This window comes from Rhododendron vialii, chromosome 5a (assembly GCF_030253575.1).
Source record: "Rhododendron vialii isolate Sample 1 chromosome 5a, ASM3025357v1".
Taxonomy (NCBI): Eukaryota; Viridiplantae; Streptophyta; class Magnoliopsida; order Ericales; family Ericaceae; genus Rhododendron; species Rhododendron vialii.
Genome location: NC_080561.1, coordinates 35,352,681 through 35,422,120, shown reverse-complemented (window position 1 = coordinate 35,422,120; position 69,440 = coordinate 35,352,681). Strand labels below are relative to the sequence as shown.

The 69,440-nt window shown below is 38.7% G+C and overlaps 8 protein-coding genes and 3 long non-coding RNA genes across 14 annotated transcripts in view; 6 read left to right on the top strand and 5 right to left on the bottom strand.

Moving 5' to 3' along the window:
* Positions 1–3,204, bottom strand: part of LOC131325731 (F-box protein CPR1-like) — a 3,951-nt gene extending 747 nt beyond the window's left edge. Inside the window, exons 1-2 of one of the 2 annotated variants that reach the window (XM_058358145.1) lie at positions 2,079–3,204; positions 2,012–2,034 (exon numbers count right to left, since the gene is read on the bottom strand). In XM_058358145.1, coding sequence (XP_058214128.1) covers positions 2,012–2,034; positions 2,079–3,131 — 1,076 coding nt within the window. In that variant the 5' untranslated portion in view covers positions 3,132–3,204. Of the gene's footprint in view, positions 1–2,011 lie in introns of both variants that reach the window. The other variant, XM_058358144.1, reaches the window with a different exon arrangement.
* A 6,728-nt stretch (positions 3,205–9,932) lies between these two features.
* Positions 9,933–11,232, bottom strand: LOC131325730 (B3 domain-containing protein At3g25182-like). The gene is made up of 2 exons (XM_058358143.1): positions 10,575–11,232; positions 9,933–10,431 (listed from the first exon to the last, which is right to left on the bottom strand). Exons 1-2 carry the CDS (start codon positions 11,219–11,221, stop codon positions 10,185–10,187), a joined length of 894 nt encoding a protein of 297 aa, XP_058214126.1. The 5' UTR covers positions 11,222–11,232; the 3' UTR covers positions 9,933–10,184.
* A 2,022-nt stretch (positions 11,233–13,254) lies between these two features.
* Positions 13,255–18,180, bottom strand: LOC131327862 (uncharacterized). The gene is made up of 5 exons (XM_058360989.1): positions 18,062–18,180; positions 17,488–17,752; positions 17,153–17,233; positions 15,527–15,592; positions 13,255–13,801 (listed from the first exon to the last, which is right to left on the bottom strand). The coding sequence occupies exons 1-5, from the start codon at positions 18,178–18,180 to the stop codon at positions 13,751–13,753; spliced, it is 582 nt and encodes a 193-aa protein (XP_058216972.1). The 3' UTR covers positions 13,255–13,750.
* A 3,534-nt stretch (positions 18,181–21,714) lies between these two features.
* On the top strand, positions 21,715–23,895 carry LOC131325728 (uncharacterized). The gene is made up of 2 exons (XM_058358142.1): positions 21,715–22,405; positions 23,689–23,895. The coding sequence occupies exons 1-2, from the start codon at positions 22,130–22,132 to the stop codon at positions 23,752–23,754; spliced, it is 342 nt and encodes a 113-aa protein (XP_058214125.1). The 5' UTR covers positions 21,715–22,129; the 3' UTR covers positions 23,755–23,895.
* LOC131325729 (uncharacterized) lies at positions 22,306–25,450 on the bottom strand. The gene is made up of 2 exons (XR_009199803.1): positions 25,329–25,450; positions 22,306–24,487 (listed from the first exon to the last, which is right to left on the bottom strand). It is a non-coding gene; the product is annotated as an uncharacterized LOC131325729 (long non-coding RNA).
* A 7,196-nt stretch (positions 25,451–32,646) lies between these two features.
* On the top strand, positions 32,647–36,475 carry LOC131325727 (uncharacterized). 3 transcript variants are annotated; one of them, XM_058358141.1, is made up of 4 exons: positions 32,647–32,904; positions 34,403–34,514; positions 35,555–35,617; positions 36,078–36,475. In XM_058358141.1, exons 1-4 carry the CDS (start codon positions 32,777–32,779, stop codon positions 36,156–36,158), a joined length of 384 nt encoding a protein of 127 aa, XP_058214124.1. In that variant the 5' UTR covers positions 32,647–32,776; the 3' UTR covers positions 36,159–36,475. The 3 variants fall into 3 exon arrangements, with proteins under 3 accessions (XP_058214124.1, XP_058214123.1, XP_058214121.1); XM_058358140.1 differs by having other exon boundaries at positions 32,648–32,904; positions 35,558–35,617; XM_058358138.1 differs by having other exon boundaries at positions 32,648–32,904; positions 35,549–35,617.
* A 3,385-nt stretch (positions 36,476–39,860) lies between these two features.
* LOC131327008 (BTB/POZ domain-containing protein At5g03250-like) lies at positions 39,861–44,803 on the top strand. Its single transcript, XM_058359951.1, has 5 exons — positions 39,861–40,017; positions 40,211–40,317; positions 42,351–42,420; positions 42,571–43,779; positions 44,192–44,803. The coding sequence occupies exons 1-5, from the start codon at positions 40,015–40,017 to the stop codon at positions 44,624–44,626; spliced, it is 1,824 nt and encodes a 607-aa protein (XP_058215934.1). The 5' UTR covers positions 39,861–40,014; the 3' UTR covers positions 44,627–44,803.
* Positions 44,804–50,106: 5,303 nt separating this feature from the next.
* On the top strand, positions 50,107–52,376 carry LOC131326689 (uncharacterized). Its single transcript, XR_009200078.1, has 3 exons — positions 50,107–50,310; positions 51,142–51,568; positions 51,652–52,376. It is a non-coding gene; the product is annotated as an uncharacterized LOC131326689 (long non-coding RNA).
* Positions 52,377–54,190: 1,814 nt separating this feature from the next.
* On the top strand, positions 54,191–55,436 carry LOC131326507 (probable 3-hydroxyisobutyrate dehydrogenase-like 2, mitochondrial). The gene has a single exon (XM_058359307.1). The coding sequence runs from the start codon at positions 54,255–54,257 to the stop codon at positions 55,173–55,175; it is 921 nt and encodes a 306-aa protein (XP_058215290.1). The 5' UTR covers positions 54,191–54,254; the 3' UTR covers positions 55,176–55,436.
* Positions 55,437–55,726: 290 nt separating this feature from the next.
* Positions 55,727–57,059, top strand: LOC131326508 (uncharacterized). Its single transcript, XR_009200012.1, has 2 exons — positions 55,727–56,367; positions 56,813–57,059. It is a non-coding gene; the product is annotated as an uncharacterized LOC131326508 (long non-coding RNA).
* A 1,050-nt stretch (positions 57,060–58,109) lies between these two features.
* LOC131326506 (laccase-11) lies at positions 58,110–61,246 on the bottom strand. The gene is made up of 6 exons (XM_058359306.1): positions 60,925–61,246; positions 60,637–60,788; positions 60,294–60,538; positions 59,900–60,028; positions 58,597–59,520; positions 58,110–58,494 (listed from the first exon to the last, which is right to left on the bottom strand). The coding sequence occupies exons 1-6, from the start codon at positions 61,030–61,032 to the stop codon at positions 58,364–58,366; spliced, it is 1,689 nt and encodes a 562-aa protein (XP_058215289.1). The 5' UTR covers positions 61,033–61,246; the 3' UTR covers positions 58,110–58,363.
* Between the last annotated feature and the right edge of the window lie 8,194 nt (positions 61,247–69,440).

Sequence of the window (69,440 nt, the reverse complement as noted above, 5' to 3'; positions counted from 1 at the left end):
AAAGAAGATCAAGAAGTTCAGAGTGCAGACAACAAAATGGCTCCAGACGTTTTTTTGGCTGCGAAAATGGCACATTATCGGGGCACCATTTTTCTCATTTTTGGCCATTTCTTGGCAACGGCTTAAGCCATTTTGCCACCACTGGACTGCTCTGATCATCAAGGAAGTTCAAAGTGCAGACAATGAAATCTTATTTATTTATCTTACTTTAGTTGGTCATACAATGAACTGCAGTTGATCAGAATAAATCAGTTACTTTTTTGTCTTGATTATTCAGCTAATTTGCACAATAATATCAACTGTTTGTCTGTGGGTAGGCCAAACAACCCTCAATGCGACTCCAATATCCACTCATGAATAAAAGAACACATAAATTGCAGTGAGAGATTTCATTATATCTCAGGCAAATGAATAGCCCTAAACTGAGAAATAATCATGCTTTGGCATGGACTCCCTTTCAGAGACTTCCTTATATTGTACATTGTCTTTGGCAGTCTCCGTAGCCTCAAGGCCCTCAACTTAAGCATTACAAATTCTATCCAAAATTGGTATCCCAAAAAGGGATTCAAAGGCCTGCTCCTCAACTCAATGAGCCTTCTTTAAATAATACATATATTTTCGAAACCCTATTCTTGCTCAAGTTCTATTTCTTATAGGTATGGTTGATGTGTTCTCCAACAGTATAACACGATTAAAAATCAACACAATGTTTGCTTGGGGGCGGGTATGATCATCTACAACTCAAATGTTTATCAAACGAACGCGGACTCTAATTTGATATCTCTAGGACTAACTGTTCATGCATATCCTAAATCCCTGTGCATTAGGAATTTCACTACCAACTGCTAAAGTCTGATGCTTAACGCATCATTTTGGTATGGATCAATGACATTCAGCCAACTAATATTAGGTGGGCCTAATCACTAAGGGTTTTCCTCAGCCTATGCGCGGCTCAAGCGAGCCTTACTAGGTGCTTTGGGTTGGGAGCTCGCCCAGGGTACCACCACCAAGGAGCACAATGTTTACCTCTCCAAAAAGTATCACGAATAAAATATAAGAGCTATCAAAACAATCCATCCTGAAGAATTGAATGCAGGTCAGCACTATTGGCAACTATGACTTAGAATGTGCATAGCTAGAAACAATAGAAATATAGGAAAAGGTTCGTATATCAATTGAATCGAATGATTTTGTTGAGCAATCATGTTATGTGCTTTGAAGGAAGATAAAAGATCCACCTAAATCAAGCTGTGAAACCAGAGGGTGATTCAGACAATGGCAATGGAACATAATAAGACTCACATGCATATCTCACATGCTACTATGCAAGCAAATATGGGAACATGTGCAATCACTAAAAGAAGCCAAAGTATTTGTTAAAAAGGTAGCCATAGACACGTAATAAACCCACAAGTCACCAGTTATACAGTTGACAGATAATTCTAGATACAATGTCTCACGTAATGCCACATATCAACCACATACAACACACCCAGACATTGTACCAACAAGAATCATTGATCAGCAAAGGGCATATTACATGTAAGTTCACGTGGCAGTAGCTAAGAACTACGAGAAAATTGCAATGCCTAATAGTTAGCTTCACAATCACTTCACCATTATGGAAAACACACCTTGACAAGATCTTACCATAGTTTTCGCGTGCCCCTCAAATGAAGAAAACTAGAAAAGTTCACAAAACTACAAGCGCAGGCATGAATGCTGTTTTATCCACCCAAATTTCTTATCTTTTTAGTTTGCTAACTGGGTTCAGAAGAAATCTTAGAACAAAATGCAGGACAGATGAAAAGAGGTAGGGTGGGGTGCATTGCTACTAGATTGTCATCCTAAATTCCTAATTAACTTGCAAAACATACTACTCGACTACATGGTCAAAATTGAAAAAATGTACCGGTTGATAGAATACTTTTGTAGCTTACATTCTTACTAATGTTCTAACTTCACAGAGGAATTCCTATTTCAACAGGTAAAGGCCACCTTATTAACCCACCTCTTCAATGGATTATTCTTTTCGCTGCTGCTGCTTCTTCCTCCTCCTGTCCGTCCTGCTTCTTTTCATCACTTTCACCTCCTTCCACAGGAACAAGGCTTTCCACACACATCATTGCCTCAAAATACTCCCATAAAAGACCAAGGGTACCGATATCCTCCCTGACTTGATGTTCAATATCATACCACACAAACTTTTCGCAGTCTTGCAGCAATAGAACTTTGCCACCGTCCTTCGAATAAGTCAAGGGAACCGCCATTTCAAAAGACAAAGGACAATCATGGGGAATGGAGAACATTCGAGTCCATGATTCTTTCATGCCATAATCCTTCATCACCCATGCCTCAATACGGAGTCCAACATAATTGTCAAATATACACAGACACCCTCCCAATTCCCCCGGAATCCAGGTATTTTTACACTCGGGCCCCGGCAGCAATCGATGCTCCTCAGCCGCCATATCAAAAGCAACAATCGAATGCTCTGGACCAAGCATCCAGTGTAAAGAACCACATACAAACACGTTCAGCCTTCCATAACCCCACTGAATATAATGTTGGCGAGGAATATCCCCAACCCTTCGCCAGGAATCCAACTTCATACTGTAAACCCTTACTTCCGAATCATATTTACTAAAATCACAACTAGTAATCTTCACTACCTTATAATCATCAGCGACCGAATCATACCCGATGGCGAACAATATCTCCGGTTCACCAACATAACCCTGAGGGTATTCAATCGGTGCAACGGGCAATTTTCGATATTTTCGGGTCGCAGGGTTCCAAATAACCGCATTTTCATTGCCAATACCCAAGCACACCAGACCATCACAGCAACCTAAAAAATAAGTTTTGTCGACCGAATACTTGAAAGGCCAATCAAGTTCAGTGACAGCATCGTTGAGCGAGTCAAACGGGAGGGAGTAGATATCATCGTACCAAAGCATGACACTGAGATTGTTCTTGGATTCGAATGACCGATTGATGTGCGATCTGATGAAATGGCGGTCGTCGATGAGGTCACGCCAAGGCTTAGAAACGCACCTGAAGCGGAGAAGTGGTTTCACCGGCAACCTCGAGAGAATGTTGGATATCAAGCCCGTGGGAATGTACGCCATTTCTCTCTCTCTCTCTCTCTCTCTCTGATCAAGAACTTGGGGTTTCTTTTGTTGATCTGATCTTGATCAGACAGCAAGATCAAACGCTTTTGTACATGTCAGGCTCAGCTATTCGATGCTCGTGCTAAACTTCATGGAGACTCCACTCCCTAAACTTTCACCCAAATCACAAGTAGACCCCTGACCTTTGAGAAATGTCGAATAAACACCTGTAATCTTGAGAAAATCATCAATTAAACCTCTCCCATTACACTCCGTCTGAAAACAAACGGGATGGGTGACGTGGCCTCCACGTGGACGCATATGTACGGTACACTAGGGTTTATCCTTCTCTCTTTTCAAAGGTCAGGGGTTAGTTTGAAAATGTCATTTCCATCTTTCATTACAACAACAAACTACTCTATTCCCAAATCATCGTCTAGTTCAGACTTGTTGAATTCTTTCACTCTTGTGAGACCCATCGGTAAAAATTCCAAGTTAGCCTTCTTCTCATTTCCGATCAAAAACTCAGAATCAAATTCACCAAATTCGAATTCAGAATTAAACTCGCCCAACTCAAAACTAAATTGAACTCGTTAATTTTAAAAAAAATGTTCTGCAAGCAAAAAGAAAAATCATAATTGAAAATATCATGTCCTTTAAGGGATCCTAAGGGTGACAATCCCAAAACCAATGACCACCAATGGGAGGAATAGACCCTTACCACGAGACTCTCGTCTATCCTAATCACGGATGACAGATTCGGAGATACCATGAAGCTTTTCTAGGTGAAAGTTCAAAGAGTTATCACTTACCCGGTATATTGCCAACATAGAAATGACTGTCCCTTTCTTTTGTTGATTAATAGTTGATTAGTTGTGTATACCATATATTACATTAGCTTTTGTATTTAAAGGTTTTTGGGGGTTTCAAATCCACATATCCTTATTGATACTTGCATAGATTTGGTAGTCAGAGTTATATAGGAAATTGGTTAATGACAGTATATTAGAATTTAGATTATCCTTGATCATACTCAAGTGGCTAGGGCCTACTTTGAAAGGTTGGAGTCTACACATATGAAGTATGACTGCATGAGTACATAGAGATGGGTGTCACATCCGTGTCGTGTCCATTTAGGATATAGGATATGAATACTCCTTTGATACCCACTGGCACATATTTGATTCTCATTGAACGAATCAATTATTTTAACATTAATTTTCTTTGTCCTTGAAATATCGGATACCTTTTGGAAACTCTTCTGTCACTTATCTGCACTTCCATGAAATAGAGAATATGGCATTATAACGAGCATCAAAGTAGAACAAGTAGTAGTTTTCCAATACTTTACGTAGTCTTAGTTGTTGAGCTAACGACAACATAAAATAAGAGAGGATTAAAGGGATTACCTTGTCTCAATCCTCTATGCATTGGGAACTCTTTAGTTGTTGAGCCATTGACAAGAATGGATAGAGTTGCAGTTGACATGCATTCCTTGATCCACGAAATCCATGAAGAGAGTGAAGATGGAGTTCTTAGAATTAGTAAAGCGTGTTGCAAGGACTTTCTATGCTTATGGATTATTGATACTTGCATAGATTTTGTAGTTGCAAATAGATCCTAAGAAGGAGGAATCCATGGTCCCACCGTCATCGGAGATAGTAATGCTCTTCTTCTTTATCATCTTTACGGCTTTGGAATTTCAGATTTATAGGTTGCTTTTTATTTTTAGGGTTTTTATGAGAATCCCTCCATTTCGTAGAGAGAGAGAGAGAGAGAGAGAGAGAGAGACGTATCCATATAAATCGAGTGAGACCATCTTTAATGAATCAAATATTTCTCCAATCAACCATATATCAAGTATTCATCCCATCTACTTTTTGTGGATATGTTTTCATCTTTTCAAATGTGTGAATTATCTTGATTACCCTTTTATGATGATATCCACATTTAATGTTTCCTAATTTAAGGGGACTGTTTGAAATATATGTAGGTGTAGTTATACATTTGTTTCCTATCTTGGTGGGATTTGATTTTTATGATATTTTAGACGTGATTTCAAAATGGGAGAAATGCACAATTCTAGGGAATTAAAAAAAAAATGATGATTGGAGAGGAAAAAGAGAAATATACTTTCGAAAAACAAATAGACTTCCAAAAAGCGAATGTAACTTTCCAGCAATTGTGGTATTTTCACATATTTCATGGTAAATTTGAAGATGATTACCTATTTCAAAATGAATCAAACCAAAACAATCATGATTCATGATTGATTTGTTTGATTTGGTAACCCTACATTTGACAACACAGATCTAAGTTGAAAAATGCAGCATGATCTTTCTGCCCTTTTGAAACTGTTTTAGTTTGGACGTCGAGAAAACTAAAATAAATAGCATTAAAAGGTTAGTTTGGACGTCAGGAAAACTAAAATGAATAGCATTAAAAGGGCGTTTTCTGATAATGTAAAAGTGTGAATAGTTTGCTGTTGTTGCTTGGATTAAGTACTGATAAGCATTTACCCCCCACCCCACACACACACACACACCCCAATTTTGGTTATGTGGCTGCTTGGGCTGATTTCTGCTGTACTGCAGGGTACATTTGGTCCTGCAATACGGCAAGACACTTTTGGTTCTTGATTTTTGATTAATGGAAAGGCTGAAGGATTGCAGAAAATTATTGCACATGGGCATAGTAGCTTTTGGATCATGTGATGTGGAGAATCTAACACCCCACATGCCTAATTTCTAATCTAGGCTTCTTTCTGTTAAAAGAAAAAACCCACGATTGGAATGAATGAAGATGTTGGCCAAGTATTTATGTGGAATGAAATTTGTCTATTTGTATGAATGTGGTGGATTCTGTATGTTGCTTGGTTGAAATAAAAGGATGGTGAAACCATGTTCAGATGAATCTGTAGAATATAAACATGGATTTTTTTTGTTGTTGCTATTTTGGGATTGCCCGAGAAGGTAATGCACCTCTGAACTCATCGCTGAAAGCCAAAGCCAGGAAAAATTAAGCAGATGAACTGCAATGGCACTTGTATATTGCTGTATGACAGGATTAGTTCTGCTTCAAGAGGAACATACTCCAAAACTGTAATTCTATTCAGACTGCTTATTTCAAATTGTATAGGAAGGTAACAATTTAGCCGACTCTGAGTTGATTCAACATACTAGTTATAGTACGTTAGGGAATGCATTGGTATGGATGTATAGGGTATGTAATGGTTGGAAAAGTTTTGGAAACTTCAATTGACAGCAAGTTTTGGAAAGTTTTAAAAAGGTTTTCAGGACTTTTTTTGGCGGTAAATCTAGAAGGTCGTTTGCCAGTGCTTATGGCTATTGCCTAATACATGCTTTTATGCACACTAAACTTTTTTATCGGCACTTATAGTCTATACTCTACACATTCGCTGCATAGAGGCATGCATTCAACATTTCAAAATAACCACTGAATTTCTCTTTCTGAATGTTCGCTGTCAGTTTATTTGGGAAGGTGTGGTTCAAGAAAGCTATTCCTGAACATAATTTCAGGTTGAGCATCTTTGACTTAAGTTGAGATGATGCAAAGCGATAGGAAGGAGTCACTTTGTAATTTAATTTTTCATGGTAGTTTACGCCAACAAGATGTGGTTACGTATAAAATGAATTTTGGCAACAATGTATGCGTAGATGCTGGTCCGTATTAACTGGAAGAAAGACTGCAGCTTGAAGCCAAATATTTAACTGATAGGGGCTTCAAATTTTTTCCTAAATGCTCCTCAAAACCAAGTAACAAGCAAGGCAAAAACAAACCCATGACGACAAAAACCGATATCAAACCTACAGCATTTGCAGCCAGGATTCTCTGTTCGTCGATGAGTGAAGGAGTTTTATAAGCTTGCAATGTCGGAATAGGAGCTAATATTTTGATCTCATTGCTACTCGTAGAGGCAGCCAGGATTCGAGAAATTAAAAATCAACTATTGCAGTTTCTTACGTTTGTAGAACAGATGCCCATTTGTGGAGATCAAAGTTTAGCAAAACTTTTGAAGTGACTTACGGGTAAATGGAGCCCTACATCAGAAATCGCCAGGAGATTATCACCACCCATGTCCCAGAATTTGATAACATGGTTATCACCAGCAGCCAAGAAATGGTTTTTTGTTGTATCAAACTGCACTATATAGTTGGAAGGTGTTTGCAATCCATTGTAGCTTCTCACCAAACCTCGTCCTCTATGAGTCCATTGGATTTGTTCTGAACAAGTTATATGATCCAGCCTTGCAACAGTGGTTTATACATTATTGATGCAGGGCAGAATTATAAATCGAAGAACAAACGTGCAACAAGGACAATCACAAACGAGATAGATATAGAGAAACTCTCTCTAGACACTTTGTCAATCAATAATAATCAAAAACTATCTAGCCCTAAGGCTCACAACTCCTTAAATAGGATGTAAACCCTAACCCTACTAGGAAAAGGAAAAAAAACACCAATTTCGGAAAGTTCCAAAATTATTACATATTCTGAAAATATAAGAAAAAATAAAACGTCTCCAACAAAAATGAATGTTATTGGACTTTCTTATCAAAAGTTATAAGCAAAAAGATTATTTCCTAAAACGGCAAATTTGGTCCTTCGGAACCCTAAACGGCCGAAAAAGGCTAAAAAACACGCGGCACATGGCCAAAGGCGATGTGTCCTGACTGGGGCTTAAGCTTTTGGGCCATGTGGTGTGGCCTGTGGATCAAAATTAGGGTACTGGGCCAGTGGTCTGCTTGGGGCCATTCCGGATCGAATCCAAGTGGGCCCAAAACCAAAGGCCTCGGTCAGTTATCTACGAAATTACCAACTAGTAAGCCTTGGAATGCTTGGACTGCTTTAGGTGGTACTCCTCCTTTATGCGCACCGCATCAATTATAGAGTGGACAAGAACGTGAAACAGAATTGGTTTTCTGCCATTTCCAAAGGGTATGCCAATTCTCCTTTCTTGGCATTGTCATTGTCATTCGGATTTTAATATTATCTGCAAGAAAGGTGAGATCCTAAGTGAAGTAAAAGTGTGCTATGCACATTTATTTTTCTGTTAAAAGAGTCTACATACTTGGCATGTGTATACGAGTTTCCATGACATTCAAGATCGACTTGATGTCTGCGGATAATAACAGATCAACAGGATGTTGGGCAGATTTTTAGATTTCATTATGGATTGAGTCCCTCCATGGAAAGAACAAGAACAACAAGAACGGCTTTATAAGTTAAAACGAACTTCTAGATTTACCCGCCAAAACAAGTTCTAACAACCTTTTTAGAACTTTTCCGAACTTGCTGTCAACTAAAGTTTCCTAAACTTCCCCAAACTATACATATCTCTTCAGCTGCTACTTTCTGTTTCTCATGTTCCTCTTTTGTCTTCTACTTACTTCGATTAAGAGCACATTGTTGTAAGAGGGTTGGTCATCTTTGAAGGAAAAAGAGAGAGACAATATAAGATTCGTGTGTGATCTCATCTATACATTTTTTTCATTCTAATTCGTCAAGTTCCACAAAAATTTCTTGTTTTGGGAGATGGCAGAATGGATCCCATTCTTCCGAATTTATGTGACACAGTGTGAGGTCCTAAATGATAAGTATGTGCTTTCCACGTATAATCTTTGATATTTCAATTAGAAACAGTATTGACTATCATTTGCTCCAAAAGAAAGCAAAAGAGCTATACCGAATCTTTTGATTTATATGTATAGTCGGATGTTTTGTAATAGGTAAATGAGTACTGTAAACATGATCAACAGCATGATCAGGAAAACAGCCATATATATACAAGCGATATTGCTGTTCATCTGCTTAATTTTTCCGGGCTTTTGCTGTTGCTGGTGAGTTTAGAGGTGCATACTAGCAATGTTTTGAGTAAAGAAGTGATAGTCAAAGTCAAGTAGAAGCATGATCCTTCCCTCGGGCAACCCCAAAATAGCAAAAAACAAATCCAATTTTATATTGTACCGATTCTTTTGAACACGGTTTCACCATCCATTTCATTTCAACCGAGCAACATAAAGAATCAACCATATTCATACAGATAGATAAAATTCATTCAACAAAAATACGTAGCCAACATCTTTGTTTGTTCCAATTGTGGGTTTTTTTTTTCTTTAACAGAAAGAAGCCTAGATTAGAAACTGGGAATGTGATATGAGGGTGTTAGATTTTCCATTTCACATGATCCAAAAGCTATTATGCCCATAAGCAATAATTTTCTGCAATCTTTCAAGTTTCAGCCTTTCCCTTAATCAAAAATCAAGAACCAAACGTGTCCAGCCTATTGCAGGACCAAAAATCAGCCCAAGCAGCTACATAACCGAAATGGGAAAAAAGAAAAGAAAAGCAGCAGATCCTCTCATCAGTTTCAAAACTGGGACTCAATTCTTTAAAGGCCTAACTTTCCAGTCGCAATCAATCAACACTATGGTCAAGCTTTAGATTTGGGTTACACTAATCATAAATAACTAATCTGGTGAAGGGTATATTTGGTGTTGTGGCATCCAAACTCTGGAGCTAAAAGCGTAAAAGTTGCTATATTTGGTGTTGTGGCATCCAAATTCTTAGTCAATGCCTATCAGTGCTTAATCCAAGTAACAGCAGCCCCAAACTTTGACACTTTTATACTATCCGAACGCCCTTTTAATGCTAATCTTTTTAGTTTTCCTGACGTCCAAATGAAAACATTCTTTCAAAAGGGAAGAAAAGATAGAGATACTTGAAAGTAAAAGTAGCACAAACAAGCGCATTGAAATGTAGGCATGCTTTACGAGGAAAAGCTACAATACCAATTACAAGAAAAGTATTGATTCGACTGAAATAATCCTTGTGTCTCAGAAAGAATGATGCCTCAAAAACTATCATAATTTCCTTAAAGAATCTGCAGTATTTACCAGAACACTAAAAGGGGGCATACCCCCTTGTGCTAAATAAGAACTGGACAAAAATCTCAAGGCTGAAGATTTTACCTTTGATAATTCTACCAATAATATATAACGGAAGGACTCGTCAATCTCAAAGGATTACTGGTTAGTTACTTGCTAATTCAGAGTTTAACAAGTGCAAACCAGAGGTTTCCCTCTACTCTAAATGACCAAAGTTGCACTATCCATTTCGCGCACAGTCCATGGTCGTGCACAACATCATTCCAACCTTTCACCACATTATATATTCCTTTCGCCATGTTCCACTGCCTTATATCTATCTCGTGTTCCCTTCCATTCTCTGCAATAAGACGCACTGCCATCTTGGGAACACCTTTACCATTTTGCCTAAAGGCCTTCTTTTCCCCACTCAAAAACTCCTTCACTTTGCTTGGATGGACTTTTTGAGAGTAACTCTCAACTCTCGGCACAGTTTTCAATAAATCTTTCTCTCTATCTCTCTCCACTCATTACCACTCCAACTCTCAAAAATAACTTTCTAAAATCTAAACCAAACAAAGTGCTTGTCTTTGAGTTTACCCCACGGGAGAGAGAGGCGTTTGTGGTCAATGCTGACGTCTGTGGCTTCCAGTTCCTTTTGAATTACCAAAGTAGCCTTGGTTCCCCCAAGATTTCGGATTCTTTCCTTGAATTCATCAGGCAGGTCTGGTACGATTTCTGGTAGTAAAACAACATTATCCACGTTCATCTTCTTTTCAACCGACTTATTCACCTTCTTGTTCGCTCTCTTCTTGATCGCCCTCTTCTTTTCTTCTTCCTCATCAAATTCCCAATCACTGCTGCCCCGTGGCCTTTTTCGACCAGTTTTTTCAGTTTTCTCGCCTGCCTTTTCTTCCTCCCGAACGGGGTTGGTGGGTTGCCTTCCCCTCACCACGAATCGAATTTTGGGGGGTGGTTTCTTAGGCACCACAGGTGGTGGCTTGTAGGCTGGGTGCTGTATCTCGATCATAGTGAGGTAATACACATCCGTGTCATCGAAATTTGGGTTCTTGAGCACTTCTTTGATAATCTCCAATCTTTTCACGGTATCAAGTTTAAGTAGATACTCTCTTGATTGCTTCATTACCTCTTCGAATTTAAAGTAATCGTACCCGGATTCCATAACCTCAGAATCGTAAGCACTCAACTCTTCCTCCATTCTTCTTCTTCTCCTTCAACAAAAACAAACACTCTATAGAACAGATTAAAAAAAAACCAGAACAGATCGAGTAACAGAGGATGGTAAAGGGAAGAACCTTTTTTGTTTTATGACAATGAGGAATCTTGGTAAGAGAAATCGGTCAGAGGGTACTTGTGAGTGAGGTTATCGGAAATTAGAAAGTACTTGCAGCCCAAGTTTCCTTAGTTAAAAGAATTTGTGTTTGTTTGAAATACGTCAGCATGTTCATATATATAGGCGAAATGATTGGCTGAAACAGAAAGGGTTCCCTAAACATGAAAGAAGTGGGATTTCAATGGAAAACTTTATTACGGAGTTTTCCATGAATAAACGTTTACGGATCCAAATCACGTGCGTCCAATTCCGGATTTAAAAAAAAACTATTCGCACAAAGAGTTAAACTCTTCCCGAGAATAATTTTTTTAAAATCCGGACCGTCCAATGCTGAAACGGATGGCTGAGATTGTGTAGCTCCGCAAACGACTTATTCACGGCTCTGTAAATAAGCCAATCTCTTCAATGTAATTTTGTTCTAATCAGATTGGGATTTGGAGAATCTCTACTAGTGCTCTGTTTTAAGTAGGGGTGGAGTGATTGAGAAGTGGAGGGGAAGTAGATACAGCCCAACAGTCAGACAACTGAAATTGAGGGGCCTCTTTAGACAAACTTTTTAAGGGGCTTTTTGGCACAATTTTTTAGAGGCGCCGCTATTCGCAGCCCTTTATTTTTTCCCATACCTCGTTAAAATTTTCAATTATACTCGACAGCTAGTTACCGAAATTGAGATATATTTTCAGCATCCAATTACCGAAATATACTATTTTTTTCAACAGCTAATTACCGAAAATATATGTTCAGCAGTTGTTTACCAAAAGTTGAACATATTTTCGACATGTAGTTACCGAAATATAATCTTGTTTTCAACAGCTATTTACCGAAATGTTATGTATGATTTTCAACAATCATTTACCGAAATGTAGTGGGTTATGGAAGAAAATAAAAGGCTGCAAATAGCAGCGCCTTTTTTTAAGTTGTTTCCTTTTAATAAAATTCGGGTTCAATTTTTACAGCATATCTTTTGTCTTAACGAGAGTATAAAAACATTCTTAAAGTGGAATGGATGGAGTAAGATTAGATACCTTTGTATGATCCGAAATAGGTCCGAAAGAAATGCGGGTTACAGATTATCTTAGCAGCGCTGTTAAGATAAATCAGAGGATTAATGGGAATATTGAACAGAGAGTTTTATTAAATGAATACATACACATGTTACTACAAGGGGTTTGCTTTCTAACGGGAGTAGTGGAGAGAACATAGGAGAAAATATAGGAAACGATAGGATGGCAACGGGTATGTATCGGGGGACCCTATTCCATACCCAATCCTCAATTAGAGGGTCTTTCGCCATCCCTGCCCTGATCGTAGATATAAGATAAAAAATCAAACCGCCTCTCGATGCGGATCGGAGTTTCCCCGAATAAACCCATATCCAAACCATAAATATATAAGCAGTCAAGAATGAAATTAAAATCGATACTTCTATTTAAAAACATATAATCTCAATTGATATTCCTAGGATATTAAATAGTCTATAAGTAATTAATAAGATTTGCTAATTAAGGAGGTAATTTTTACTTATATTAATATACACAGGATTTATACTCAATTTATATTCCTATGTGTATTTTATATATATATATATATATATATATATATATATATATATATATATATATATATATATATATATAGAAGACTAGCGCATGCCCGTGCCTGAAGGCACAACTTGAGCACATGCAAATAAATATTGAAGTCGCATCCGATATATGGCTCAAACAATCAGCACAAAAAAAATACTGAACTCATGTGCAATACATAAACTCACAATCCACTGTCCAACAAATTCAAATATGCGAAAAACAATAACTTATCATATCGATTGATATGGTTAACTTGAATCAACAAATAAAGACAAACAATTTGTCAATCTCTAACTTTTGCATACACAAACTCAAACGCATATAAGAGAGACTGTTAAATGGAGATGAAGCACAAAGGGAGTAATAGTTGCACACTTCTAAACAATTCATTCCAACTAATATCTCACAAATATATAAATCCAACTATAATTACTGTTCACATAGCAACCTCAACAATGTTCAAATTTGTATGCATGGCAGCATTGGTACCACAATCGATCCCGAGTTTCCAAATAAAACCAAACTATGGAAAAAGAAAGTCAACTAAAATAAGAATGCAAAAGAAAGCAGAAAAAAAAAAGATTATATAGCAATATGCAAACTATTGCGGGTTTCGGCAAGCCATGTCGTACCAAAAACTCTCTAAAAAAACTACAAATATGTATGCCACAAAGCCCTAGTTTCCGAGGTATAAGGTTCAAGAATAATGATTATGTATTCAGAGGCCTATTCATAGTTTCACCAAAAAAGAAAGGTATTTGTTACATTTCTTTCTTCCATATGCACTTGCATATTTACCGTGACCAAGTTAGTCTCCTTCATTGAGACTCATTGATGTGGATGTCAAAGCTGAGTTCTCCTGTATGAATTCACATGTAAAAGAAATCTTAAGACAGCATAAAAAAAGCATTGGTCAAAGATTACAAAGTAGGAGGAATGTTTTTGAACTACGAAAATAATATCAACACTAATAGAAATTCAGGGACCTATAAACAGCAACTAACAACAATTTTTTGTAGTAATAATTTTTATCATAGACTAAATGATGAAATAATTTTGTCCACAGTCCTAAATGTAGCATGCCAAAGACCAAGATAGATAAACAATATTCCTATTTCTTTCATTTCAAACATGAAATAGGGTGATCGGAAAGAGAATACACCAAGGAAATACACATTGGTACTTATTCTTTATTTTCATGCATCCAAGTTGTGAGTGGGGTATTTAAGTCACTCTTATAGAATTGCACACATCATTCCTTTGCATTTGTACATATATAAGTTGAAGTATCCATGTTTAGATTATGGTCAAGTCCAAATGCATACAAGAAAAAGAAAAAGGCATGCAGTGCTTCCTTATGCTTCAAACAATAGCACTATTGAATGTAAACCGAGACTATCGAGCCAATGAATCAAAAGAAAGATACAAAGAGGTGAGTCCAAATATCTCAAAAGAATTGATGATTAGAACCGCAGGAAACTATGTTGTGAAGCACAATAGAAGCAGGTACTCAAGGTAAGTTTCTTCAAACCCCAACTCATGAAAACGAAAATTCAAAAAGATTAACACCACATGCCATTCCGAAATCAACTTACCCAGAAAGATAAACTTTTTTCAATGAGGGTACCTAATCATACCAGTTAAGTAGATACTACAAACTTCAACTAAAAAAACAAAGAAGTTTCTAACTCAATGTTAATGATGCTGTGATACTTCAGAGGTAGAAAACACAAGTGTGCCTTAAATATTTATCCAATTCCTCCAGCCCATTGAGCAAAGTATGACATGACCTACTGCCCTTCATACTTACTACTTTTGATAATTAGACATTAGCATACTAAAAGTAGACTGCTATGCACTGGTTTATGTAAACTAAAATAAAAGTAGACTGCTACTTTTTTGATAGCTAGTAAATTAATCCGTCTCATCATCTTTTTAGAAATCCCAAATTTGTATTCATGTCTCTGTGCGTGCTACGTAGCAACAAATGATTACAATCAAAACTGAGCTACTTTCAAAGCCAGCTGCGTCGAAACTTCAGAGGTCCTAAAAGGAAAATGAAGTCAAAAAATGGATCACAGTAATGGCCTGTGCCAAATATACTATTTATTTCTCACTTTCCCCTCTTCTTTTTTCGTTTGAAACTTTCAGTTCATTGTATATAACCACGGTCAAATGAAGAGGAAAAGATCTCTGTTTTTTTTTTTTTGTTCTTTTTCTGTGAGGCATATTGCATGTTCATAACTAATGAGTAATGACATACTATTTGTTGAGCCGACAACCATCTAACCTCTTTGTCACAATAAATGAATATATCTCATATAGAACTCTTCAATATTGTAAACCTCATTAAGTAGAGAACTCAAAAAGTATGATTCGATACAAAGTCGGGTCAATAAATACGTAGCTGGAGTTGAGGTAAACATTAAACCAAGACTTAAACAGTCGCCCATACAAATAAAACGTGTGTAGAGGTCCATCCAATGTAACACACAAATGCAGTTAACACAAAAAGGAGAAAACGAATTTACTAATATTGATTACAATAAGAATTGAATTTAAGTTGAAACATAATTTACTGTACCTGGGTTTGCAGCCCCTCAGGTAGAATTTTGGTCCTCACCTCGTTTGAAAGTTTGAGCCTGCAAATCTTTTGAAAAGAGAAAAGTAAAGAGTAGCTCTATTCGATAACTAAAATGCACTGGTCTATTGTATTCAAAATAGCATTAACCTCTAAGCCCCATAAATTATGCACATAGATTTTCCTTTACCTCTACGGCATCGATGCAGCCATTGAATTTATCTGAACATATAACTCAGAAATCACAAACAAAAGAAGTTGATCATATTGCTCTAATTATATAGTAATAGTGGAAATCAGATCTTGCCACTAAAACAGATTTCGGTTCAAACATGAAACAAAATAGCGAAACATACATATGGAAATAAATCAGTTGCGATGTTATTTTACAACTTTTAAGGTAAAAATCAACTTTTAACAAAGAGCCCCCAAAACAAAATCCATAGAATTGATTGCGGGAGAATCATGTGCAATGGGAGACTTAATGAAGGAGCCATTAGTAAAAAGATGGACTTCAGAAAATAATCAAAAAAAGAGGCAAAATCTTTTCCCATAAACCACATTGACAACTTGAAATAGAGTTTACATGGGCAAAGATGAGTTAATGAGCAGCATATTTCATCTGACAACCAATTCCAATATTGAATCATGCAAACAATCACTGGGTTTGTGTGTGTGTGCGCGCGCTCTCCTTGCTGATAATTGCCATGGGCCTTCTGAACATTTCTACTTTGGTAAGGCCATAAGGTCCTAAGAAATTTTTCTTTCTTTCTTTTTTCTTTCCCACGAACAGACATGGAAAAGGGAATCACTTAAAGAGTAAATTCCATTAGAGGTAAGCTTTATATATTAGAATCACGTGGAATTAGAATAGATTTCAGTTAGGGGTAAACTTTTGTAATTGTGCAATAGAGCAAGCATCAGTGTAATTCTCAGTACGTGTGTGTATATATATTTAGATTAGAGATAAGGTTACGATACAAAGATATGCCTCTTCTCTACCCATCTAAGCACTGCTAATCCAAAACCTAACAAAAAGACCTAAATTGCGACGTGAACAATATATGAAATAAACCAAGAACCAATATGGATAGACTAAATCTCAATGTCAGCCAACTTGGAATGATAACTATGAGGGAAAAAGGAATGGTTCTTGCGTACCTCAAATTCATAAGATTTTGGTAAAATTGGTTTAAAGTGAGGGGCCGATTCTGCCGAAGATTCTGGAAAATAACTATACAAAAAAAATGAACGAAAGCAAAATGCTATTGTAGTTGGTACATTTCATCAAACACTTAGAAAGCAATTGAAGTACATGTTCAGAAACGCCAAAAAACATATCCTAAGAACACAGTCGTGGCCATTTTTCACATAGATAGAAGAGAAGTCCAGGAAATCAAATTCGCATTAATGGGTCCATATACCTTTTGAACAATAGCATTAACATTTCTATTGCTAATAAGTTGTGAGAGATGGGAACAATAACGTAAATGATGGGCAGAACAATATTGATACAAAAAATTCAACAAATTGCAAGTAAAACTTTAAAACAACTGCAGAACTTCAAAAATATATGCATATTGGCTAATTTTTTTTGCCTTAAAAGAAATAATAATCAAAACTACTTACCATCCCTAGATAGGTCAACTTCGCCTGTAAACAACTCCATACATCAATCCCCAATCTAACTCTGGGGAGACCAAATTTTGGCTGAAATCAAAGTCCAAATCAAGAAACCATAAGTAATCTGATCGTTGTAGCTAATTTTTTTCTCTTCAAATAAAAAATCTGGATACTTTATATATACAAACAGTGGGTTTACGGTTATGAATTTCAGAGTTCGAGGATTGGGGTTTGGGATTTTCCAAAAAATCCATCACCATCTTTGACGCACGTAGAGAGAGAGAGAGAGAGAGAGAGAGAGAGAGAGAGAGAGAGAGAGAGAGAGAGAGAGAGAGAGAGACCTGGAGAGGTGGTGCGGTGATGGAGAGGACTGGTGCCGCTGATGAAGAGGCGATACGGTGCCTGCTGGTGTTGGGTTGGTGGTGGTGGATTGAAGGGAGATTTTGGCTTACATGAATACATGGTGGTAGATGAGGCAAGGGAAGCGACGGAAGATACAGATAGAGAGAGAGAGCCCTGAGAGCCTCGAACGGTGGTAGTTCCGATGGTGACTCGTCGCGCCGGTCGGTGGTGCTAGAAGAGCGATCGAAGAGAGGGAGATGGAGTCTGAGGGAGAACGGGGAGCATGAGGTATGGGGCTAGGGTTTCCACAATCTACGTTTCAAATTTGGAAAATCGAATCAAAATTTTACCAAAATTTCATTTAGGATAGCCCTCGGATAGATTAGGTATTTATGGCATGCCATTTTGTAGAATGGAGGGTGGAGATTTATGCAGAAAAAGGGGACAAATCTCGAGCGTTGGTTATCTATTGGATTCAAACACAGCTCTATTTTATTATATAGATGTAGTATGTATAACCGGGTTCGGAGCGTGTATGGTATTTGAGGTTGGGAATTACAAAATCATACATACCCGAGCGGCTTTTCTTTAAATCTTAGCATACCCGCTACTATTGGTAAAAAGTTTGGATAAACCCCGCTTCCATATGGGCGGGCGGGGTGGATATCCATTGCATGTGGGGAAATTGCCATCCCCGAAAGGAGTAACTGTCATTAATTTAAAGAAGAAACAATATTTGTACGTGTGTCTTTACTCTTGGGGTGACTTCATGCTAGTATTTTTGGTATTTTTCATTTCGGTATTTTTGTCATCTTTTCCAAATTTTTGATGAATTCATGTATTATTTTTTGAATTAATCATCCGTCTTGACAAAAGGAGTCTAAAATGTAAAAATTTATGGCAAAAAAAATTCACTAAAGACGAAAAAATATCAAACAACTCGTGTTTTTTTTTTTGTCCACACATTACGTTTTTCAACTTCGATCCACATTTTTTCTGATTCTGAATTCATTTGGTTGTGCTTCTCTAACTGTCAAATCTTGTTTTCTTTTCTTCTCTTTTGGAAAGCAAAGATTTCATTTGGACTGGAGCATAAAAAGTAATTTGGTGATAAAATAAAAGAGTTGTAGTTTGCTGCTCCTCCTCCTCCTCCTCCTCCTCTGATTCAGTACTAATTGTAGACCTTGACCATGAACATTGTCAGGGTACTTAGTTCATAAAGCGACCTGAGCTTATCCATAACACCAACAACATATAAACCTACCTTTCAGCAGAGATCGAATGCTAGCTGGGGAGCTGCCCAATTACATTTGAGGCGTACTAGCTCGCTAACATTGCAAAGCCTCTATTTCTGGAGAGTTTGGTTGTTAGGATTATGTTTTCAATTTCTTGATTAGGGTTCTTTTCTCCAACTGTGGTCTGGGTTGATAAGAGGAAGGACGTCGTGGTGGTGGTACAGGAACAGAGGAAAGGAAGGAGATGGGGAATTAAGCAGGGAGGTGGAGAATTTGGGGGAGAGAAAACAGGAATCCATTCGGCAGAGAAAGAGAGGACAAATTCAGTGTAGCTTAGTCTATGCATTTTTTGTGTTGTGGACAGGTGTCATCTTTCTAGCACTAGGACAGGGAACTAGGACAGAGGATCCGCGTCCGCCACGCACGGAGCCAAACTAATGAAAATGCTACTGATAGCTTTTTGGAATTCCGCTAACTCAGAGCCCTCAAGGAATTGCTCAGAACAATTTTTCCCTTTCGCAAATTGAATGCCCTCAAGGCCACCATACTTTTTGCCTCCAAATTAGTTTCAACTGCTACAGTTCTTCTCGCCATGGCCCCAGTAAACTGACCAAAGTCATCTCTAACACCACCACCCAGGGCCCAGACCAAAGCTGCTGTCAACCTCTTCACAAAGAGAGGCTTCGAAATTAACTTCTACCGTTCTACACATACCCACATCTGGTGGAATAATCCAAGACTACAAATTTTTTTTCAAATTTTGTTTTGTGTGTAACATTGATCCCTTGGTTTACACAAACGAATAAAGCATCTGCTCGGCCTTCTAGTTACCTTCGTCTGGCTCTTGCTACTATTATTTTGCGGAATATCGTTTCTGTTGCCCCATAAACTCCAGCCCGACACCATCACACATACATGGCTATCAGGATGCATGCATGAGCGCTGCATATGTTTTTCCTTAGGGCCGCATCTGATACTGATACCCGGGTCACAAGCCATTTTAACCCTTTGAATTCTGTTCAAGCATACTGTTTAATAACTTGCTTGAATTAGAACCTGGCTAGGTCAATGCCCAATGGTATTTTCCATTGGCTTTCTAAAGCTCTCTAACTTTGCCTCGGCAAACTTCACGATAATCTGTTCTTTATTTAATGACTTTGGCTGTGTATCCATCGCATAGTGAATCAATCGGTTATATGATTCGTTGTTTTCAAGTGGTTAATATGTGCAATTCTAAGTCTCCTTCAGCCAGCCATAATTCCTCAACACAACAGTGGCCATTTGCAAATTAGCTTTCATCTCTCTCTCTCTCTCTCTCTCATGATTACAAAAATTAAGACAATGAGACCATAATTGCGCAATGATATGATAACCATAATTGCGCAAAGATATGATAATGCACGACGTGCATAATTTTGAGAAATACGATAAAAGAAAACCAAAGAAAGGAACAACCATCACATCAACACTTCCTAAGCAGAAATATTTGGAACTACACTTCAAAAGAAACATGAAAATAGTACGTATTTATTATCTACTGTTCCACCGTAACAAGGGAGCATATGTGGAATTTGGAAATACAAAATAAATGCAAGGCCCATAACACAATTCCTTATTTACAGTTCCACGAAGTGTAGTAGTCTAGAAAGGAGCAATCATCTCTCTTTTTCGACAAACACACGAACATCACCGATACAAGAGTAAATCTAGCGGTTCAAGTACATTCCGAAGAAGAAAACTACCAGCAGCAACTAGCAAAACATTCACGGAATAACAGACAACAATACCACAATAAAGCAGCTCCTAACCCAAAAATGAAACCGAAGCTACGAAAGTACAAAAAAAGAGAGAGGCTTTAGATGGAATCAAGCCCCAGAAGTGCCTTCAAAAGGGCTAGGAGATGACGTTCTAAAGAGCATATCTAGCTAGATCATGGTTCCCCTGCAAAATGTTGAGAGTATTGCTCCACATGGTTAATTTGTTGGACGGGGAAAGAGGGGAGATGGCAAGAAACTCGAAACATAGAGAGGAGTTGAACTCGAACATTAATTCAAGACTTCGAGAAGTTTCAGTACTTATTCGACTATGTTAGTTATTTGGAAATACACTGAGTTGAGTGTCTTGTAAGTAGGGCTGCAAATGAACCAAGCTATTCGTGAGCTTGGCTCGGTTTGGCTAGAAAAGAGCCCGTTCGAACTCAATTCGTTAAGTTTTTATTGAAGCTCGGCTTGAGCTCGAGTTCGTTTAAAACCTTAACAAACAAGCCTGAACACGACAAGGCTCGGCTCGGCTCATTTTCTTTTTAGAGGAATACTAAAATAATAATATAACTTCTTATTTCAATTTGATATCTTAATGCGCAATCTTTTCAAAAACTTATTAAATTTCACTACTATTTTGAAATTGAGGCTATTTTCTTGTAAAGTATCTATATAATAAAATAAAATATAGATATAAAACATACTCCTTCCGTCCCAAATTCTTTGCTCAATCACGTTAAAAACTTTATACTACTTCTACAAAACAAGTTTGAATACGGTAAATTCAAACTTGGTTTTGAACCGACACAGTGATGTTCAGATCCCGACGTGTATGGGTTACCCTCCAATCCCGTTTAGTTCGGTCTTTGGAAAGGGCCCACAACAATGATCGGAACCGTTCACATTTTAGAGCTAATCGAGACCAACGACCATATCAAAAATCATTTTGATCGGATACCGTTTGATATCATTTCAAAATGCATTAATGTTGTCTAAAAAAGGTGTGAAACACAGGATTACAACCCTTCAACACATTTTTTCAAAACTTAATACATTTTGAAATGATATCAAAAGGTATCCGATTAACGTGATTTTTGGTATGGTCGTTGGTCTCAACGAACTCTAAAATGTGAACGATTCCGATCATTATTATGGGTCGGGAAAGGGCCCACAAAATGCCAAACTGAACGGGACTGGAGGGTAACCCATACTGGACGGGACGTGTTGAATGAGCACACCGGTAGCAAATTCAAAAAATCCCAACGGGAAGATTTAGATTCGAATTGTGCCAAGTCCGTGTGAAACGCAACCAATCAATCAATCAAAAAGCGCCTCTCCGCATATTTAAGCCCCAAGCCCGCCCATACATTATCCACACCAACATCTCAACTAGGGCACAATTACGCCCGCCGTTCACTCTCAAACTCAGAAGATCGATGGAGAAACACGAGGATTTGGACGACGTCGGCGGGGCTAATAAGAGGGGCCGGGAGGAGGAGGAGTCAGGCGACAAGGAGGGGGGGGTATGACCGTATGAGGAGGAGGAGTCAGTAGGCGATGATGATTCTGAGAACGCGGACGACGACGAGGATTCTGAGAACAGCGAGGAGGAGGATTCCGACTTCGACAGTACTGACACTGGTGAGATGGACGTCGACGACCACGGAGACTGGTTGGATCTCTCTGAGTTCCTAAAAAAGCCCGAGAAAACCCCCTCGTCCATGGCCTTTCCGGCTTCATTTCTCAGGTATTGTCAGGAGAAGCACAAGCCTCGCCGCCGCAACGAAACCGTCCTCGTCAACATTGTGGAGGACGACGAGGGGCTGGTCAGGGAGAAGACTTACAGTGTGTGGGAGAGGAAGAGCCAAAACAGGAAGATTACGATGGTGAGAATACCCCTCTCGCTTCGCATCTTGATGAAGGTGGAGTGTTGTCTAGCTATATCTGCTCGCATAGACAAAAAAGAGCAGGGAAAGGAGGAGAAGTAGTAGTAGTTCGTTTTCTAGTCCGCATGTCTGTCTGGAACTCTGGAGGTTCTTACAAGTATTAGATTTATTAATGGTCAGTATGTCTTGTTAATCTATTAACTGGAGATACCAACAAAGAATAACCTTAAAGGAGGAGTTCATCGTCTGGAATCATTTCTTCTCACAATGGCGAGAAATTCCCCGATTCACAAGTACTTGTTCATCAATTAGAGCCTTTGTCTGTCGACTGGAGCTTTTAACTTACTGCTTTCTTCAGATATCCCCTTTGAAATCTCAAATACAAAAATCACCCCGTGTTATTATAATGTTAATGCATACTTATCAAAAAAAAAAAAATGTTAATGCATAAATCACCCCTTGGTATTATAATGTTAATGCACAAGTGTACTCTTGTAGACAAGACATACACACACATAACTACTTGTGTCTGTGTACGTGTGCATGTTACCTTCTGGAAATCTTTTCTGCCAAAACCAGGGTTTTTACTTCCTTTTTACTTGCAATACTTGCATGCCAATGACTAACTTTTTGCATTCCAAGTATGCATGGGTGAGGGTGGGTTTGTTTTGTGCCATAATTTACGACATACTAATACATAACGGGGAACTTGAGTAGTAGTTGAAGTTTCTAGTAGCACAAATAATGGCAACTACTTGAAACAATTGCTGGTGTGACTGTGTGAGTCAAGTACATATGGTGATTTTGCTTCTGTAATATTATCGCGACTTATCAGAGAGGGTGTAGGAGTCAATTCAATTCATATATACAATGAGCCTTGACATGGGTTATCCGTCACACGTCTTCATATTTGGCTCTCTTAATGAAGCCTGTGAAATTTCTGGGTACTTCAAGCCTTTTTGCTTATTATATGTTCATCACTAGATGTTAATAGATCAACTTTTGTAGTTTTGTTATTGACTAATTTATAGTCTCTACAATACATAAACCAAACCAAGCCGGGTCTTATGTCCCAATCAATTGGGGTTGGCTATATGAATCCATTTTCTCCATTGAGCTCTATCAAGGACTACTTGTTCACTCAAACCCATTAAACTCATATCTTTGCTCTTAGGGGATAGCCATAAGCTCCCGCAGCCATGAGTTTTGGTTTTCTTGGGGTCAGGTCTGATATTGAAAGTTAACGGGATATACATAAGCTTTATTTGTCCGTCCGTTGCTACATTAAACTCAGGCTCCTTTGGTTGGGTTATCTTCAGTCATGGTGCTTTTATCAACATCACACAAAATGCACAACCAAGAACTTCTTCCACCACATCAACTGATATAACTGGTTCATTGCTGGTAGCCTGGTACACTTATGACTTTCTCATCTTTCTGCTCGTGTTTATTTTACGTGTACTACTCTAAGTTTCCCTTCAGCAATTGGAGTTATTGCCCCCATTATCCTTGTTTCCCTGTTTTTTTTTATTTTCACGCCAATTAGTTGATATCTTTCTGGAACTGATGCGTTTTATCTCTTTTCTACTTATTTTTATTTCATGAATACTTGGTTGCTTCACTTAAACTGCTTATTGCTCGTTGTATAGTGAAATTTGATGTGTCTAGTCTGAAAATATCACTTGAACCTGTTAGATATAAACACCCGTTGGCAGGTCTACTTACTACTTACGAGAAGAGCAGGTCAGGTGCTTAACCGAGAAATTACCATGATTGCATTTTCAATTTGAAACATTTCTTATTGTATTTCGTTCTCAATTACGTCTATGCTTTCTTGTTAACAGATGTCCTTTGACTTATTGTGCTGTAGATTTCCTGATGGTTCTCCCACTGTTTTCAGCAACTGGTTTAGTGTCCAGACTGACTTTTATATTTCTTCTTGGTTTTGCACCCACATTATCACTAAAATCAATTGGGTAAACCTCACTGGTAATCACCTTCATGTGAGTGTCGCACATTGAACAGTTTCATGGAGGGTAGAGCTGAAGATGCAGTAACATAGCAATTCATTTTTCTGAAGATTGCGCAGAAACGAAGCCGTTTTCTATGCTGCTCTTGCTCTTGCATTTATGGTATGGATTCTGTATGAAAACAGTCTTCTCTACAGAAGAGGATAATATCTCCAACTTCGGTTAATGCTAAGGAAGATAACATGGTAATGAATAGCGAAGAAAGAGACTCGCAGTTATCCGACATGGGGTTGATGACGTTTGTAGGTTATATGATCTTTTTGTTTTCTTTAGTTTCTTTCAACAGTTGCTGGTAATTCTTTTCTTACTGTGGGCTGGATTGGAATCATTTCAGTTTTCTTGAATTGACCTATTGTGTAAACTATACATCACATTTGCGTCATAGCTAGGGCTGCAAACGAACCGAGCTGCTTTCGAGTAGCTCGTGGCTCGGCTCGTTTAGTAATCAAGCCGAGCTCGAGTTTGAGGCTCGTATAGTAAACGAGCCGAACTGAGCACCCTAAAGCTTAGCTCAGCTCGGAAAAGTTAGCCTTGCTTGTATAGGCTGGCCTTGTTTACAGAGGCTCGTTTAGTAATTGATCCCGGCTCGGCTCGTTAAGGGCTCAGCTTTTTTACAACCGTGCCGAGCTCGAGTTTTTGGCTTGTTTAGTTAACGAGCTGAGTTTGAGCACTGCAAAACTCGGCTGGCTCGTTTGCAACCCTAGTCATGGCTACTGGCCAGTATTGTTTGATTGGCAAAGGCAAGGGACTACTTTTCTGGAAAGTCATATGCAATATTAATGGTGTTCAATTTCAAGGGAAATCTCGAATCTCTTTTGGTATTAGAACCTTTTCAAAAATTAATTGGGATGATGTTTATATTGCTCTAGTGCATGTTTTTTGGTGTTTAGATGGTTCTATTTAATGTTGCATTTTTTGGAATGGATAACTTTGCCAATATTGCAAGCTTCGAGATTTCCTCTGTATATAGGTTCATAACCATCTTCAGTGTAAGTAAAAGGTTCAAATCTCACATAGTTTCCTGATTCCTCTTCGATATTTCTCTATGCATGCATTTGATCTGCTTTTGAATTGCAGCCATTTCTGATGGCAGCGCTACTTGTATTGAAATTATTTCTACCATTCATGCTTGTCATGTAAGTATATCCTCCTCATTCTCTATATTATTGTGGGTAAGGTCCTTGCATACTTAGATCAGTTTACTTGTACGTTAAAGATACGTCGCAGTTTTCATAGGAACACTTGCAAGTGAGACGAGGCTTAATAATTTTCTGTTTGTTTTATAAATTCAAGTAACCTACCCAGTTTCCTGTTGGAAGTCCTGTATTTAAACTGTAAACATGTATCCATACCATTCTCATGTTATCAATCAATAATCAGCAATAGAAGGAAAAATCTTCCTAGTTAGTTTCCTGCATTTGTTGGGTGTACTAAAGTCAATCCGTTGCTGCAAGTATTGTACATTCATACTCCTGCTGTAAAATTTGATTTTTACTCTCCAAAACAGAGAGATTTCTGAGCAACTCATGTTCTTGGTTCCAAACCCATTTGAAGACATCCGAGTAAAGACCCTTTTTAAGTTCAGCACGAGGGGATTAAAACTCCTGGAAGTCATAAAGATCGCCAACATTTAACGTTGAAGAAAATAATACTCTCAACGTAAGGATATACTCCCTTTGTCCCAAATTGTTCACACCCTACGGATCTGCATGCATTTTCAATTACCTATAGCTCTCAATGCACATTATTAAAAGATGCAATATTGATCTTGTTGATGAGTAGATCTCAATTGTTTATATTAGACAACGTTTTCAAAAATAAAGAGAACGATATCATTAAAAGATATAGGCAGTTGAAAATGACACACAGAATAGTAGGGTGCACGCATTTTGGGACAGAGGGAGTATATTATCGCAGGCAAAAGCCGCAAAACAGTACATCATTTACATAATCCAATTCTTAGAAGAATCAATCACAAGCTTGTTTTAAGTTCTTGAGTCCTCACAGCAAACTTAATGAGCACAAATGCAATGTCCTTCAAGGCTTATTAGCGATGCAAGTAAAATTCAGCAGAACAGGTCACAGATATGGAACTGTTGCGCTGTGGCTTGTCCATGTTTAGTAGAAATGATGACGAACTTGCTACAATTTGTTACATGTTCTCCAGACGTTGGCATTTAGTAGAGTTAATTATACGTTTTGATGATATCTTTTCTTCCAGTTGAAGTCTCTAAACCTGTATAATGTAATACATTTTTCTCTTTTCTAGATCTTGAATTATGTCCCACAGGATTTTTCAGTTCCTCTTTTAAAGTTGACATACCATGTTTTTCTTAACTAATTTTTGAGTTGGTTAATTCTCATTTTCTTTTTTAGCATGCTGCTGCCATGGCTCTTGGCCTCTCACATCTTGAGGAATGCGAAATCCTGTTTAGCGAGCTTGCCACTTTCATTGATGGGGTTTCCCTGAAAATGAAGGAAAACCAAAGTGGTAGGTATAGTGGATGATTTATAGCTCTTTGTTCTTTCTTAATAACAGTTCTGAGGAAAACATTTTATATGCGAACAAACAGAACACTGGTGTTTATTTGTCATTTTTCTTTTTTTGTTGGAGTTTGTCGGTTTCAATGGAATGTATCCCTGGTGCTTTTCTTTGCCATTTTTCTTTATTTGTTGGAGTTTGTCGGTTTCAATGGAATGTATTATGCCAACAACCACCAATGAATGTTAGTAGTGACAAAATTTTGCATTGTGTTTTTAATATTTCTGCAGCAGCTCCTGCATAAATAGAAGATGTAGGCAAGCAGTTCGTGGACAACAAATAAAACATGTAAATAGTGCTGAACATTTCACTTGCTAGGATGTTGGGTCTTCTGCCAAAGGGCTAACTTATGAAATATGGCACTCTTGTGGATGCAGAGCCATGGATCGTTTTGAAGAAATCCGTATCCACAGTGCTAATATATACGGCACTGTTGATGAGAATATCTGGCCAGACATGCTAGGGCGCAAGCCAGATTATTCTGCCTTCATTATTCATAGTTCCTTCTAGACAAATCATGACTGTACCTGAAGGGAGCTTTCAAGAAATGCAATATCTACGTTATGCACTTGCTTCTGTCCTAAGATCATTAGCCCCCAAGTTTGTGGAGTTGAAATCTGAATTTTTTTTACCTTAGAACTAGAAAACGGCTGTTCAATCTTCTTCTCTCCCGGTGTGATAACACTGGTAGTACATGGAGTCAGGATGGTGTCAGTGATTACCAACGTGAAGTTGAACGTTAAAAGTCCACACAGCATGCTCGGTCAAAAGATTCTATTGGAAAACTCACCTTCGATAAAGAGATGAGCGAACAAATTGGGGCGATCCAGTGGGCCTCTGCGAACACTTTGGCTTCATTGTTGTATGGTCCTTGCTTTGATGACAATGCAAGAAAAATGAGCGACCGAGTAATTTTTGGAGTAATAGTTTGTTTATTGATCCTGCGCCTAGGGCTCCATTTGGTTGTTCAGCAGTTGTTCGCTGGCGGATCCAAGAACACCATCATACTTCAAATACACATGACATGGAGGGCGTGGAGCTACAGGACGTGAGAGGCACAGGGGTTGCCATCTTCATGTGTCACTTGCAAAAATGGCCTTAAAGAATCCCCTACTTAAAAATTTGGACCAGTTTTCTGCTTGCCTTGATCTGGTATGTGTTATCCTTTCATCTTGTACCCCATCCCAATAATGATTTATAGCCGACCATTCTAGTACGTCACATCCTGATCCGTGTATGTACTCTTGGGGTGCTTCTCTGACATTCTATATCCAAAATTGCAACTAGAGCATTTTTATGGCCCAATTGAGCACGATGATTCTATGGGTATGTCTCACAAATCTTTTTGATTCTATGGGTATGTCCCTAGTTGTTTCATGTTTGAGTGGGTTTCGCATTCTGGTTTTCTCCTATACATTACTTAAGTTCTCTACCTTAGTGTAACTGAGTGCCACCAACCCAAGTAGCATTGGGATTGTAAGATCTTTTGGGGTTGCGATACTTGGTTTTCCATATTCTGATTCTGTCTCCTCTTTAATTTGCAATTTCATTATTTGTTTATTTTCTGAACTGCTTGACTTGGTATATATGTTTACATTCTTTCTTTGTTAGTGGTGGTACGTTAATGCTGCCATAGCCGACGGCTACGTCAGTGTTCTTGTTGAAGTCTACTTGCTCATCCCGTATTTTTCTGGAGCGGGTGGCAGGGTTACAAATACCTGCATTTTCATTGCCAATACCCAAGCACACCAGACCGTCACAGCAACCTAAAAAATAAGTTTTGTCGACCGAATACTTGAAAGGCCAATCAAGTTCAGTGACAGCATCGTTGAGCGAGTCAAACGGCCAAACTGGAGGGAGTAGATATCATCGTACCAAAATATGACGCTGAGATTGTTTTTGGATTCGATCGTCCAATTGATGTGCGATTTGATGAAATGACGGTCGTCGATGAGATCACGCCAAGGCTTAGAAACGCACCGGAAATGGAGAAGCGGTTTCACCGGCAACCACGAGAGAATGTTGGATATCAAGCCCGTGTTAATGTACGCCATTTCTCTCTCTCTCTCTGATCAAGAACTTGCAGGGTTTCTTTGAAATTCGAGGCTCGTGCTGATTAGGGCGCTGCTATTTACGGCCCTTTATTTTATTTCATAGCTCGTTAAAAATTTTCAATTATACTCGACAGTTAGTTACAAATTGAGATATATTTTCAGCATCCAATTACCGAAATATAATATTTTTTTCAACAGCTATTTACCGAAAATGTATGTTCGACAGTTGTTTACCGAAAGTTGAACATATTTTCGACATGTAGTTACCGAAATATAATCTTGTTTTCAACAGCTATTTACCGAAATGTTATATATGATTTTCGACAACCATTTACCGAAATGTAGTAGGCTATGAGAGAAAATAAAGTGCCGCGAATAGTTGCGCCCACCGATTAACAGTGGGACTGGAAAATTGGAAATGGAATAAAAGGGAAAACTTCATGGACACCCCTGAACTTTTACTCAAATAACAAGTAGGCCCTTGATCTTTAAGAAATTTCACATAAACACTTATACTTTTGAGAAACTCATCAATTAAACCGCTCCCATTGCTCTCCGTCTAAAAACAAACGGAATGAGTGACAATAGACTCCACGTGGACGGATATGTAACGTGCATTAGGGTTTATATCCTTCTCTCTTTTCGAAGGTCAGGGGTTATTACGAAAATGTCATTTCCATCTTCCCTCACAACATCAAACTCCTCCATTCCCAAATCGTCATATGGTTCAGATTTCTGGAATTTACTTTTGAGAGACCCATCAATAAAAATCCCAAATCAGCCTTCTTCTCATTTCCGATCAAATACTCAGAATCAAATTCACCAAATTCGAATTCAGAATTAAACTCGCCCAACTTAAACTGAATTGAACTAGTTAATTTCAAAGAAAAAACAATGTTCTAAAAGCAAAAAGAAGAATATTATGGCCTTTAAGGGATCCTAGGAGTGACAATCCCAAAACCAAGGCTTATTAACTTTTTTAGTTCCCGAAGTATCAATTTTGTTTCATTTTGGTCTCCAATAAAAACATTGGAGACACTCCCTCACATTTCAAAATGTGTACCAATGTAGTCGCCCACCACTCACACCGTTACCCCAAACATCATAACAAGGGACACTCTTGTCTTTTCCCCGCCCCAACCCCTTTATCCTGCCAAAACCATTCAGCAACCTACTTCCTTTATATATTAAGGCCACCCACTTCTCTGTTACCCTCTCGCTTCATTTGCAAGAAAACAGAGCACATGAAGAAGATCTAGGTTTGGAATTTTTTTCGCATTTGTTAGTTTTGTGTTAAACTTTTGTGACTTATTGATTCATCTTGATGGGAGGAATTGAAAACGTAAAAAAAAAAATAATAATAATTGATCTAAAAACTCATACAGTAAATTTTTTTTAAAAAGACAAAATAATTTGATCGAAACTCATAAGTCAAATTTTGTTTTTGATTGAAACTCATAAGTCACATGGTTTATACAAGGGACAAAAATGGGCACAATGCAAAGAAAAAAAAATACCCTTTTTTTTCTCTCCACTGCATAGATTCTCTAAAAGCAAAAAATTAAAGAACTCATATGGTTTCTACATAGTACCACACACATTAATTTAATACTTGCATCATATACACACACGAAATCTATACAAATGAAGCCAAAACCCATGCAAACGAACCAGACCTTTAAAAATCAGAGAAAAGACTAATTTTTTTACCTTTGTCACCTGCATTGTCCATGATCAATCTCGGAATCTTGTAATCTCTGTCCGTCCATACACAATTTTGGATTGAGACCAATTTTTGATTATTTTCTGAAACGGGGGAGGTGAATAGAGTTGAGATTTGGTAAAGTGTCCCTTCCATTTGGGTCAAACAAACAATATAACGGGGTTGGGAGGGGAAAAGACAAGAGTGCCCCTTGTTTTGACATTTGGGGTAACGGTGTGAGTGGTGGGGGACTACATTGGTACACATTGTGAAACGTGGGGGACTAAATGTCTCCTATGTTTTTATTGAGGACCAAAATGAGACAAAATTAATATTTTGAGAACCAAAAAGGTTAATAAGCCCAAAACCAATGACCACCAATAGGAGGAATAAACTCTTACCGTGAGACCCTCGTCTCTCCTAATCACGGATGATAGATTCGGAGATACCATGAAGCTTGGCAAGGAGCTTGATGCATAGAGGAGTTAAACTCAGAATATTAATTCAAGACATCCAGAAGTTAGAGTTGTGGAGGACGACGAGGGGCTGGGCTGGCCAGGGAGGACAGTTACAGTGTGTGGGAGATGAAGAGCCAAAACAGGAAGATTAAGATGGTGAGAATATCCATGTCGCTTCGCATCTTGATGGTGGAGGAGTGTTGTCTAGCTATATCTGATCGCATAGACCAAAAAGAGCAGGGAAAGGAGTAGTAGTAGTAGTAGTTCGTTATCTAGTCCGCATGTCTGTCTGGAACTCTGGAGGTTCTTAAACAAGTACTCCGTACTGTATTAGAATTTGTCTTGGACGCTTCTCCGAAAAAGTTAAAATTTTTTCCTGAAAGAATTTTTTTTTTAAAATCTAGACCGTCCAAATACATCTTGACGGTTAGAATTACGCGCATAATCAACACAACGGTTGTGCGCGTAGCATTTTTGTTTTATTAATGGTTTTTTATTTCCTTCTAATTGAATCTTTTTTGTCGTCACTGTACTGGATTTGGATTTTGGAGCATTACACCTCCGTGTGTGGGCCCCACCCCATTTGTGAGTGTGTATAAGTGTTTGTGTATGGTTGTAGCATTGTTGGCAACAAATTACTATTATTCAACCACATACATTCACACAAACACTTTACACACACACTCACATCTTTTGGTGGGATCCACAGTGTGAATGTGAATGGCTTTGTGTAAATGTTTGTGGTTGTAGAATGATTGTAATAACAACTACTTAAAACAATTACTAGTGTGAGTCAAGTACATACGATGATTTTGCTTATGTAATATTAATGCGACTTATCGGAGAAGGTGTAGAAGTCAATTCAATTCATATATACGGTGAGACTTGAACCTCAATGCCCATGAATTGAAAATCCCCGTTAGTTTAGTAGGGGCCCGATTTTGAATTGGATTGAATTGACGCCTATGTCAACATGAATTTGTCAATTCAACAAACTACTTGAATTTATCCCCAAGCCATCACTTTGGGTAGGATGAATTGACTCCCAAGAAAGGAAATAAGATAAGAAATCCTACCCAAGGGTAACTCGAAAGTAGTTAGTTAAATTGACGCCATCACTTTGGGTAACTCAAAACTAGTTAGTTGAATTGACGCCTAGATCAACATCTGAGTTTGTCATCAGTATCAAGGGTAACTCGAACTCGAAAGTAGGAGTTAATTGTACAAAATGGTGTGATAAAAAAAAGCATAATAAAAAATGGTGATTTTGTAGGTATACGTAACTTTTGGTCATTTCATTACCCGTTTGGAAAGACAATTCTCGACTGTGGCGTCGATGAAATGCACATAAAAATCACGAGGAGCCATTGTTATGCTCATATGTGAAGAGGGTATCCATCATTAAGGCAAATTTCAGGGGTGTCGATGAAATTTACTAGTAAATGGGGGCAAAGGCTTCAAACTGTTTTCTGGGACGGATTTTACAAGCTTGGCTCTCATTTTGACATTTTATTGATCTAGGAACTGGTAAGAAAAAACCAGGTCGATAGCTCTGGGACAAGGTATGGTACATCTCTTTTGAGAGAGAGAGAGAAAGAGAGAGAGAGAGAGAGGGGAGGGAATGAGGGGAAGAGGGAGAAGTCCAGTTTTAATTGGGTTGGCGTTGGTAATGGTTTTGGGTATCGCCGTCTACTCCAGGCTTTGGGTTATCGACTACAGAATCTCTTCCAACGAGGCCGAATTATTGAGGTTGGTTGAACTTCCCTCCCCTTTTTCTCCCTTGCAATTTCTCTTTGTTCGTTGCATGGACTTTTTTCTTCCTCTCTTTCTGTAATTGCATAGCTGTGCTGTTTTATCGAGTAATTCTGAGCCTCCGATGTGTTGATTCTGATGCGAAGTAGCTAGCTGGTAGTTCGTATCTGTAAAATTTGTGAACCGAAATTGTTGACTTTTGTACTTAGTTGAGTAACCCTAGTTTCTTTTCCTTCTTTTGAATGCTTAAGTTTGCTAACTTCAGTTTAGCCTAGTGGAAAACAGGACGAAGGAAAAAGGGTTGACATAAATAGACCTTGAAATCCTCGCATTGACCCAACATCTCCACTGGCCAGGGGGTTTGCTCCCACCCTAGAGGTGGGAGTTCGATTCTTGGGGGTAGGCCAATCAGTTAGGAGGTGAAAGTCCGCATCCTCATGGGCGCGTCCAGTGGTTCCCCCTCCTACCTGCTTCTCACTCTTTCCGTGGGTGTTTGATCCCGTTTGGGTGCGGGACCTATGTTGTCAAAAAAAAAAAAAACCCCTCACATTGTGATTCAGAATCCATGAATTTCAGTACATTGTTGCACTTTGCTCTTGATCTCCTGTTGAGTTGAGTTCTTGTTAAATATAGGTGGATAATTGGGACCTGTAATTTCACTGTGAAATTTCGGTTGTTATGTGTGTAACTATAGGTGTGACGTTTTTTCAGTCAACCACCACCGGTAATAACTTTTGTGCAGCACAAAAAGGGATTGTAAATATGTAAGGACAAAACTAGACAGTTCTGTATATTGTCTTGCAGCTTGCCCCAAACCAAACCGAGCCTTGCATCCCAATCACTTGGGTCGGCTAAGAAGTCTTGCAGCTTGCCCCAAATCATAAATTTCTTTGGACTTTGTTTTTCTAACTTTTCCATCTCTACCAATTTTGATATGAATCGATCTCGTCTCTACAGTAATCTTTGAAGCATGGGTGCTAATATAACCATGCCGTACATGTACATAACATACCTGGTTCTACTGTTCCAGTACTTTGTATGGTTTTCTAAGTGGGTTCTGAGTACGCAAAACACATAGCGTAATTTTTTTCTATAGGTATTTTGTACTCCAAACTTACCCCTATACTATATACCCAAGCTGCTCACTATCCAAACTAGTATTTCGTTTACAGTGATGAAGCTATCTTCATAAGACTTTTTTATATCCGTCTGGCATGAAACTATTAGCTGAAGTTGGATTCTTAATTGCCCAAGTCATTTAATTGTTTTCTTTGTTTAGTGCAATTATTACGTGTAGTTAGTTATTATAAATAATATAGATGCATTTATTATGGTTGTAAGTACTTGTAACCCAGTTGTACCCGTACACCTATGTTACATGGACTCGGGTGCGAGTCCAGAATATTTTTGTTGTATGTGCTTTTTATAGCAGCAAGGCCTAATACTTCATGCTTTGCAACAATAATTGATGTTTCTGTTTATTGACTTCTTGTAGAAGACAGTTCGATTCGGCTAACAGAGAGGCAATGGAGGAATCTGCAGAATGGAGGCTGAGATATGATGATGAGGTCGTAAGGTCAAGGAAGTGTGCTGCTGAACTAATTGAGGTAAGACTTAAGAGTATTCATTCCTGATGCAATCAATTGGACATCAAGCAGGTCTAGAGGGCAATACCGCAGTTTCTATGGCTCTATCACAAGTCATGTCTCATCATCTAGAGCTGCTCTTGATTCTCTTGAGTGGATTTCTTGTTGTCTACAAGAAGTGTAAAGTGCTTGCATAATTGTATCTACATTTGGGCTGTGACTGCTGATGGTTGATTTCAGATTTTCAGTGTCTTGTTGAACAAGACTTGTGCAAAAGGATGAATTGTTTGCATGATGGGAAGTATAAGTTTGATGTGGATTTGATGGTGAAGTGACGACTTTAACTTCCAGCATTTTATGGGGTCTTCATAGTCCGTGGGTACTTGTGCCTAGAGGATTTTAGCCTATTTTCTTGACTTAATCATGCAACACTTGTCCTTGGCTAAGTGCTTCACTGCTTCCTTTTTTTGCTCAGCAATTATTCAAAACTCGTATAAGAAGATGTTGGGTTGTACCAATAACTGCTTTTAGGTAGGTGTTGTAATAATGATAGCCTAATAAAACAACAGGTAAAAACACTATGTGGTCTTGCCCTTTTAACATAACTAATTACATGTGACATTGTTCAAGACTTGTGGTACCTTTCAACAACAAATTTTCTCATAATCTTCCAAGAAGAAGTTTCTATTCAGTATTATCCGTTTGTACCGTTACTGGACGGGTAATAAACCAATTTGTGGATGACCTTTCTTTTGTTGTACATCTACCAAATTAAGCACCTCTTGTGTTTTCAACAAACAAGCCCATGCATGGGCTCTGCTAGAAATTTTATAATCAGGATAGTCATCTTGATTTGTGTCAAAGTCTCCGTTTTTGCATGCACTTGTTATGTGGCCAGTTGTGTTTCCCGACCATGATGAGAGTTTACTTGCATAACCAGCCTTTAGAGTTTGGAATGGCTGAGAAGTAGTAGCATCTGCATATTTTTGTTACTTTTTCTCCATTTGCCTTTTGTTGTTATGTATCTTATGTCCGGAATTGATGCTCCTTGACTGATGAAGAAGTCTCTAAAGACGAAGGTGGAGGATGCTAGCATTAATGGGAAATTGGAAATGCTACAGAAGGTGAGGTTTTTCTTGAACCTGTATAGTTAGATTCCTTTGATATTCATTGTAGTATTTTTTTCCCTCCCCTTTTGAGACATCATTTCCTCTCTGTTGTTGTTATAGGGCCTGTTTCTTGGACCGAAGTGAGCATATATCCGGTGTTTGGTTAAAAATTTTACAATCCGGATTAAATATGACTCGGATATATAATCAAGTGTGGGATATACAATTCTATTGGAAGTGAGGTATTATTAATCCGACCTCTATTGATCTGGTCGGAGTGTATATCCGATGGATTGTTTATCTGGTGGAATTATATATGTGGTGGGATAGAATAGCCCTCCACAGCTTCACTATTAGCCTGGTCAAACAAACCGGCCCATAAAGTACATAATTCTGTGGACATTAACTTATATTTTTGTGTAATGGTTTCCCCATTCATATTCATTTGATCTCATTAACCATTTCCACTTATCAGGAAAATATGGACTTGCTTCAAAGAGTGGAGTCCTTAAGACAAGAGCTCGAAGGTGAGAAGTTGAAGTGCAATAAACAGTAGATAGAGCTGTCTTTGGAAGATTGAGTATGCATCACACATTGGAAAATTGTACTCGAGTAAGGGAACAATCAGATTGTTAAACGACCATATATACTTTTGAAGCACAATTTTTTACTTGGCCAGAGGTACGTGCAAGGGGTGGTAATTTGTTGTATGACTGCATTGATTTGGACAAAAGTAGGTGCATGCTTTTTGCTTAAGCCACCCATATGAAGCCCTTCTGTTTAAGTTTCAGTTCGACTGAGGGAGTTTTTTTTTCCCTGTTTGGATTTTCTTCATTAGTGCCATTGGTAAAAATTCAAGTTGTTATCATCAAAGTTCAAGTTGTTTTGGTCTTGCTTTTTGGTTTTTTTGTCTAATTTGCTTTTAGCTTTTGGGGCTCCAGTCGTTCATCATCAGCACTTGTCCCAACAGTCCAACTGGCACCGAATAACCTTCTTGGGAATGTTGGAGTATTCTTCTTGTTCGGTGTCCAGGACGTTGTTACAATTGACCATGCATCCCAGTCGTTGATAGGTGGGTCAAATCCTTGCCAATAGTTTTGTGGGTGCTCAAAACCTTTCCATGGGTGATGGGTTGGCGCCATGAAGCGGGTTTTTTCAGCAGGGGCAAGTGCAGGGGAGGCTTTGAGCCCACACAAGTTTGACAAGCACTTGACAAACCTATCGCGATTTGGACGGAGGGTCAAGTGCGAGTATTTGGAGGAAAAACGCCATCTATTTTGTAATGAAATATATAAGTATCGTACTTTTCGTACGGTGAATGCTATTGTTTTAACGTACTTTTTATTAGAGGGGGAAAAAATGAGTTCGTGCGTGATGCACGGGTTTTTGCTTACAACTAGCTAAATGGTTGGGTTGAAGCTATCAAAATCAGGAGGGTTGTCATTTTTCAGTTCTTGGAGATGCCTTGTAATTGTCTGTACCAACATCCTATTGTTCTCCACTAACTGACTCTTAAGTGCACTTTTGGAGTTGCTTCTTGCTTTACCGGTAGCGGTAGCTCTACCATTGCTTTTTCCGGCAGGCGGAGCAATGTGAATCCCTCCAACAGCACTGGTGGATCTCTGTTTTCTTGTACACTAATATCGGGTACCATCAATATTAGTATCATAAGATCAGGAAAAGGTATATATATGTAAACGTTCAGACAAAATAATTTGTCGCAATTACAGATATCTTAAAAATGTTGGCAGTATTGACATAAGCATGCAACATTAAAGAACATACCCTTCTTCCCTTTGGTTGCGTCGCTTTTCCATCCATGATCTCAATTAGCTCATCGAACTGAGAAAAATAGAAAATTGGCAGTCCCAATTAATAAGTTGTTCTTTTTAGTTTTCATTCATGTAAAATTGCACAGGAGTGTGAAAGTTGATTCGCTAACTCAAATTGGTAGATTTGCTACGAAAATAAACTTCAATTATGTCGTACTTATAAATGCCTTTTGTTTGCTTTGTAAGGCTAGGTAAAAATGCATGGTTCGCAAACACATCGAGAGAGAGAGAGAGAGAGAGAGAGAGAGAGAGAGAGAGGTGTTAAATCTTTTATAGGCCATGAAATCACCTGCTTTACCATCTTAGAATACTTCCTCACATACAGGGATTGCCTCTCATCATCTTCTTCATTGATCATAGTCATCGCTGAATAGAAAGATGACTCAATAGGTGATGAAACTGGCCTAATATAGGCCCACTAGATCACCCGTACCAAAATAGCACAAGGCTTGTCTACAGTCCAAACGGTGCGGTTGGAGTGTTCGCAATTGTTGGATGATGTTTTAACGGTCGAGATTAAAAGGAAATTTTTTTAGGGAAAATGTTTTTTAAAATCTGGACTGTTGAATGCAAAGATGAACGACCGTGAAACAACTGCATGGGCTCTTTGCAGTTGGACCGCAGAGAAGCCGGGTCCCCAGAATATGTCTGCATCTTCTTGGAAAGATAGTTTTGTGCAATACTGCGGCTGAAAATGCACGGAAACAGGGGTACGGTGCATAGAGTTTTTCGGTACATAAGATTTGAGTTCTAATATTTGGCGATGGAGTTGGTAATGGGTTAGTTGCATAGAAGGAGCAAAGATGTCTGGTTTGAACATGACCGTTACCGACAACTCTACCCAGATTTCTGTTACCTTTTTTTTTTTCTTTCCACATAATGAAAACTACTCGAACAATCTGATGCCATGATCAACTAACTAAAAAGGGGAAAGTTATAAGGAAAGACGAGGAAAAAACGACGGTTACAATGAGGGCAGTGCTTCTTAACACTTGTTCAAAGTTCAAACGTAGTTCTTGTGACAAGGGCTGTAAAAACGAGTTCGAGCTTGAGTTTTCGGCTCTCTTAATAAACGAGTGGAGCTCGGCTCATTCGATAAAAACTTGACTCATTAAGGGAGGCTCGGCTTGATTAAAGAGGCTTGTTTGATAAATGACTAAAGCTCGGTTCATTAAGGCTCGACTCGGCTCGTTTACACCGAGTGCAATTTTGTTCACCCTCTTTTAAGGAGGGTGAACATTACCCTCCTTTCTATTGGTTGAAATGGTGTGAGTCCCTCCACAAAGTGATGTCATGCTTACCGTGCAATACACTTTTCAGTAAGCATGACATCACTTTGTGGTGGGATCCATACCATTTCAACCAATAAGAAGGAGGGTATTGTTCACCCTCTTAAGTGGAGGGTGAACAAAACTCAACTCGTTTACACCGTAGTCGTAGTACTTTTGTCCTTTTTCCTTGACTAGCGGGGGGGGGGGGGGGGGGGGGGGGAACAGGCTAAAGTCTAGCTTTAATTCATGCAGTTTGGTTCAGTTTTGGGTCATCACTGGGGCAGTGGGCCCACAAACAACAATTCAAGCCGTAGTTAACTCTCGCAAAAAAACATTCGTGCGCAAATTTTGCTTCATCGGATATCGATAAATAAATTCCATTAGTTCAAACAAAAAATGCTAAAAAAAAGAGGTGGTTTTACAACCCGCTCAACTGATTAATCCGTTGAGTTGAAACCGCAAAAAGCATACCCGTTAATTTTAAAGGTCCATGAGTTGGCTGCGGGTTGGAAAACTGTCAACCCGTCAAATACGGATTTGTTGAAAAATACACCCTTAACCCATCCAACCCAACCCATCCACTGATCCACACCCCTAGCCAATATTCATTAATCTCTGAATTAGATTGTAAAGAAATTGAATCTTTCTTTCCTTGGCTTTTTATTCACATGGACTAAAGAGAAAAGTTATCTAGTGTTCAATAAACATAAAGAGTTTTTATTCTACAAATTATAAGAGCGAGTAGAATTGAATTTCATGTTGATTAGTTCAAAACAGTAGGTAATGGAATATGAATTTTCTATTCGAAATGAAATTCAAAAAGTTTAAACTTTTTGAGTTGAGTTGGTTTAGATCATTACAACTTTTAATTACTTAGTTCTTTGTCGCACACAAAAATCTTTTGCATTTATGGTCGATTTTTTTTTGTCCCACGATGTCGAACTTGACCGCTATTCTACGAAATAACATTGAATTCCTAGTTTTATAAATAAATTTTTGGTGTGATAAACGAATCAGCCGTGTGTGTGGATCCCATGTGCACTGTGAATGTGTGTATATTGTGTTTGTGTAAATGAGCGCGGCCTTGGCTTTTGGACATGAAATTTGTTCTATATTAGCCCAAAAGATAAGTATGCTGACATGTTTTGCTTACGGAATAGACTATCTAAAAAATGAACCCGGGGACCGGTGTTGCCCCATCCGAGCCGTTGATGCGGCAATAGGCAGCCCATGTTTTCTAAAAAATGGTGGAGAAGTTGAAGGCGAGCAAGGACGTCTGCGTAACTGCTTTCGAAAGGATTTTCATTATATGGTATCTCCACCCTGCAAGCGTTTTCGTCTAAGTGATCACACCTACCGATTTTTTCTCCATCTTCACTGCACCCAATAGACTCGGCACTCTCTCTCTCTCTCTCTCTCTCTCTCTCTCTCACACACACACACACACACCACCTTCACTTTCTTTTTCACGTACATCTTGAACTGGGTCTTTTTTTCTTGTGCAGCCGATTCAGTTTTATGTTTTTGAAAGATCAAAAGAACCATTACAAGACATGGCATTCATGAGGCTGGGTTCCAAATCCGAAGCATTTCATCGTGAAGGCCAAACTTGGTAACATTAACAACTGCCAGTTTCTTTCTTACAGCACCTTTTGGTATTGAGCAATGAGATTGGTTTGGAGGCATTCAGTTGACATGGGTTTCTTTTTAATCTTGGCAATGGCAAGTGGGTTTGTCCTGTTTTTGCATTTTGGGATTGATGATTTTTGTTACCTTATATTATTGGTGATATATGCTTTTGTGTTTGTTGAAATGCCTTTGTGGATGTCAGCGAGAGGGGTGGCTCTGGGATTTCAATTGCGCAGTGACAAAATCGTACAGGACATTTTTCTAATGCAAAGCTCTATATAAAATAAAACTTTTATTGGCTTATAAAATTATTGAGCCTAATTTATTTTGTTTTGTTGAGCTATACTATCTACTTAGTCAGTAATTTATTTCACTTACTTTGGCTACGCGTGAATGACCCATTACATAAAGAAAAATCAATTTATAAAATAAAAAATGCAAATTTTAGTGCATTTTTTTTCCAGGGGTTCCCTCAACTACTAGTATAGCCGCCCCTGCGAATATGGGTCTATCTTATGTCAAGGGTTCAATTAGACATAGTGAACTTACTGAGAGCTTAATTGCCAAGGAAGCTATAAATTAGTTTTAATCCATTGAGGACATAACGATTTCTTACAGGACAGATAAGAGGTTCATACAAAGGGACTTGTGGTGAGGTGAGAACAGTTTTTTTCTCAAAGATAAGGGCCTTTTTGTTTTGCCTCCCACACCCTTGTCCTGAGTGTCGTAGGTCTGACATAGGTACTTAGCACATTTGAAAGCATCCATGTAACATATAATGTGGTAACAGTTCTCCCGTGGGCTGTGTCTGCTTTGCACTTTGCCATATTATTTCGAATGGCTATCTCATTTTAGCTTCAATTTGTACAACCTCTAACTTTCTCCTAAATCCTATTGCATTCTTTACTAATTCTAAGTTTTCTCTTCTCTATCCATAATTGATCACAATATTTTCATTTCAGCCACAATCCTTTTATGGACATGACCGAATAGTAAATATATTTGCGTCACCTTTTCCGCATACGTGGGCTGTAGTAGGCGACATATAAACTACTGAAACCATGCGTCTATACACTTTGTGTTCACATTGTACGTTCCCGTATGCATGTCTTTGTGCCTCTGCATCTAGCGATAGGGAATAAGATAGTGAAAGAAAGCACAAAGGAAAATCAGTTTTATGCAGAAGGACTTTGTAATGAAAGCTTATTTTAGGTAATCCAAGCAAACCCGCACCATTTGATCATTAAATTAACGGTATCACTGTTTTATAAGAAATCGCTATACTTCCATACCAGATATAGAGGTATACAGATCATGGAATCTAATACATACAAAGCTTCTAAAATGAGGTCATACTGACGTATTTTGTGTTTCTGCAGTAGAATAAAGAATAAAGTCAATGGGTTAGGATGTGAAATGAATTAGTTAGTTAACCGGAAGTTACAATGTGCCATGGTATCTTGGCAAGTTCCAACATGCTATATATAGTTTTGGTGGTTTGCAAGATCTGAGAATTAATACTCACCTCATTTTCTTGGCATATCACATTACTATCATGTTGTAGGCTACATTCCTGCATGTGTGCAGCATGTGGAGATTTTTTTTATCTCATGGTATCTTGTGATTTATTCACTATGAGAAGCTGGAAAAATGTAGTGGTAAAGGCTGATTCTAGAGGTTTTTACAACAGTCACGAAAAGGGCTTGATCAAATTGGTATACCTTAGTTATTCAAGTCAAAACCTGATCATCTTTCTTGCCTTGAATAATTTAGACGGACCAACTCAGTCGGAAAGTCAGTGAACCGTTACTAATGTCAGCAAAATACAGGTAGTTGGATGTAGTTTGTCATCAGAACTGGAGATTTGAATCAATATCCACCGTGCTTGCAGGCTTTTGTGAATTTGAATATTATTGTGTTTCTAGATACATAACAATGTGCCTATGTGATTATGGTTTTGCCTGTGTAGATATGTTTTACTGTAGCTTCATGGAGCCTCTTATACTCTCTTTTCAGGCAGTGCACGAGTGGACTCCAAAGTGATGTGACTGTTGAAATTGGAGATATGGCCTTTCATCTTCACAAGGTGCAAGTTCCTTATGAAATGTACATAAGTTATCTTCACATTCCTTTGTTTTGCTTCTGGAATGCTGCAATTTTAAATCACCTCAACCATTGCATATTAATGCTACTTTGTTAAATTTTATAATTTCTTCTATATTTTCACGTGCTTCAGTTTCCCTTGATGTCAAGAAGTGGACTACTAGAAAAGCGAATTGGAGAATTGTCTAGTGGTGATGGATCAGTATGTGTGTTGCAACTTCATGACATACCCGGTGGAGCTAAATCATTTGAGCTCATTGCCAAATTTTGCTATGGTGTGAAAATGGAGCTCACTGCTTTGAATGTAGTTGTTCTTCGGTGTGCAGCTGAGTACCTTGAAATGGATGAACATTTTGGAGAGGGGAATCTTATTGCCCAAACAGAAGGTTTCCTTAACGAAGTTTTTTCCAATTGGGCGGACACAATCAAGGCTCTCAAAACCTGTGAAGAAGTTCTACCTTTTGCAGAGGAACACCATATTGTCTCCAGATGCATCAATTCCTTGGCAATGAAAACCTTTTCGGATACAAACTTACTCAATTGGCCTGTTTCAGGGTCCATTAACACGCCGAGCCCTAGAAACACCATCTTATGGAATGGAATATCCACTAAAACCAAAACACAAAATGCCGGTGATGATTGGTGGTATGAGGATGTGTCCTCTCTTTCATTACCTCTCTACAAAAGACTTATTCTAGCCGTTGAATTAGGAGGCATGAAGCCAGAAAAAATTGCTGGGTCCCTCATTTTTTTCGCCAAAAGGCATCTTCCTTTGATGAATAAGGACACAAACCATGCTAATCCAGGGTCCACCATATCTGTCCCTCCTGAGGCAGATCAAAGGACTATACTTGAAGAGATTGTGGAGTTACTTCCTATTCAGAAAGGGGTTACAAACACTCAGTTTCTTCTTAGATTGCTCCACGCTGCTATGATTTTGCATGCAAGTCCCTCGTGCAGAGAAAGTTTAGAGAAAAGAGTGGGGGCACAGCTAGACCAAGCTTCTTTAGAAGATGTGTTGATACCAAATATGGGATACTCAGTGGAGACTCTATATGATATAGACTGTTTTCAGAGGATTTTGGATCATTTCATGTTGATGGATCAGGCTGCAGCTGCATCATCTCCTTGCATAGTTGAAGAAGGGCAGTCAATGGAAGGGGACCCGCATTCACTGACGTCGATAACAATGGTCGCCAATCTGGTGGATGTTTATCTTGCTGACGTGGCCCCGGATGTTAATTTGAAGTTTCCGAAATTCCAGTTGCTTGCTGCTGCTGTCCCTGATTATGCCAGGCCACTTGCTGACAGCATGTACCGTGCGATCGATATATATTTGAAGGTAAAAGAATCCTACATTATCCATAAAATCAGTCAAAAATTATGTATCGTGAAGGGAACCATGAAATTAAAAATTCGGGTTCTTGAAGAAAGATAGTGAATCTTTTGGAAGTTATTAGACAGAGAATTTGGTTCTTCCTGACAATTTAGCCTTTGGGAATGTGCATTTAGTAATTAATGGGTAATTGAAACTCACATACTATTCTATCTCCTGTAAATTAGAAGGTTATGGTGCTTAAATACATAATAACATGCAAAAACTTTCACGAACCAAGCTAGAAAGGGTAACTCCTTAAGTTCTGAGCCTAGACTGACTAAAATTGTGTAATTAGCCTTGGTTAATGGGTGACATTGATGCTATTTGTCTGATCAGGAGTGTACTTCTTAGCATTCTAACACATTTCACAATTTAGGCACATCCTTGGCTCACAGATTCCGAGCGGGAGCAAATTTGCAGACTCATGAACTGCCAAAAGCTCTCGATAGAGGCTAGCACCCATGCAGCCCAGAATGAGAGGCTACCTCTCCGAGTGATTGTCCAAGTCCTGTTCTTTGAACAGCTTCGCCTACGCACATCAATTTCTGGTTGGTTCTTTGTCTCTGACAATCTGGAGAGCTCACAAAATCCCAATGGAAACCTTGCACTCTCTTCACAAGACAGGGCTGTGGGTATTGATGACATAAGGGAACGCCTTTCTGATCTGGAAAAAGAGTGTCAGATGATGAGAAGGGAGATTCAGAAGTTGGTGAAGACAAAGAGAAGCTGGAATATTTTTTGCAGGCGAAAATCACCGCATAGCAATACTACACTACCAATTCCCTCCAGTTTAAAACCACCAGCAAAGTAGTTCTGAAAGTTTGAGTTTCACGAATTAACCTTTGAAAGGTCAAGTAACACATCATCCCAGTATATTTATAGGTATTTGTCCGAATAATGGATGATTCTTGGTTCTGTTTGATTCCAATTTTTCCATATCTTGTTTTCTTACTGATTAGGTAATGGCCATCTTTATTTTCTCATATAACAGTTTCTGATGACATTGATTTTGTCAACTTTATTTTCAAGTTTTTAATTATCATTCCTTGGGTTATACGAGTACATGAAATGATGATTTGTGACTGATATTATGAATATGCTTTTACAAGCCGTGAGCCAATCATGGAGGATGGTGTTGTCAAGATGGAAAGATATAATGGTTTTGGTAGGATTCTTGAACTGCTCTATGGCTTTGCAGCGGATATCTCTCGTATTGGGTTAGCCTTTCTTTGATCTGATGTATCCCAGAGTGAAGAGAAGTATGGAAACAGGCTTATTTTATGCTGCAGGATTTAACCTCTGTTCCTAATGCTTGAATAGCAATTAAACTACCAGAAACTGGTCGACTTCAGAGAGAACATTTACTCAGCTTCCGTTACTGCTTAAACATTTGTGTTGTGGGTATTTTGCTCATTTAAGACTACGATCAAAGGCGGTAAAGTAGTTGTTCTTGTCCGTAATAGTTATGCTGAAGTAATTGTGCTAAGGCAGTCTCTCATTCTGAGCTTTGCCTCAAGGGATATACCAGTTTCATATCATTTTCTGCTCACAACATGGTTTCCAGTTCCTCTGCATTCAACATCAGAACTTTATTGCTTTATGTATGTCGGGTCTATTCTTAATCTCCACTATTGAATCTTACCTCATCATCATCATTATTCTTGAAGGTATAATGTTCTCAAATCTAAGGGATTTTTCGGGGCGCTCAGGATATGATAGCAGTTGGAAAGAAGAATCCTCCTTGGCATATCTGTTCCTAACAGCTTCTATGGCTTTCTCAGGCACAAAATCCCTATCAATGAAATCATCGTTGCAAGATTGACAAGGAGGAACAGGGATGAGTTGCATCAGATCGAATTGGCGTGCAAATTGTGCTGCATTGTAATATTCAACGCCACACCTACTGTTGCTGAGAGACACGCCAATGCCATATAGATCCCTAGAGATAAGAAATCTAGCTCAGACTTCTTTGTGCCCATCAAAGTTTTCCCCAGGTTCAGCGGCAGGAGTTTTCAACCACAAAGGTACTAAGTCTCTCTCAAAGGGCATGTAGCCTTTGCGCATTGACGTATGATCAAAATAAAAGAACTTAAAGCATTCATCAAAGTATGGTTCTTACCCTCTAGGGATGGCCATAGCAAGTGTAACTTGGCTTTGGCCATCCGTGGGGGCATGAAAGGGAAATAAGACCATAGCCAAAGGGTCATGATCCACAAAGGGCCAGGGGCAAAAGAAAATTTGTTATTTATGAGTTCCTGCATCCCACGATACAGGTGAGCAAGGACTAAAGGGGCTAAAGCTAGTTTTTGGCCAGAAGTAAGGGCCTTGGCCAAATCAGTGAACTCCTTTGTGATTCTATTAGATGAAATACAAAAAACACATTCGTTTAACCAATACAGAAGGAGGGCAATGTGTTCTTCTCCAGAGACCTAACCAGTGCTAACAAAGAGGTTCATGAAATTGGAATAAGCAAGTTGATTGGATTCAGAATATGTGAATGAAGGGGTTTTCTGAGAAAGAAAGCAATCGGCCCTGACCCCATGTGGGCTAAGGCCTGTGAGGAAGCTAATATCCTGTATGGTAGGGCTCATCATACCTATGCGAAAATGGAAGGCATTAGGGGAGATGGAGCAGAATTGAGCGGCTACCATGAAAAGAGCTTTATGCATATTGCAAGGTTGAATTTGCTGAAAATAAGTGAAGGAAAAAGTGCAACACATATGTGGAGGAATTTTGGCACTGGTAATGGCTTCACATTGCTTTCAAAAAATCAAAAGGAAAGGGGGATGACCTACCCTTTGGTACACTTCATTATTTTGGCATGTATTGTAGACACTTTTAAGTATAACAAACAACCATGCTAGCTACACAACAATCCAACCACAACACCAATCACAACATTTCACATACACATGGGACAGTGGTTTAATTTGGTGTAACCATACACCAAGTAGATTCTTAAGAATACCCCTACTAGAACGCTCGGGTCAAGTGGTTTAATTTGGTGTAATGAAATTTATGTCTCGATCTTCAGAAATTTCGGTCAGTTTTTCTCAACAAATACCTCTACTTAACAAATTTCATTACACCAAGTGGTTTAATTTGGTGTAACCCTACACCACCAAGAAATATGGGTGGATTCTTACACCAAGTGGTTTAATTTTCTTACACGTGGGGCAGTGGAGTATTCAATGATTTCGAACACGTTATGCATGTCAAAGAAAACCAAGAATGTGACAGATTCTGAAATATCTGAGTTCAGTGGTTTTCGTGAAAAGGAGACGTTGAGATACCCATTGGGGAACAAAATGCTTAAACCTCAGTCCAACGCAGTAGGTAGCATGTCTGCTGCGGGTAGAAGTGTGGTACTTGTACCTGTAGAATTATCGATCAGTAGCCTACTTTTCCCATCTTCGGAAGGATCTCATGACACTAAAGGAGCTTCTGCATTTCGGACTCTCCAGTGAACCTTTCAAGTGGAAACCTATTTTCCAAAGTTGGCACTAGCAAGAAATTGGGTGTTAGATGGGATGAGGATAAGCTGGTGAATTGATGTCCTAATTCTTCCTTCAGTGTTCAACATCATGTCATCAATGTCGAATTGTTTCTAGTCCTACGCAAGTTAGAGGAGCACACCATGTTTCTATGCCGGATGTAGCAGATTGTCCTTTCCAAATTGGAAGCTCTCAGAAATCTACAACTTTGTCAAAAAACACCAAATTGGAACATTAATTGAGAGACGTTCCAGAAGATAAATGGAGAACATCCATGTGCATGCACAAACAAAAGAATTGGAAATTCTCCAAAGCCTATTTGTCAACTGGAGATATGTTCCAATGAAACCTTGCCAGCCACGCAATTGCTGAAACTCATGGATGCTGGGATGAGCACAAAGGTATCAACAAAAGTGGATAAAAACATGGAGTTCAGCAATCAGCCTTCATTTCCTCATATAAGTCATCGTAGCGGCATTTTCCCACTAAATGGAGGACTACGCTGAGATTCCTCTGCAGATCATAGGGGAGGGAGGTCAAGTGAGTATTTTACTTCAGTTCCCATTTCCGATGCTTTTGCTTTCCCAGGTTAGAGGAATAAGAATTGTATCAGAAGAATTCAGATTTTGGGTTAGGTTTCTCAGAAAATGGTGAATGATAGGCTTAAATCTAAGGGAATGAAAAGAAGGAAACACTCTGATTATCCCACTACTGTGCAGTATGCAGATTGTAAGTTACATAGGTTTGGAGATGGAAGTGGAGGTTTGGCGAAAAAGAAAGAGTCCTTTCATATCGACAGTTTGAAGGTGGAATTTCATCTAATTCATTCGAGCTCAATGATGGTGCCTTCCAGGTCTGATTTGGTTGAAAGCTCAATTGGCAATGTCAGAGGTAGAAAATAAGGTCGGAACAGTTGCACTGATGGAAGGCAGTTGTGGGACAATTGAACAGTTGATCATATGCTCTCTTAATCGAAATCCAGCTGTTTTTAGCATACCAGAAGCGAGAAACGAATTCACTTAACGAGGAGGAGATTTTAAACCAAGGAAAATGGATTCAAAACGGGCCGGGCAGACCAAGACTGAGGATGATGAAGCTTCAAGCAATCAAAGAGTCTGCACAACATTGAATCTTGATAGTTGCCGGCCAGAAGATATTCCACAGTTTTGTCAACAGAGATGATCATCCAAAATGTACTTGTAGATAAATAGGAGTGGGTATTTTTCTTCTCTTTTCAAAGGTGGCAGAATTTGAAGGATCTTCATGGTTCAGAAGTGCATATGTATTGCCATTGATCTTAAAGAAAGACAGAGACTTTTCATTCGCTACACTTTTTGAAATAGGAAAGAGTTCCTAGAGACCAGCAAGTGACAACAGGGATGAGCGGTAAACTCAAACATCTTGAGTTCGAAATTTGACAACCTCTTCACCGCAAGAGAGAGAGAGAGAGAAATCACTTGTGACGGCATGGATGACCTGCCTTTGACAAAGAAAAACAGTGGCTTCAGATTAAGTAGTCATCTTGATTGCATTATAAGAGTAAAAAATAAAAGAAAGTATAGATGGAGGTTTAAAAATATCGATTGTGTTTGCTTTGGATCTCTAGACTCAAACCCTTTTTCTGTGCACGATTCCCAATATATAATTTCTATAATTTTTTTTTTGATCCGCTATAATTTCTATAATTATTACTATCATTTTTTTCCCTCTCTATCATGTACGAAAGTACTTTAGCTTGAGGCTAAAAAGGAAACTATAGGTATAGTAATAGCATGTTTTTAAACATCATTGTGGTGGTTGCGACCACTTGTCCCCTTAGCTCCATCCATGAGCATACCTCCGTGAAGTTTGCATTCTAAAAAAAATTCAAATATATATATCAAAAAAAACCAAATTTACTAGCCTAAGTAAAAATATCTGGGGTCTACTTCACATCAATGCAAACTAAAAAAGCAAGAGAGCATGATGGGCAACATGAAGATACGATGGAGTTAAAAAGGTCAAAGTTTGTATTTTGAAAATTATTTTGTTGGAAGGGAATTGAATGTCACACTCTCGTTTTTTATACACACTCTCTTTTTTGCCTTTTAGTAAAGTAATACACACTTTTAATACTAAAAAAAATAAAAAAAGAAGTGTGCATGGATATCAAAAAAAGAGAGTGTGAAAATCAATTCTCTTATTAAAAATGTGGGTCCAAATTTTACACAATTCCACAAAAATAAGGAGTTGCATTGTGAATTTAGAGAATTAAGGGGCATTCAATATTATTTGAGTGAAATCTAGGGGTGATAGTGCAGTTTAGCGTTAATTGGGCCTCCTGTCTTGAACCAGCGAGGTTCCCTGCTTAAAACGATTTCCAAAAGCCAGTTTTCTTGGATTTGATTCAATGCAGCCAAACCCATTATTATAAATGCAAAAACTTCATTTAATTTCTCGATAATATGTTTCTTTGTATCAGACTATGTTGAATTTCCCAAGGTTAGTGTTCTTGATGCATTTCTAACATATAAACGATTTAGATCTTTGAAATATATTTGAAATAAGTTCATATTTGACTACTAGTAGCCAAGTTTGTTATTACATTGATTCAATGAATCGAAGCGTATTACTACAACCGCAAAAACTTCATTTAACTGCTCGATAAGATATTCGATCTACGTCCGATTACAATGAATTTTACCAGGGTTAGTTTTCTTGATGATTTTTACAACATGAACGATTTAAATCTTTGAAATAAGTTCATATTTGATTGCTAATATAGCATGACTGTGGTAAGGTGACTTTACTTCGGCATATTCGTCGGGCTTCAAATCAAATCAAAGGCTTTTCATCACCACACTGCACCTCGCCGGGGAAAAGGGGAAATCCATGGCACTCACCGCCTGTCATCTTCTACTTGGATTCTCAATTCTCCATTTCCAAGCATTTCCCCAGCGAAATCCATTGCAAATCATTCAAACTCCTCCACTGTATACCCAATCACTTCACGCGGCCAAACGTAAATCTCTCTCTCTCCCTTTGTGAATTTTGTATCAATATTTTGAGAATTATTGATTCGTCTCGATGAGATAAATCTATAAAGTAAACAATTATGAACAAATGATTTAAAAAATTCACTGTAGACAAAATCAATTCAAACCAGGGCAGATTTTTTAAATGATTTTTGTCTTTATTCAATTTTTTTATATACAAAATAGGCAGGCTTTTGGATTGTTTTTGTCTTAATTCAAAAAAAATAATAATAATCTGATTCATTATTTTTTAAATTTCTCTAGACGAGACGAGACGCACTAATAATCGACAAAAAATGAATACAAAGCTAATAAATGCACGAAAATTTTGAATGGGGAAAAAATAATACTAATTCAGCTTTGTAGGAAACACTTTTTTTTTTTAATAAAGTAAGGATGAAAGTACGAGAAGGAAATCGGGGATGGGGGATGAGACTAGGGGTGTGCACGGGTCGGGTTCGGCCCCCGAACCCGACTCGACTAGTTGGTTATCACTTTTTGGGACCCGAACCCGAACCGAAGGAGGGGGGATACCCGTCCGTGTAACCGATTTTTTTGGTCGGGTCGGGTCCGACCAAAACCGAAGTAAGCTATATGAATTCGTGTCTTTTGGTCGGGTAAGAAAAAACAGCACCCCGAGCCCCGAACCGAAAACTGATTTTTTTGGAAAAGTGTACCCGTACCCGACAGAATCATTTGTTCGGCCCCGCCCGAAACCCTTCGGGTCGGGTCGGGCCCGTCGGGGCTCGGTTTTTTTCACACCCCTAGATGAGACACCCTTCTTTGTAAGCGTGACTTCCAACATGGTTTCTCTACAGGCGATTCTGTTTCTCACGAGTTTAGGACAAAAACTGGGAAAACAAACATCGACGGCTCGTTCTCCATGGGCTAGAGCAAGACCCTTTTCATGACCACAAAATTAGTACAAAGTATGCGGGTTGTGGGGATTTGGAATCAGCCCACGTTCTGTTCGACAAAACGCCGCAACCAAATGTGTTTGCTTGGACTGCAATCCTTTCGGTTTATTTGCGGCGTGGAATGTCGGATGAGTGCATTGGGGTTTTGTTGTGAGATGAAAGTGAAGGGTGCAGTTCCTTACAAGTACGTGTTTCCTAAGGTCTTACGGGCATGCGTTGATTCCTAAGTGGTCTCACAGGGCGCCATTAGTGCACCTACTTTTCAATGAAAAGCCCTTCATTGTTCAATTCCTTTTCTACTGCATTTCCCCTGAAGCATCAACAAAAGGTTTGTAACTAAACAAGATTGTCAGTATTGTAGTTTTTGTATAATTCCCTGGTGTAATTGTTGTACGAATTTGTTTGCGGCAGGACTTGTGGCTTGCTCTGGGCTTAGCCGAATCCGTTTCCCAACCTACACCAAATTCAGCCGCAGCAAACAAACTATAAAAGGTGGCTAAATCACGCGGCCTTAGTGACGAGGACTTCTTCCAGCATCAAACTCTGACGAAGTAAAAGCTCTCAGTCCCCTTCCTTTGTCCACTGAAGGGAAGGATGATTATCTCATATTCCTACCATTCAATCCCCTGGTATCTATCTTGGTTCTAGCTTGAGTCATCCAAGAAAAAAAGGTGAATTTAATTTTTGGAGTATTTTGGACAGATTTTCTAGTCGTCTACAAGGGTGGAAAACCCGATGTTGGGCTTACCCAGTCGTTGTATTCTTGTTAAACATACTTTATCGATAATCCCTATTTATCTTCTCTCAGTATTCCAGGCTCCAGCTTATTTTGTGCATAACATTCAGAGTGTTGCGGGTAAGTTTCTTGTGGGATTTATTGGCCTAGTTGGCACAACATGTGTAAACCAATTATGACAGGAGGGATGGGCTTTCGAGATTTGGGTTTTGTTAACCAAGAGTTGTTGGCTATACTTGGATGCCGGATTCATCAGAGTCCATATCTTCTTTTCAGTAAAGTCTTGAGGGCTAAATATGGCAGGGGAGATTTGTTCTTGGAGGCAAAAATTCGACCCGGTTGTTTGTGGGGTTGGCGCAGTCTTATGTGGGGGTAAGGAGTTGTTAAAAAAAGGGTATGACGTGGAGGGCCATGGCTGTGGTATCAGAACTTTTAGAGATCGTTGGTTTCCTAAGATGCCTAATCTCTTTGTTGCTTCTTCGGGTGTTCAGTCGATGTTCCAAGGTGTGATGTTTTGTTGTCTAGTCTTATAGGATTCAAGTGGATGTGATTTGTCCACGATGTAGACATGAGGAAACCATGGAAGACGTGCTTTGGGTGCGAATTTTCGAACAGAATTTGGCAGCAAACCCAAGTGGATTCCTCCAATCTGGTTTACTTTCGGTTTTTGTGCGCTCATCCCGGATTCACAACAATGATCGAAACCGTTCACTTTATAGAGCTCGTCAAGTTCTCTCCATTTTTAAGAGTCCCACTTCATAAATCCAACTTTTTATGGAAGCATAATCATTACACTCTAAAAGTTATAACTTTTCCTATTTACTATCTATGGAGACATTATTATTACACTTTTTATTCACCAACTTTTTAAAATACTCTCTCCATTCTATATTGAGAGTCTCATACTCTTTCTTGCCATTTTTCAAATCAAAAAATCAATACTTCCATGTATAATTTTACAAATTTTTTCGCACCATATTAAAAATCTCGATTAGTACTTTAATTTGGTGCAAAAAAATTCAAAAAATTACACACGAAAGTAGTTGATTTTTTATTTGAAAAATGACACAATTTTTCATAGTGGACTCTCAAAATGAAATGGATAAAGTAGAATCTAATTTTAAAGACAAAATAAAAAATGTAGGAACTTGTATTCACTAATTTTACAAAATAAATATTTATTAGGGGACAGTCCAAAATAAAATAACGAACTCAAAAAAGAAAGGGGGAGTAGTCTGTTGGATTCCGACCAATGACTTATCGAGACATAGATGTTTAGGAAACATGAACAAGAAACACGAAAGTGCCCATGAACCCTATTAAGCCTCGTTGGAAATTGTATTATTCTTTTGGCCTTTAGTTAAACTTAAACTTAAAATGAGAATTTTGTTCTTATTTGATTTTTTTTCGCATTTGTTAGTTTTGCGCCAAACTTTTGTCGGCTATTGATTCGTATTTACGAGAGAAATCGGAAAAGTAAAATTTCTTTACTTTTATCCAAATATTTTGAGAAATAACCACTTCACTTTTTGCGCTAAAAAATACGTAGTTATTTTTCAAAATAGTTGGGTAAAAGTGATTTTTTTTTTACTTTTCTCATTCATTTTGTAGAGACAAATCTATAACCCACAAAAATTTGACGCAAAACTAACAAATGCAAAAAAAATTCAAATAAAGATAAAATTCTCGATTGTGTTTGGTTGGGAGTTTAGTTTAATTTAGTTTTGGTAATAAGTGGAAAGAAAAATAGAGTAATGATTGAAGATAAGGGTAATGATTGGAGAGAGATAGAGAGAGATGAAAAAATAATAATTGGAGAAATAAATAAGGTAATGATTGAAAAGTAAACTAAAACTAAAACTAAGTTGTTAACCGAACAAAGCCATTGTTTAAGTTAAAGGCCAAAAGAATGCACCCTAATTAACTACCTCTGCCCGTACCCACCCCATCAAGAAATTTTTCGGTGCCTGGATCGGTATATCCTACGTGATATTCGCTCGGCACATTCAAGCCGTCTAATACACTTTTAGATAGTTCGAATTGAAACTCTTTCTCTTCTCTCATCCCAATACTCTCTCTCATTTTTCTCTCTCCAATTCCGAATCGTCAAAAAACGCAATGGACGGCTCAAATGTGCCGAGCGAACACCACGTAATACCCACTCGGCACTCTAATTTTTTTCGCATCGCTTGGGCTTGGGGCAGCTATAAACAAAGATCCCTGTGAAACTTTGAAGTTCCATTTCTGTTCTCTCTCTCTCTCCACATTTCAGTCAACAATGAACACTCCCTACCCGAAACCCATAAACCCATCCGAAACCCGCATCGGTTGGATCGGCATAGGCGTAATGGGCTCAGCCATGGCCTCCCGCCTCATCTCTGCCGGCTACTCCCTCACCCTCTACGCCCGCACCCCTTCCAAATCCCTCCACCTCCAATCCCTAGGCGCCCAACTAGCCCCTTCCCCCTCCTCCCTCGCCCAATCATCCGACGTCGTTTTCACCATGCTCGGACACCCCCCAGATGTTCGACAAATTGTCCTAGACCCCTCCGCTGGCCTCCTCGCTGGCTTAAAACCGGGCGGAGTTATCGTCGACCACACCAGCAGCCACCCAATTCTTGCAAAAGAGATTTTTGCCACTGCCCGAGAAAAGGGTTGTTGGGCAGTGGACGCCCCGGTATCCGGTGGGGACATCGGGGCGAGGGACGGGAAATTGGCTATATATGCCGGTGGGGATAGTGATGTTGTGAAGTGGTTGTCCCCTTTGTTTGATGTAATGGGCAGGGTGACTTACATGGGTAGTGCAGGGTGCGGGCAGAGGTGTAAGATCGCGAACCAAATAACGGTGGGGGCAAATTTGGTTGGGTTGAGTGAAGGGTTGGTGTTTGCTGAGAAGACGGGGTTGGACGTGAGGAAGTTTCTGGAAGCGGTGAGGGGCGGGGCGGCTGGGTCGATGGTGATGGAGTTGTTTGGGGAGAGGATGGTTGGGAGGGATTTTAGGCCTGGTGGGTTTGCTGAGTACATGGTGAAGGATTTGGGAATGGGTGTGGATGTGGTTGAAGAGGGGAATGAAGATGTGGTGGTGTTGCCTGGTGCTGCATTGGCGAAACAGTTGTTTTCTGGGATGGTGGCTAATGGGGATGGGAAGCTTGGCACTCAAGGCCTTATTACTGTCATAGAGAGGATGAATGGCAAGTGAGACTCTCTCTGTTGTGGCATAGTCATTCTAGAACCGCACACAAAACACTTGCACAGTCACATAAGCATGGGGGATTGACGCATACTTCACCATTAGTTTATGTGCGCTCCCCACACCATGTGTATGTTTATGTAATTGTGTGCGGTTGTAGGTTGTTATATGTAACACCCTAGACTCCTAATTATGTTAATTAGTTTGAATGACATGTTATGATCGTATTAGTGTTGGAATTAATCTACACATGTTAATAAGGGTGGTTTTATATGACAAGGCAAGGCTTAATAGGTGGGGATATGGGAAAATCTTTAGTTGTTTAGTATGGACTCAACCACATAGAATAATCTTTCCTAAGAGGTTCTACGTTATTCTCGTTTCCACCGCTTTCTACCGCTTACAAAGAGAGAGAGAGAGAGAGAGAGAGAGAGAGAGAGAGAGAGAGAGAGAGAGAGAGAGAAGAACTCAGGAAATTGGAGGAAGAAGGAAGAATCAAGGAAAAATTAGGGAAACATCATGCTTCGATTGTTTTGGAAGTCTGCACTTGGTAAATTCTTGATTCCACGTTATTGCTGTTTAATTTCAAGGTTTAATTGGTAGGAATCATAGAAACCCCTATTGTGAGGTTTAGAGATGAGTTCTTGATACTAGGCTTGATTTCCTTCGGATGTTCCAAAAACTAGTTGAACCAATAAGTTTTGATTGTTATTCTTACCTTTGGAGATTGGTTTGTGAAGTTTGAGGTTGGTGTTAAGAGCTATTGGTGAGTTCTAGGTTGAAAACGAGTTCTAGGTTAGAATTTGCTGGAAAATCACTGAACCAAGACAGATTACAGTCCTAACTTCGGATGAGCATATCTTTGTTGTCCGGACTCCGATTTGGACAAATTTTATATCAAAATTGAAGCCCCGAAAGTCTACTTTCTAATGGTGGTGGTCCTAGCATCTAATTCCAATCCTATCAAATACTATGACCAAAATACTGCAGACTGGTTCTAGGACTCTATATCGATTTGGGGTTTTGTTATGTTCTGACTTCACCATTAGATTAAGACTTTAACCTTACCTTAGACCTTTTGTTAAGATACCAGGGAGATCTAATGAAAGTATGTAGAAGTTTAAATGTGCTTCATTGAATCTTAATTATAATTACGTTATATGTTTATGTGGGGAACGTGGTTTAGAAGCTCGGATTTGAGGTGAGTGACTTTAATGCATAAATTACATGGTTTGCAGATGTGTTACAATCCAATGTGGAATGCATGTTTTTACTACAAGTTTTTCCACATGATATGTACTCCATGGATATCAAATGGAAGGTGGACATGTTTTCTTATCTATTAATGGCATCCCTGCCGTCCCGGCTTGCTAGGGGACAGTAAAAAGCTAGCAAGATGTGATCTGATATAATTTAGGATAATGCAAAGACGTCTAAGCTTATCCACACCGGGGACGCCTGGTGTTCTGAAATGAATATGTGGGATGTGCATTATAGAACTATTGTTTCATATGCTACGAAGTTCTTTTGGAAATATCCAAAGCTATGGTTTATTAATGTCATTTGATAGTATCCATGGAAAGCATGTAATATATGCATTGGTCTTTCATACTAGCTTCGGCTTATGAAAATGTTTTACCTTTCAGGAATTGAAGAATAGGTGATGTGGTTTCCTTTCGTTTGGACTCGGGCATATATGAGAGCCAATATCTATGTTATCTGCAGGGAAGTTGTATTCAAGTTATCATGTTTTTGATGTTCTTGTAAAAGTTAGAGACATTTGTAAAGTTTCAGGTTATGCACAGCTCTGAGGTGTAACTAGGAGTTATAATTCTTTTGTAAATATAAGTTGTTGCCACATTGGACTTTATAGGATAAGCTTCCGTTGGTTAAGTACTATTGTCCCTTTTAGTTTTATAGTTATGAGATAGTGTATGTCTGAAATGGCCTTGGTGATGGTTTCACCGGCGCTTTGTTATGACTAAGACCTACAAGGAAGGGTCAGGGTCGTGACATTATATAACTGCACAACAATCCTACGTCCCAAAAACCAAAACAGATAATTGAACACGTAAGATGGACGTATGGAAACGATTGTTGGAGGGATCTGCTTCTAAAAGATTGTGACCATTCATGCATTTTCTATGTCCTGTTTCTGTGTTTGTAGAGAACTGCTCATATTTTTGTGGTGACTGTATTGTCTGAGATTATTTTGTTGCTCTTAGAGCCATTATGCATTTCATCAGGATTTTTCTAGCCATTCGCCTGTATTATGTGGTTTTAACCCTTGGAGTCGCTATGTTGAATAAGGGAATGTGAGAGATGTGCCCTAGGATGCTTTTTTTGTGAATTAAAGAAGGTATTGGGTGGATGCTGAAAACATAAAGCAATTCTATATATGTATTTCAATGTTGAACTTATTTGTTCTGTTCCATGTTGTGTTTTCCAGACACTATGAATGAACTGGTGGATATTTTTCAGTGTTATAAAAAAGGAATTAATCAGCATTTAATCGCTGGCGGGGCCTATTCGACTAGATCTGACTAAATGCTATGCGCCGATTACTAAATTGCTATGCACCGATTAATCGCCGATTACAAGGCCTTGAAGCTCAAAGGTAGCCGACCGCCCGATTAGTGCCTAGCGACTTTTAGAACATTCATTTTTCAGCAGTATGAAATATGAATGGCTTGCTATACAAGAGTTTATATACATGCTGTCGTAACCGAAGAAGCTAGTAATTGGAAGTTCAATGAGTTCAGATTTGACGCATTTGGTTTGTTGACAAAACAGCAAAGCAAAGATTTGAATTTGCATGGTGTGGTGTGGTATTGCAGCAAGAAATGGATTTGACATCGTACTGCAATTGTTTTAGTCAAGGACACGATCACCATGATGATTTCTTGTTTTGGGAAATTTTGAAAACGTTGGAGTCGTATACGATTAATTTAATAATTACAACGCATGGAGTTTTATTTCAGAAATGAAGGTATAACCGATTAACCATATAATGCAGACCACGAAACAATATCTTTGCATTACAATTATGTAAATCTCATCCCAAACAGTCGACTGCAAATTTTGCAGGAAAAGAAATAATGACATTTACACATGTGGATTAAAATGTAGAAAGAAAGGAAAAGGAGAAGCTTTTTGCTTCATTGAGAAAGTTGTGAATGCTTCTTCAGCTGCAACATTTAGCAGGGTGGAAGGTCTTTAGGAGGTGGTAGAACAGATTCTTCAGCTGACTTTCCATCCTCAACCACAAAAGCCATCTTTAGCCCCCACATCGTATGAAGTTCTAAATGACAATGCATGAACCAAACACCTATAGAATACAGATACATACGTTGGTTAGCCTCTTCATCAAAGTTGAAAAGGGTACTCTATTGATTAATGTGCTTATTTACAGTAGTTGCGTATCTTTTACCTGGATTATCGGCTCTGAACCTGAAAGCAATCCAACCTCCAGTAGGAACACCAACCGTATTTCTCTCCGGCGGATCAACCAAGTTGAATTTAGCGGGGTCTTTTTGGGGATCGAAGTTTCCTATCCCAGTCCCCACCACAAAGAAGTTGAATCCATGAAGATGAAATGGGTGCGATTCAACAAAGAGGAGGTTAGTGTCTTGTAACACCACTTCAACTGTAGAATTGAAAGCCAGCTTAGTGAGCCTAGTCCCAGTGGTAGTTCCAAGGTTAGCAGTAAGAGGTGCACCCGTGTAATTAAATGGAGTTGGCGGCTTGTCTGGGAAATCAGTTCTAAAAACTCCAGAAGTATTGAAATAATGAGCCTGTAAAAGCCCCACCTTCGGCATCACAAACGTTATGTTGTTTAATGAAGCCACAACTTGAGTTCCATTTTGACAAGTTGGACATTTATTAATTCCTAAACCGATAGTGTAAAAAAGATGTCGGTCAATCTGAAGAGGGACATTTGCGGGGAACTGTGGAGTATTAAGACTTTTGAGTTTGCTATTATAGCTCAGCGCAAACTTGGTGTCATTCGGAGCCGGTAATTGGGGTAAAGTTGGAAGAACTGTGTTTGGGATGCCCCTGTATTGTAGAATAGCAGTAGCAGTTTTATTATCCACTGTGATTGGTGCATCATCGAAAGCCCTTGCAGCCATGAAGTATCGATTTGGAGGTCGGTCAGCTTTTATTAGAACGTTTGTGGTTTGACCTGGGGCGATCAATATAGCTTGGGTTGTAAAGGGCTTGACATAAACTGCATCTATCTCCACAACTGTCATGCTGTGACCGGCTATGGCGAAAAAGAGCTCGTCATTAAGTGCAGCATTGATTATTCTCAAGAGGTATGTTTTTCCGTACTCAACCTCCATGGCAAATGTATCTGCAATAGTAAAAAACTTACTTGTGAGCGTAACTATATATAGAGGTGATGAAGGTAACAAGGACTTGCGGAAGTCCACGTCTGTTTGATATTGTTTTTGCTTTCTTCGATTTTGATTTCAGCATTTTCGTAAGAAAAAGCGATGACTGCTCCGAAAACAGTATCATTTTCTCTGGTTTTCAACTCTCTTTAAAAACACACGTAAAAAAAAATTTGAAAGTGTTTCCTGGAGCATGGGTTTTTTTTTTTCTTTCTGAAAATCTACTTTTGGAAACAGTTCGCAAAGCAACTTTCTGTGTTTTTACGAAATGTGAAAACTAGAACCTGAAGATGGAAACAATATCAAACAAACTCATCGCAATCAGCACAACGGTTTTACATTTCTCGGAGCATGGAAATAGTGGCCCTGGTTTCCCATTGATTGTATGAGCATCGGAGGGCAGTGGTGGCAACCCCAGCTTATTACCTTCGTTAACAATTGTTTCAACATCTTGATTCCACCATTCGCCTGCATGACAAATGTGTGTTAACATTAATACATCCATGTAAGGTATGTAATACAATTATCAGAACTTGTAAATTTCAAAAGAAATGTGTTCCCAATAAAGTGTGGTAACACTATCCTGATGGAGTGCAGTCCGCATCATTACGAACGTATTGCCGCCAGAACTCCATTTTGCTAATTTTCTCGAGAGAAAAAAGAAGAGAGGGTTCAAAGCATTCTTTATCTATTAGTTTTGAGATTTCTCATGCTGACGTGTAGCGAATCTGACCTAAAACTATGTTAGTTTCCTGGTAAGGTTGAGGGAATGGAAATGGAGTTCCTTTCTCTGGCATGATGACAAGGGCGCCATAAACGGTTGCTCTTAGCCACAAGATATGTGCATGCCACCATAACGTTCCTCGTTGACCCGTGACAGTGATATTGTAAACATAGCTCTTGCCAGTTTGGACTGGACACTGTGTTATATATGCCGGTCCATCTGCCCAACCGTTGCGAAATTGTTTCAAACCATGCCTTGCAAAACAATAACACAGTGTTATGTAGATTATTTTGTTTCCAATTTCCATGCATGAAAACTTTAAATCTTCATCTATATATATAAGCACACATACCAATGGATAGTAATGTTGTATTGTGCATGGTTAGTGACATTTATAAGGAGTTGATCTCCTTCTCTCGCATACACTGTAGGCCCTGGGAACATCCCATTAACTGTGACTATGGGTTTTGCATGGCACAACCTGCTCACATTGTTCACTTGTATCTGATACCCCAGAATTAAAGAAGAAAACAAAACAAAACAAAACAAAAAGCTGGTAAGTAATCTTCCCCCCTTTCAAACAAATGCAATATAGTTGACATAATAAATATATTGAAGTTGAATAGGTTTCGCAACCTACATTGAAGTCGTATGTCTTCAACGCCGCGTTCACAGGAAAAGAAAGAAAGATGATGAAGAGAGAGATGGAAAGGAGACATCCTCCCAGTCCTCTATAGCGCGGCATCATTATCTTCCGGTGAAATTCGGTGCCTTTTTTTTTAAGGAGGGAGAGATATGAGTGTTCTGTTTTTGGATGCAGGGGGGGAAAATGGTGTCTTATAGGAGCTTGACTTACTAAGCAGAAGGTTAGGTTGATCAGAATAAAGAGAGCTGGGGATTGCCACTTCAATGGACATTAGGTAAAGCAAGTGCAAAGTATTGGACAAAGCTTTGAAGCAACTGTGATAGACGTTGAGATATCTGTGTAATGTTTGTTGCCGATACATCCTAGGTTCCTATGTGTGTGTGTAGACATACATAGGTGTCTTGAGGAGTAAAAAGTTAGAAACAGAAATAGAGTACCTTGAAAGGTGCAAATGAGTGAACATGTTTATAATAATGCTTAGAAGTGCCAAAACTGTGCCCCAAGATATGTTCTATGAATACTAAATCCCAGAGTAGTTGGTGGGAAAGGACACCCCCCATTTCACTCAAAATATTCATGGGCATGTTCCAAAAGATTTGTTGGGATGTCCTGAGCTGAAAACAGCGGTCTTGGGCCTTCCCTTCACATTTACTCCATTTTCTGGGCCGGTCAGATCGGGTTTTGATCGGTTCGCTCCAAAACCTGGATCCGTCTTGGACCAGAGGGCAAAGCTAGTTGCCCCCGAGCCCGATGGCATCTATGAATGGGAACATGGTCTGTGTTGCGCATTAACACACAGCATGGGTGTTGTGCGGTCTTTATCAAGGCCCAGGTCATATCTTCTTGTTATTTGATATGAACCCGTTCACTTTCTTTGTCTTGCGGATAAGATATTTCATTGATAAATTTCAAGTTGATTGGACATCAGTAACTATGTATGCAGAGCATATTATTAAGAAAATTTTCGAATCAAATAATTAGAACTAGCGTAGGCCCGATAAATGGCGCACAACATGCGTGTTTTTGTATTAATGCACAGCTAATGCTAGGTGTTGCGAGTCGGGTCGTGCCGGGTCAGAGTGATTGCCAAACCGATCCAACCCGGAAAGGGAATGGTGCAATCTCTCTCTGTTTTTCTTTTTCTTTCCTTTTGCATCAGGTTGGTCAAGTCAAGTCTTTTTCTTTGCTTTTGATCTGTCAAGTTAGTTAGGTCAATTGACCAAGCAAACTTCTAGAGCATTTTATGACCTGAAATAATAAGGAAATGAAAGTGTATGGCCAGAGGATTCAATCGAAGGTCCAACTCCCAAGCGGTCCAATTGTCATTCTTGTAAGCCAACTTATGGTTCGAAAAATTCTCAGATGGAAAAATAAGCCTTGTTGCAGATGCAGGGTTCTTGGTGCATAAAATGGAAGTGCAGGTTTAGTACTCATTCACTTCCGCTATAAAGTATTGTCATGTCACACCATACCAATATTTGTAGGGAACCCCATTGCATCTATGTTCAGTGGCGGAGCTATGAAATTTTTTTTTTGTTACGATGAGTTTTTTCAATATTAAATTCGGACGTAGAGTTTGAAAATTATGAAAATTCTACTAAGCAATAAAAATTGGGTGGGGCCGTGCCCCCTCCGGCCTACAATGGCTCCGCATGTAACGGGACTGAAGTTAAGGTCCTTCTACATATGAGTAGTATTAGCCTATTAGCATCTACATTGTAATAAGCAAATTGGTATGGATAAACAAACTTAATAACAATGCTAAAAAAACACCTCACATTGTAATGAGCAAAGTTACAAGTCTTTTAGCAAATAATCAAATTCCATCCATTCCATAACCAAACTTAACAATTTTTACCGATAACCAAAACTCAATAATCAAACCCAATAACCAAACTCAAAACTAAAAAACTAAAAAACACCCCACTTAGCCAACCCCTCTTTTTTTTGGTTCAACAATGTGTCTAGACAAGCTTGCGCGCATCTTAACTAATCCCCTCCCCAGTCCGATCCAAGGCAGGTCATCCACGCCGGGACTAGCGAATTCACAAGAAATTACTTTCTTGCGATCTAATTCCAAGAATCGAATTCTGATTAGTTGTGTGGAGAGCAAATCCATCAACCGATCGGACTCACCCTTGGAGTTGAACCAACCCCTCGTTGTGGTCACACACAGGTTCACCACGACTGTAAGCCAGTAAATTTTTTGAAAGGAAAGAGCATTTGGTTGGGTTGCCCATCGGGACAGCGACCATCCTGGGCCTGTTTTGTTTCAGCCCATTATTGTAGGTGTGTTGGGCCATCGAAGTTGGCCATCTTTGGGGCCTCCATTCCATTCAGAAATTGGATCACAAAACAAAGGGAAAACGACAGTTCAGGACGTAGTGTTGATAATTGATATCCACCAAGGATAAGTTAAGAATATTTGTTAATGTTGAAAATGTCTTTGACGGGTATTTATTATCAAAATAAGTTATTAGCTGTCATTTTCCCCAAAACGAACTCTCTGCATAACTAATAACCAATGTGGGAAAATAACGTCAAAAGTTTGCACCTAGGAAAAAACAAAGAAAATGATTTTCACACACTTCCCTTTTATTCATTGGCATTTCCTTTTCTGTCTTTTACTCATGTGAAATTACTAAATTACCGTTGCCTCTTGAATCAATTTTTTCGTATGAAGGTCAATTTGGTACTTTTATGTGAATATATATATATATATATATATATGTCCCATTCTTATGAGGACTACCTTATTTTAATAAAATGCGGACCTCCATTTCCCGATCAAATTTTGATGATCCGAGCCGCTCAATGTGTTCAGAACGTGATTTTTAGGGTACTCGCTAGAAATCAGCAAAAAAAAAAGACCGGGAAGGGCTTCATCCGAGCAGTTTTTGTTTGTTTTTTATCTAACGGTTCAAATAAAAATTGCTCAAATCAAGCCCTTTCCGGTCATTTTTTTTGCCAATTTCTCGCGAGTAACCTTAAAATCACGTTCTGATCACATTGAGCGGCTCAGATCATCGATATCAGATAGGGAAAGGCGAGAAATGAGAGATCCGCATATAAGGTCCTTACTTGAAGATTTCTGTATATATATATATATATATATATATATATATATATATATATATATATACATACATACACACACACACATATATAAAGGAGTACCAAGGGATAAAAGGGTAGTGTTCATTTCCAATTTTTTTAATAAAAATATATTGTAGAATTATTTATCGAAAAAAGTCAGACTTTATTTCAAAAAGCGGAACCCCAAATGCATTAATCTAAGCCATTTGATCTAATTATGGTATCTTTCAAACCATTTGATAGAAAATTCAAGCTCAATTAGGGCTTGTATAGAAGAAAGAACCATACTTTGATTGTGTTTTGCTTGATTTTTCTTTCCCTAACTAGGAAACAAAAAGCCTTAATGTAATAGGAGAGATTTGAAATTTTGCATCTTAAACCCAAACCCCCCCCCCCCCCCCCCCCCCCCCGCTTTTTTTTTCTTTTTTGAAAAATGCAAGTATAGGTGGTTGGTGTTATTAGGTATATCTACTTTTTTAATTATATATTAATTATGATTAACGTTGTTGAAGCATAAACTACATTTAATATTTTGACACAAGATAGTTAAGTCTAAACAAGTCCAATTGAAGAAGATATAAATATCTAAAAGTTTATCTTGTATGAAAATATCTTTATACCAGAGTTTTTCATAGAGTAGTATAAATAGGGATGAATTCTAGTCATTTTATACCAAGCCAAAATTTTTTTTGAGTTCAAGTGTAATTCAAATACTCTTCTTCTCCACTCTTGTCTTTACTTTTCTCCCTCTTCCAAAAATCTTGTTCAACTAAACAATAGAAACTCCTATTCTTTCAACAAACATATCTTAAGATATGCGATAACAATGTTTCAAATTAAATAATTAGAACTAGCGTAGGCGGTGTTGCTATTCGGGTCGTGCCGGGTTAGAGTGAGGGTGATTTACCGGTCGGTCAAAAACAAAAGGATCAAAACATCCAAGCCCAACCCAAAATGCACGCATAAGGATACGGACTAATAAGTTACCAAAAATACCCTCGAAATAAACCACGAGCGCCCGACCTCCTCATTCTCTCTCTCTCTATCTTTCCCTCCCTCTGTCATAGACTTCTACGCCACCTTCTAACGATCGATTCGCAGATCATCCTCGCGATTAAAGGTTTAGTTTCTGATGTAGGACAAAAATGGAGAATTTTTGTATTTTATTTTTATTGTTTTAGAATAAGATTTTGATTAGGAATATTTTCGTTTAGGTTAGAATTATTAACTTTCCGTATTCAGTTTGATTTTGATTTCTACCTTTATTAGGATTCTTGGTCTACAAGAATTAGGATTTTATTTTAATTAATTAGGAAATATCTTTTATTTAATGCCGCTTGTTTTGGCATGATTTATTATTTCTTTTACAGTAGGATTTCTAGGGTTAGGGTCTTATAAAAAGGGCTGTAACCTATTCAATTATTCAACTTTTATAACTTTTAAGCTTTTGATTAATAATATTCAGAGATTTTCTCTTTCTTTCTTGTGCGCAAGAATTGCTCGTTGCGACGAGTTGTTTATCTCGTTTGGACTAGTACGCTAACTAGTCTCTCGTGAATTCCGCCGCGTCAAGTGGTACAAACGAGTATTAGTCCAAACGAGATAAACAACTCGTCGCAACGAGCAATTCTTGCGCACAAGAAAAAAAGAGAAAATCTCTGAATATTATTAATCAAAAGCTTAAAAGTTATAAAAGTTGAATAATTGAATAGGTTACAGCCCTTTTTATAAGACCCTAACCCTAGAAATCCTACTGTAAAAGAAATAATAAATCATGCCAAAACAAGCGGCATTAAATAAAAGATATTTCCTAATTAATTAAAATAAAATCCTAATTCTTGTAGACCAAGAATCCTAATAAAGGTAGAAATCAAAATCAAACTGAATACGGAAAGTTAATAATTCTAACCTAAACGAAAATATTCCTAATCAAAATCTTATTCTAAAACAATAAAAATAAAATACAAAAATTCTCCATTTTTGTCCTACATCAGTCTCCTTTTCTTCAAAAGAACTCGACCTCGAGTTCTCATTAGAAACTTGCCACCTTCCATTCCAAAGAAATAGATATTTGGAATACTTCAACCTCTTGTTCGTCTTCCAAAAATCATTTAAAGAAAAGTATTTATGCAATGATCTTTTCTCTTCGTACTTCAACTTGTTAACAAGATATATTAGAAGAATGTTCGGAACCCAATCAAATTGTTGCACACCAAGAAAATCGACAAAATTAGCATCATTAATTCTGCTTTGCCCGCAATCATGTTTTGAATCCTTTCCATGAATGTATTCTTCGACATGATCGTTGGCTGAATCTTTTGAATCTACTTTTTCCCTCAGAATCTCATTCTCCTTCGGACTCATTCGATAATGTGGTAGGTTGGGCAGACTTGCCCCAGGCACCAAATCTATCGCATGCTGAATATCTCTCATTGGAGGGAACTCATTAGGCACATCTTCAGTAACAAGCTCCTCAAATTCCTCCAATAATGGCTGTATCTTTTTAGGTATAGGAACTATCAGAATCTTTGCTTTGTCCCTTTCCTCCACAACCAGAGACTTTACCACCATAGCATAAACCTGTTCCGACTCCTTGAAATCTGTCACAAATTCAGCTTCGGAACTAGCAATTGTTAGAAACGAAGACCCTTCTGTTTTAGGTGGTTTGACAGGCTCCTTATGACTGGAAGGAGCCATAACAACCTTACGTGACTCCCAATTAAAACTATAAGTATTATCACGACCCTTATAAACAATATCAACATCAAACTGCCAGGGTCTACCTAATAGTACATGGCTAGCATCCATCTCAATTACATCACAGATAACTTCAGATCTATAAATTTTCCCAATTGAAAGAGGAAGTTTACAAATTTCAGTTACCTTCACCGTAGGGCCTTTCTTTATCCAACCGATGCTGTATGGAGAGGGATGAGGTTCGGTTGGCAACTTCAGATGGTCCACCAGTCTTTTTGCCACAAAATTCTCACAACTCCCACTGTCCACGATCAAGTCACATACTTTCTGATTGATGGAACAGTTTGATCGAAAGATGTTGTGACGCTGATTGGAATCTTCTGCTCTCGGCGCGAATAACACCCGTTGCACCACACAATTCACTCGTTCCCCATCCTCCTCTGCATAATCTACATCATAAGAATTTTCTTCTGGCCAATCCTCTTCAGGCCCATCTTCTTCGCCACCCCCTTCTACTAGGCCCACCTTCCGATCTGGACACTCATTGGAGCGGTGTCCAGGCTTGCTACACCGAAAACACTTATCTCCAAAGGGTTTGGCATATGGATTAGGGGCTTTAGTCACGTTCCTGTTATTGGAGCTACCTGCCTGATTAGCTCCTCCAAATTTAGAACCACCACCAACTGTAACTTTAGGTTGAAAAGGAGGCATTGTTGGCTGTTTCTCTTTCCCCTTATCAGCAGCAGGAACAAACGACTCTCGACGGTACCCTGAATTGGCTGGTTTACGCTCCATCTGTTCGGCCTTAATTGCTAAGTTAAGGGCGTCATCAACTTCCCAAACAGGCTGCAATCCTATCTTTTCCTGAATTGAGGGCTTCAACCCGTTCATGTACCTCGCTACTTGCTGACCTTCAGTCTCACTCAGATTATTACGTTCTGAGAGTCGATTGAATTCAGTCGTGTAATCAAAAACAGACCTAGATCCCTGCGAACAGTTCTGGTATGACCGGAACAGATGTTGGTCATAGTCAGACGGCAAAAACCTCTCCATCATAAGCTGTTTCATTCTGCGCCATGTTGTCACAGACTCTTTTCCTTGCCTCCGTCGTCTCGCCTGCAATTGGTCCCACCAAACTGCAGCGCCGCTCTTTAGTTTATAAGCGACCATCTTTACTTGCTTCGACTCAGGAACTTCCATCATATTAAGGAACCTCTCAACCTCTGAAACCCAGTCAAGAAACTCTTCCATCTGTAAATTACCGTTGAACGTGGGAAGGTCCACTTTCATGCGGTAATCATCGAACCGATGTTGTTGTCGCCCAACGGGACGGTCTTCTTGTTCTTCATTATCCTCAGGTTCGAATTCTTCACTCTCAGCATCATGTATTACCATCTGACGACGACCGGCTGCGCCTCGGGCAAATCCTCCGGCACGATTCCGATCTTGGTTACGAGGTTGGCGATGGGCAAATCCCAACGCGCGATCCTCCTCAACCCTCCCTGGCCTTTGGCGGATTTGTAGAGTCATCTCCTGCAGCATCTCACGGATCTCAGTGAACTGAGTGCGGGTATCCTGACGGATCTCCGTCAACTGTGCTTGTTGATCCTCCACCATCCTCCTTAGGTCAGTAAGCCCACGACCAACGTCAATGGGTGTGTCTTCTTCTGTGTTTAGTGCCATCGAACCAGGCAAAGCCTTGCTTTGATACCACTTGACGCGGCGGAATTCACGAGAGACTAGTTAGCGTACTAGTCCAAACGAGATAAACAACTCGTCGCAACGAGCAATTCTTGCGCACAAGAAAGAAAGAGAAAATCTCTGAATATTATTAATCAAAAGCTTAAAAGTTATAAAAGTTGAATAATTGAATAGGTTACAGCCCTTTTTATAAGACCCTAACCCTAGAAATCCTACTGTAAAAGAAATAATAAATCATGCCAAAACAAGCGGCATTAAATAAAAGATATTTCCTAATTAATTAAAATAAAATCCTAATTCTTGTAGACCAAGAATCCTAATAAAGGTAGAAATCAAAATCAAACTGAATACGGAAAGTTAATAATTCTAACCTAAACGAAAATATTCCTAATCAAAATCTTATTCTAAAACAATAAAAATAAAATACAAAAATTCTCCATTTTTGTCCTACATCAGTTTCTTGATATAATCGAAGATTCAGTTTGCAGATAATCAAAGATTCAGTTTTCATCGCTCGAATCACGGATTTTGACAGTTTTGAAGCAAACAATCGACCGAGAAGATGAGGAAAAAAAGTAAAAAACCTGAATCCCTCTAATTTATTCATTACTCACAGTGCATTGAGCAAAGCAATCGACAACGGAACCATAAATCGTCTTAAAATTATGATCCTAAATCGCGAACCCTAAATAACGTTAGAAATTCACCTAATCAGTTCATTATTTATGTTGTGTACCTTATATGTATGTGAAATTATTTATCTGTAAATCCAGAGTTATATGTATGTAAAATTGTTTATCTGTAAATCCAGAGTTATATGGCGGCTTGTTCATATGTGAATAAAAATAGAACAATTTTTTGTAGGGTAATTGTCCAGTGCTAAGAAAAGAAATGAGTACTGGACAATGAGCACTGAACATTATTGAACTGATGTGTAACACATATTCATAGCTCATATTTAATCACTTCATTATTTATTTATGTTGTGTACCTTATAATGGTAGATACCTAGCATG

Excerpts from the sequence above, each read along its gene's own strand:
- LOC131325730 (XM_058358143.1), bottom strand. The coding sequence starts at position 11,221 with ATGGAGGAAGAGTTGAGTGCTTACGATTCTGAGGTTATGGAATCCGGG. Across the intron at positions 10,432-10,574 it reads AAAGACAAGCACTTTGTTTG|TGGGGAAAAGAAGGCCTTTA; the intron begins GTTTAGATTTTA and ends GGAGTTTTTGAG.
- LOC131327862 (XM_058360989.1), bottom strand. The coding sequence starts at position 18,180 with ATGGCAATTTCCCCACATGCAATGGATATCCACCCCGCCCGCCCATAT. Across the intron at positions 17,753-18,061 it reads TTTAAAGAAAAGCCGCTCGG|ACTCCATCTCCCTCTCTTCG; the intron begins GTATGTATGATT and ends GTTCTCCCTCAG. Across the intron at positions 17,234-17,487 it reads TCACCGCACCACCTCTCCAG|CCAAAATTTGGTCTCCCCAG; the intron begins GTCTCTCTCTCT and ends CTTTGATTTCAG.
- LOC131325728 (XM_058358142.1), top strand. The coding sequence starts at position 22,130 with ATGGACGTCGACGACCACGGAGACTGGTTGGATCTCTCTGAGTTCCTA. Across the intron at positions 22,406-23,688 it reads CGCTTCGCATCTTGATGAAG|TCATGGTGCTTTTATCAACA; the intron begins GTGGAGTGTTGT and ends GGTTATCTTCAG.
- LOC131325727 (XM_058358138.1), top strand. The coding sequence starts at position 32,777 with ATGAGGGGAAGAGGGAGAAGTCCAGTTTTAATTGGGTTGGCGTTGGTA. Across the intron at positions 32,905-34,402 it reads AACGAGGCCGAATTATTGAG|AAGACAGTTCGATTCGGCTA; the intron begins GTTGGTTGAACT and ends GACTTCTTGTAG. Across the intron at positions 35,618-36,077 it reads AATTGGAAATGCTACAGAAG|GAAAATATGGACTTGCTTCA; the intron begins GTGAGGTTTTTC and ends TCCACTTATCAG.
- LOC131327008 (XM_058359951.1), top strand. Across the intron at positions 40,318-42,350 it reads CATCGTGAAGGCCAAACTTG|GCAGTGCACGAGTGGACTCC; the intron begins GTAACATTAACA and ends CTCTCTTTTCAG. Across the intron at positions 42,421-42,570 it reads TGGCCTTTCATCTTCACAAG|TTTCCCTTGATGTCAAGAAG; the intron begins GTGCAAGTTCCT and ends CACGTGCTTCAG.
- LOC131326507 (XM_058359307.1), top strand. The coding sequence starts at position 54,255 with ATGAACACTCCCTACCCGAAACCCATAAACCCATCCGAAACCCGCATC.
- LOC131326506 (XM_058359306.1), bottom strand. The coding sequence starts at position 61,032 with ATGATGCCGCGCTATAGAGGACTGGGAGGATGTCTCCTTTCCATCTCT. Across the intron at positions 60,789-60,924 it reads TGAAGACATACGACTTCAAT|ATACAAGTGAACAATGTGAG; the intron begins GTAGGTTGCGAA and ends CTGGGGTATCAG. Across the intron at positions 58,495-58,596 it reads GTTCAGAGCCGATAATCCAG|GTGTTTGGTTCATGCATTGT; the intron begins GTAAAAGATACG and ends TGTATTCTATAG.